At 41.7% G+C, this 72,089-nt stretch overlaps 4 protein-coding genes across 4 annotated transcripts in view; all 4 read right to left on the reverse strand.

The window, feature by feature from the left end:
• Positions 1–5,600: 5,600 nt before the first annotated feature.
• Positions 5,601–8,934, reverse strand: borcs5 (BLOC-1 related complex subunit 5; the record flags this gene model as incomplete). Its single annotated transcript, XM_079224205.1, has 4 exons — positions 8,874–8,934; positions 7,899–8,042; positions 6,989–7,146; positions 5,601–5,834 (listed from the first exon to the last, which is right to left on the reverse strand). The coding sequence occupies exons 1-4, from the start codon at positions 8,929–8,931 to the stop codon at positions 5,601–5,603; spliced, it is 594 nt and encodes a 197-aa protein (XP_079080331.1). The 5' UTR covers positions 8,932–8,934.
• A 1,475-nt stretch (positions 8,935–10,409) lies between these two features.
• On the reverse strand, positions 10,410–24,605 carry smc1b (structural maintenance of chromosomes 1B; the record flags this gene model as incomplete). Its single annotated transcript, XM_079223405.1, has 25 exons — positions 10,410–10,520; positions 10,603–10,713; positions 11,688–11,757; positions 12,592–12,743; positions 13,030–13,184; positions 13,810–13,966; positions 14,114–14,212; positions 14,471–14,624; positions 15,181–15,326; positions 15,513–15,654; positions 16,318–16,424; positions 16,814–16,930; positions 17,123–17,260; positions 17,509–17,655; positions 18,226–18,417; positions 18,563–18,748; positions 19,310–19,517; positions 19,666–19,748; positions 19,998–20,138; positions 20,913–21,171; positions 21,408–21,646; positions 22,515–22,718; positions 23,407–23,519; positions 23,864–24,052; positions 24,497–24,605. 25 exons carry the CDS (start codon positions 24,603–24,605, stop codon positions 10,410–10,412), a joined length of 3,729 nt encoding a protein of 1,242 aa, XP_079079531.1.
• Positions 24,606–25,784: 1,179 nt separating this feature from the next.
• cpa4 (carboxypeptidase A4) lies at positions 25,785–33,450 on the reverse strand (the record flags this gene model as incomplete). The annotated part of the gene is made up of 11 exons (XM_079223539.1): positions 25,785–26,036; positions 26,205–26,289; positions 27,277–27,476; positions 28,200–28,290; positions 28,484–28,594; positions 29,407–29,508; positions 29,606–29,707; positions 30,629–30,727; positions 30,820–30,954; positions 32,128–32,209; positions 33,386–33,450. The coding sequence occupies 11 exons, from the start codon at positions 33,448–33,450 to the stop codon at positions 25,849–25,851; spliced, it is 1,260 nt and encodes a 419-aa protein (XP_079079665.1). The 3' UTR covers positions 25,785–25,848.
• A 14,460-nt stretch (positions 33,451–47,910) lies between these two features.
• Positions 47,911–72,089, reverse strand: part of LOC306740808 (copine-8-like) — a gene marked incomplete at its 3' end in the record, with an annotated part of 61,048 nt that continues 36,869 nt past the window's right edge. The window contains exons 7-20 of the mRNA XM_079223041.1: positions 70,004–70,067; positions 67,994–68,097; positions 66,824–66,928; positions 65,406–65,447; positions 64,635–64,710; positions 61,073–61,129; positions 60,448–60,509; positions 60,113–60,159; positions 57,653–57,834; positions 53,686–53,813; positions 51,127–51,229; positions 49,913–49,970; positions 49,186–49,259; positions 47,911–48,123 (exon numbers count right to left, since the gene is read on the reverse strand). Of these exons, the coding sequence (XP_079079167.1) occupies positions 47,911–48,123; positions 49,186–49,259; positions 49,913–49,970; positions 51,127–51,229; positions 53,686–53,813; positions 57,653–57,834; positions 60,113–60,159; positions 60,448–60,509; positions 61,073–61,129; positions 64,635–64,710; positions 65,406–65,447; positions 66,824–66,928; positions 67,994–68,097; positions 70,004–70,067 (1,315 nt within the window). The remainder of the gene's footprint in view (positions 48,124–49,185; positions 49,260–49,912; positions 49,971–51,126; positions 51,230–53,685; positions 53,814–57,652; positions 57,835–60,112; positions 60,160–60,447; positions 60,510–61,072; positions 61,130–64,634; positions 64,711–65,405; positions 65,448–66,823; positions 66,929–67,993; positions 68,098–70,003; positions 70,068–72,089) is intronic.

Genomic DNA, 72,089 nt, shown 5'->3' on the forward strand with positions numbered 1-72,089 from the left:
TGCAATGATGATGATGATGATGATGATGATGTGCTGCTGGCAGCTCTGCTGGGTAGTTGGGGGCAAAGTGCCATGCTCAAGGGCAAATGCATTGTATTTTGACCCTCAACCAGCCTGGAGTGGTGCCGTTTACTGAGAGTTTAATGTGTTAAATCAATTGTTAGAAGAGCCACGTTGTGTTGCAACCCGTTTAGTGTTTTTCAACCATGTTTTGATGGCTTCTATATAAATACGCTGTTTATTTGTCCTTTTTTTTTTTTACATCCCTACAAAGACGTTCTGGCAAAAAGCGTCTTTGTTATGACATCCGACGTTTCAGATTTACACTCGGCCGCCCACGCGGTTTGGCACTAATTCACGACGACAGACTTTTCCGTACCTGTCGTCACACAACACCTGAGCGGTAAACAGCTTAACGAGTCAATCGGAAAGGCGAGGGGTTTTTCTCACAGCTTAGTGATTGTTTACGGGGGGTAACGGAGTTTATTTTGATGTCAAGTGAAGCAGCTTGTGTGTCTTTTACAGAGAAAGTCAAAGATCAACTGGGAGCTTGAAGTGTTAAAAGTGCTGTTTTTGGTCGAGTGAGTGGATTATAAAGTGTTCTTTTAATCAGCGTTTACAAGAAATAAAAGGTATCTGATCCGAAGGCCACGAAAAATGTCCGTCATAGACAGAAGGAGTTCACGGTGTCATTGAACCGATAGGGTTTCTGAAGCTATTCGAACAGAGTATACTGGTCCCTTTAAAAGCATTTATTACTATCCTCATCCCTCGTTCAGATGTTTGCTGCTTGAGCAGACTTTAAAACTAGCAGGCGCACTACTAGAGGAGCGGTACCTCAGCGAGAGGCCGCGTTGCTCCCGGTACGCTGCAGCGACTCCGTGTCCTTGAGAGCGCGACTGTGCAACGAAGCAACAAAGTGCTTTATTAGATGTCCCCCGATAGATCTGGTCATGTTTCCAGTGAGAGGGATAATGTTTGGCTGCAGCTCCAAGGGTGGGGGTGTGTATCCACCGGGTATCCATCACTAGAGGTGACTGGGTGTCAAATAAAAAAGCAGTGCCGGGTAATTTTACAGGATGAAAGTCAATACAGTCGATACGGGCAATCATCTAAAGGGACGCCTTGCGCCTTTCCTCAAGACACTCGCTGCTACTGTATTCATAGCGCCTTGGGACAGACGCTTAGGAGGGTAGGGATTTAGCTCATGTTCAATAAGAACTGGGAGGATTTTATATATATATATATATATATATATATATATATATATAAATCTGCCAATTTAAAAAGGAGTATGATGACATTTACGTTTTTTGTATCTATTTCTGTGCAGGAAAACAGTCATATTATAGATCAGTGGTTCTCAAATGGGGGTGCTTGAGATTTTAATATATATATACATATACTTAAAATTAGCATAAATTCATAAATATTCAACAATATGTGTAAGTTCTTTAACTTAATTATATTCTATATCAAATCAGACACTGATGGCAAAGCGCTGTGTATTACATTGTTTTTTCCACCAAGAATATCACTGAAAAAAGGTTGAGAACCACTGTTATCGATGATTAAACTTATTTATTTTTGTTAGAATGGTTCAATTAAGTGAATTCAAAACCTTTTTAAAACAATTAGTTGAGTATTTTTACTTCAAAGTCAATCATCTTGGAAGACATCGTCGATCCGTGACCGAAACCAGGCGGATACCTTCTGTTGGTTGACGGTGACGTCTTGGGAGCCTCTGCTGGCTCTCGGCCAAGAAATAGTCCTGCACACCTCGGCTCCATTCATTTTTACAGATTAAACAAACCAGTATACAAGCAGAAGGTCATTTGAGAGGGGAAGAAGGGGTTGTTAAACACACGGCGCTGTCCGTGGTGCTGAAGTGGCGGATAGATTTGTATTTGAGACTTATTCTCTGAGTCCCGCCCTTCTGTCGGTTCGGGTTGGCTCTGTAATATTCTCTATGCTAAGCTAAACCAAGCTAAGCAAACCGGCTGCAGCTCTACATTCAGCGTACAAATACAAGAGCAGCAGCAACCGTCTTGTTTAAGTCTCAGAAGGCAAACAAATAGGCAAATTCTCCCAAAATGTCAAACTATTTCTTTAAAAAACAGATATTCAGCAACTACGTCATGTATCAGGCTGCAATGCAACTATTGCTTTGGTTGTCAATCTATCGGCTTCAATCATTTGTTTAGTCAATAAGATATATTTTTTTTAAGTGAATACAGTTTCCCGTAGTCCAAGTTTATGATTTTTAATGTAAACCAAATACTTAAAAACCCAAAGATATTCAGTTTACCAACAGAAAAACAAATCCTCACTTTGAGGAAGAGGGAATGTTTTGGCTTCAATATTAAAGAATTGAAAAATCGATTATTGTATTGTTGCTGATTCAAGTTCTGTTTAACGACAAATCGATAAAGTGACTAATTGTTTGAGCTCAAATCACATAAGATAAAAAAAATAAAAAACATCACCACAAATGGGAAGCTGGAACAACGGCGTGTTCTGTATCACTTCTCTTCTCTTCTCAACGACCTCAGACGGGGTGAAAAGTGCGATTTAAACCTCTGAATTATGCGACTAAAAAGTTATTACACCGAGTGTGATGTGTTGTCTGGAAACTCAAAATGTGACTCTTATCGCGGGAAAAAAAACAACCAGCGTAGGTTTTGAGTTTCACCTAAAAAGATGACACGGATAAGAGGCTCAGAGTTTACTTTCATGTTTCCAATTTTGAGAAGGCAAAACAGGAGGGAGAAGGGAGCGCAAACCAGCTTTTGATTTATATTCAAATGAGAAGTATACAGGGGGAAATTGGATTTCTCTTTCATTCCAGAGAATGAATTTCCTGGTTGCGGATCGCATTGTATCATCTCGTGGCGTTAATATCCAGCTCTGAGCGTCGGGAGCTTTTCTTCATTACAAAAGACTCAGAGGAACTTTCACACCTCCTCGCCGCAGAATGCAATGATAATTTCCATTTCTGGCCCAATGTTCAAACAATACCCCCAAGGCCAGTTAAGACATTTTTTTTTTTACCCGTTTAATTTACACATGAAAGACGATAACATATCAAAGGAGCCTCGCTTCAAATTTAGAAGAAAACTTCTGTTTTACGTCAACGAGCCGGGCTGATTCTGCTGCTCAGAGCTCTTGTCGGTGTAATTGAGTTCAGCGTGTTACGCCGAAGAAATATTCAACAAGCTTCACAACAATTCTAATCAGACCGCGCTGGCTCACGGGAAAAAATTCTAACAACACACCATCCTCCGCTGACTCCAGAGAGGAGCCACTCGCCATTTGCTGCTAAGCTTTCTGGGAAAAATCCTGTCACGCCTAATTCTGATTTGGTGTTTGGGTTTGATGCATACACGCTGTAATCCGCAGAGGATACGTACATGTAGCTCACGGGCTTCTGTGACAGTCATTCCCAAAATGGCATGGCACCCAAGGGTGCTTTGAGGACTGGCCATAAGTGCAGCAATGTAAGTAAACAAAAAGCATAAACATATCAAGATAGAAGTAGTAAGTTATGAATATTAAACATTACCGTGTGAAAAAGCATTTTCCCAAATGTGCATTTGTCCCACAGCTCACAATTGCCGGTTGTCATAGGATACGTGTAGGAATGCTACTAACAATTATTAATTCATTCATTCATTGTTTTGTTTATGAAATGTGAGAAAAAAATAAATAAAAACTTCCCCGCACATCCTCAAAATGCTGGGTTTTGTATCTATTAGCAAATTCTCCTAAATGACAAGTTGGAACCGGCAATTTTTTGGCATTTATGCATTTAAAATGACAATTAATGAATTATCAATACGATTCATTTTCTTTCCATTAATTAATCAACAACTTGTTGCAGCTCATAACAATACTGTTTGATTCCTGTGACAGTCAGTGTGTTGATTTATCTCTGACGCCACCTAGTGGTTTTACAGAAGCCCACACTCAAAACTTAAAAAAAAAAGAATACTCTTACCCTTTATTGACACACTGCAAACTAACAAATGATTTGGTAGTTTAAGTGTTTGTTCACATAAATTAGTAAGACCTGTTCTCATGTAGAGTTAGAGGGATTTAGCCATGAAGATAGTTTGTGTAGACAGACTTTAATGTTTATTTTACAGCGTCAATCAACAATTTCTTAGTTCTCATAGGAATTTTCAGTTTTCTTTTTAAAGAATAGTATTTTATTATTTTACACATATACATTTTAAAATCTTGTTTGTTTGTTGACCTTCTTGTACGGGTGTTTTGTTTCTTGAAGATAACATTTTTGTCTGGAAGCCCGATAATGTGTTTGGTCATGCTGATGCATCTCTCTAAAGGTGTTTCGGTTGATTTGTATAATTATTTATTTTCAGTCAGAATCCTGGACAAAGAAAACCAAAACCATGTGCAAAGACAGATGAGATACCTCTCCGGGAAAGAGAAAGAGAAAATGTGCTTTTTTTTTTTTCTTCATAATTTGGTTGAACGGACCCTTTAAGCCTAACGAGCATCACTCACGATACAGAAACAAATATTCAGCAGATGAAGCAGTGACGTCCACTTGATTCGTTTCCTCACAAAAATCAAAAGCTGTGACTCACTGGGCCGTTTCGGAGGATTCGTGAATCTTTGGCACGTATGATGACAAAGCTAACAAACATACATAGTGCAGTGATATCAGACGGCTGCGTAACGGTTTCTCTCCACATCGGCATCCATCTTCTCTGGATTTTGTAGAATTACGAATAAATTAAAAGTCAAGTTCTCTGATCACAAAACTAAAGTTCATGAGGACATTTCTTACGTGACTTCGGTCGTACAGTACATCCTTGCTCCGCGTGTAATCCAGTGGCAACGATCCGTCTCGGTTCTCTCTCTTTGTCATAATATTCCAAAATGTTGCAACGATGTTGTTCAGAAAAATGAAAAAGCTGTCCGTCTGCATGCAGGCAGGTCATGCAAGGGATCTCCAGACACCCGGCGAGGGAGCGAGAGGAATATCCCAATCACAAAAGACAAATAAGAGGTGAGCGGCTCTCTCCAAAAGCACCAGAAAAAAAACGCTTCAGCACACATTTGAGTCCCTAAAACCTGCGAAGCGTCTGCAGGACGAGTTTTTAAACATACGGAGTTCATTCTGGATCAATCGAAAGTGTTCGTTCCTCCCCTGCCTTGAGATCGGTAAGGACAGTGTGTGTCTGGAAGATCACCAGTTTGATTCCCTGAAGGGAGGAGGAGATGTAAAGATCTCAGAGCCCTCTGCAGCTGGTGCACATTTAATTACAGACCTTCAGCTCCAGTGGAGCTGCTCAGTGGCCAGTAAGCAGAGGGTTGTGGACAGGTGTATGAAAGCGTGTGTGTGTGTGTGTGTGTGTGTTGAGCAAATATGCAATAGTAAGTATGATGTTGCTGATAAAGATCGTGTGTTTAGCAGGACGATGTAAAAGAAGTGGCCGACTAGAGCAGCCTCACGCATTTACACCTCTGTTAATAAAAAAACGTTACAAGCGTATTTTCCCCCCACAGCTGGACAGACCTGCACTTCCTCCCGACCCGGAGAGCTGGATGCAGCTGTGTCGGCGTTGAGGAGGCTACTTGGTGGCAGAATCCCCATCAGGCCTCATGCTGAAGGGCTCCAGCCGCTCGCTCTCGGGCAGCATGTTGTTGAGGCGCTCCATCAGCGGCACCGTCTGGTCGATGCCCATCTGGATGCGTCTCAGGATCATGGACATCTCGTTGACCTTCTGGATCTGCTCGGCGTACTTGGCGTAGCGTTTCTGGCGCTCCTGCATGATGCTGAACAAGGTTTCCACGGACATGTCCATCTGGAGGGAAACAGTCGGGAGAGACACGACTTTGACTTTTAATGAGACTTGATGAATCATCTTAAAACAACTTTTCTACATCAGCAACAGCGAATACATGAATATGATTAATGTGATACAAAAACACACAGCGCAAGCATCTCTCAGTAATATCACGGACATTTTATTTTAGGAATAAGACGTGTTAAGGAGGTAAAATCCTGACGATACCAAGTGTCTAATACATTGTTAGTCACTGTAACTGAAGACCGTGTGAGGTATTTCACATTTTGTGTGTTATCTTCATTGATTGTGCAACATCTCCCCCCATTTAAAGGAATCACTTAACCTTTTAATGATTATAAAATTGTTTTTAAAGTTTCCACAGCCAAAGTTATTGTCCTGAAATAGTTTGCTTTGTCCAAGAAATGGTCCAAAACTAAAAAGATATAAATTAGCAAACATTATAAAACAAAGAAATCAGCAAAGACAGGGAATATTTGGCATTTTTTTTACTTGATTAATGACTTAAACTTGAACATAAATTAATCTAGATTTTTCTCCTCCTTCATATATACAGTATATATATATATATATATATATATATATAAATACATACACACAGTATATATATATATATATATATATATATATATATATATATATATATATCTCAATATCTCAATAAATAGCGCTACTTAGTAATTGAAGGATGTGTAGGAGAATTGAAGTCAAATAAATATGTTACATATCTTTTACTCTTGCGCTATAAAACACTTTGAAAATCAATAAAATATATTTACAAAACTTGAAGTGGATTTTCTGATGATCAGCTAAAACTTTCTGCACAACTTTAATTTTAGCGAAGAGAGCTGTGAACGGCTGCTACGACCATATTTGTATATATGTAACAATGCATAGTGCACTTTATACACTGATTGTGCAATGCTGTTAAACTACTTTGTGCCTTATTTTTCTGCAATACTGTTACTATATTTTGTGCCTTCTTTTTTAACCTTAAGTTTATTGTAATTATGTGTGTTCATTGTACATTGTTTTCTGTGCATATGACAATAAAAAACATCTTGAATCTAAAGCACATATGGTTGTTTTGGGATTGAGAAATGAGAAACTCTGCATGGTAAATATCTCATGCTGTCCTCCTGCAGCCTCACCTCTTTGATCCTCTTGACCAGGGCATTCTGGTCGAAGGCCACGGCCTCGGCACACTGGTGCAGGTGGTCCTGGTAGCGCATGCAGAGCTGCAGAACCTGAGCGGCATCAAGCCTCTCCAGACACACACTGCTGGGGGACGTCTGGCCGCTCAGCACTCCTGTGGAGAGCAAACGGCAAAAAGGACTTACACAGACATGTTGAGACACTTGACAACAGTGTATTGTGATTTAGTGATGCAAAGAATCTGACAGGATTTACCCTCTGGTATTTGAGGAGTGTGCATCATTATACACATTCTAACTCTATATCAGGAAAAGTTCTGCACAATCTATTGATAGCTCTCAAAATAAGTCATGATAATAATCTTTGCCAGACATCAACACTATTTCGAAACATTGTGAAGTTGTATTTAAATTATTGGAAGCTATCAGTGCAACTTCTGCTTTCAGTTTGTTTTAGAATTTAGCATCACTAAAGTGATTTTAGGTCATTTATATGTGCTTCAAAGCTGCTCTAAAACCAAAAAGGTATGTATTGGGGCGACTGTAGCCAAGAGATAGAACGGATCGTCCTTCAATCAGAAGTTCTGTGGTTCCCGCTCCGCTAGTCCATGTGTTCTTAGGCAAGACACTTAACCCCAAATTGCTTCCATAAACTGGGCCTATGGTGTGTGAATATTGCCTGAATGGGTTAGTTGGTCTTAATGGGCCGGTGGCACCTTGCTTGGTAGATCCCTGCCATCAGTGTATGAATGGGTGAATGGAATGTTGGGTTAAAGCGGTTTGAAGAAGACTGGAAAAGTACATTTGTCTTCTATCAGAAAATATGGGATATCTATCTCACTATAACTATCGGTCTGAAAGACGACACAATAATTCATGTCGGGAGCTGGAAGACTTAAAAAGTGACCTTTTAAAAGTGGCTGAAAGGTGGGTATCTCTTGAAGTTTGATGACATCTGGGTCGTTGTGGATATTCCGCAATGACTGGGTCCCCTGAGCCACGACGACAATATCATCCATCTTTGCTTTCTGCTTGGCTGGAGACGGCACCACTGCAACGACAGAACTCCTGTTAATACCGACGGGCAGCAGTTACTTCACATCATCTGGTTGCAATCAGATCACTCGCTGGTAAATATGAGAAGGTTTTAAGTACGTTTTTCATGTAGAGGTACTATCCATATACAATAAATATAGTTATTTACCTCTGAAATGTACATTAAGTAATTGTACTTAGTTACCTAAGTTTCATTTTTGCTTTGTCCTTTTGGACAGCAGGCAAATAAGTACTCATATCCTTACCTGGTGTAAAAGAAGTAAAGTCACAATATCATATTTAAATACACATCACTTAACATTACTTTCACATACACCTACAGTACACTTGTCTATAGTACTGTTATCTCTTTGTCTGTGCACTTTATTTTAGATTTTACTGTAAATTTAAAGTTTAAATTTCTGCACTGTGTTGATTGTTGTTGTTTGTCTCGTATGTGTAACATGCCTGGCAAATAAAAGGTTCTGATTCTGATGTAAAAATACACCATAATAAGAACTACATCCATTATTTGACTTTAATAAAGTAACATAATAATTACACATATTATTTAGTCAATTTAAATACAAGAAAGTAACTGTTATGGGTAGCTGTCAAGTAAATAGTGAAGTAAGAAATACAACAAATTTACTTCGAGTAAAATGGGATTACTCAAATCAAGAAAGTCTCAAAATAAGGTTACTTTAGTGAATTCAATAACATTGTTATATTACTTTCCATCACATACAACAAGCTCAGATACTAATCTACCTTAGTTCACTTCTATAAACGCATATGCAAATGACTAAATCATGTATTCTCTTTAATGTAGCAGGAGTCATCTTACCAGAGGAGCTGTAGTCGGAGTGTTTGTGCTCCGCGTCGCCGCTCTGTTCGGCTCCCATGGCGCTAGCGGTTAGCTTCCGTCAACGTTTCCAGAAACTCAAAATACGCGATAACGTTTAATTAAACGTACCCTGGAAAAATACTTCACACGACCTCCCAACTCATAACCATATCCCCCAGGAGGGGCAACTGAAATGTTGCTGTCGTTGTTGTTGTTAGCTCAGAGGTTTTAAGCTAGCTAGGTAGCTATGCTAGCTGACGTCAGCTGCTCCTGCCGATATGTAAGCTAGCAGCGAGCGCATGCGCAGAGCTTCATGTGACGCTACGTGAGAGCCGAGCAGGCTTCTGTCTCCGGGAGTGAAACATTTGGGAAATAATCACAGATGTTTACGGGACCCGATGCGACAGAAATGACAGTTCAATACGAGGAAACACTTCCGTAAATATTGATCACGTGGTCTTCCTCCAGCGCGTGTTCATTGAAACATTAGCGCCCCCTACTGCTGGGCCGAAAAATAAACAAGACACTGCAAACAATTATTGTCAGAGGTGGAGGAAGTATTCACATCTTGTACTTCAGTAATTAAAGTATAAATACAACAATGTATCGAAGCTTTGCGAGATAAATACAAGTTGAGGGTATTGTTAGTGGCATGTAAACATACTTTGACTAAAGGGGCTTAAGAAAGACAATGGATCGACTTAGTTTACAATATAATAATATTAATAAATAATAATGATACAATGGAGATAATAGCATTTATACTGAAAACTCAGATACTATAAGAACTGATTTTATTGAGCAGTAATATACTTAGTTAATGGCATATCTCTGAATTAAAATAAATATAATTTTCTCCAAGTGTAGAATCAATGTGGGTTGATATTATTTGAGTATATTAATACTAGGTGTATACGTAGGTATGTTCAGAGTATTTTTTAAATAGTGGTATTGTTATTTTTTTACTAAGTCCTTCGACACTGCTTTTAAATGGGCGACACTTTTAAACTTGTTAGTGTAATTGTTTCCCTGTGTGGCCAATTCAGACCCACACACAATAACACAAAACAACAGATATGCAAAGACATCTTTAACTCTGTAGATTTAATGAACAGGAAAGAAGCCACGCTTAAAAGCACAACTGGAATACAAAACACTTGGAGTAACAAAAACAAGTAATATACCAACATGCATCACTGTGGAAGTAGCATGGACACAAACAACAACTTTTTTAGAAACATGAACAGAGTTGTCTTCTATCGAATTAAGGAATATGGTAGTTTGTAGAAGTAAAACTGTATTTAGGATCGTCTTTGTGTCTCGTCATTGACAACAGCATTATATTAACAACACTAAAAGGAAGATATAAACAGGCTTATAAACTTACACAAATCTCGTGAAACAGCCTGAAATTGAACATGATGACCAATTCAATAAGATAACTACCTTGTCTGAGAACACAGAACCTTTGGTACGGTTGAAGAATGAAAACGAAAGAGACGTACGTACTAAGGGCTTCGTGCAGGAGATCCCAGGCTACACGAGTCCCGTCTTCTCAACGTCCGCCTGTGTCCCGTTGTCCTCGTCGGCCAGAGGGTAGGATCGCAGGTCCAGGCTCAGAATGCGGCTGAACATGCATTCTTCAAACTGTCAAGAAGAGAGCGCTGTCGTCACTGTATTGTCACAACATGTAGAAATGAATGTTGTTCTTGTTGTATAAGTGCATTACATCTGAGTAGACTCCCAGCAAAGCGTCGGCCTTGGAGAAAAACTCCTCCTTCAGGGAGATGACAATGATCTGCATGTTCTGCTGGGACTCCTCTCTGATGAAACTGGTCACCTGGGAACAAACAAAACACCCACACATGGTATGCACGGATATACTAAATAAAAAAAGAGACAAAGTTAAAGTGTACACAGTCTTCATGATGTAACTCGTGATGTATGACAATACTCTGGTTGTTATATACGTTCATAATGCTGTGCACAACACAGTAAATGAGTAAAACTGTGTAAACAATGCAGCGTTTCATTTCAATGTGTGGATATGAATAATGTAGATTACGGTTATATTTTACGATATATAATGTCATAAAAAGTGTATAATGGCCACCACAATTCTCCTTTAAAAGAGGTAGGCAGGTTTTTCCTTATATGGTGGTGGGGGATTCCAATATAACCTTTCAGCATATTGTAATTCAAGTAGTCTGAGAGAAAAATAGATTCTGTCACATCCTCTTGCCTCTATTTTCAGGCTTTAAGAAATCTAGCTTGTGACCGGATTCTTTAGCCAATCACGGATCATTTCATAAAGAGGGCGTTCTATTGGCTGTGCAGATGCACGCCCCTTTGCTGAAAGCCGGATTCAAAGGTTAAACTATTAGCAACATTTCGCTGATAAGAGTAGCTCGCTATAAGCCTGGAATCACAACACGTTTGCAAAGGAAACAGGACGGTAGTTCTATTAGAATTGCTGCAGTAAAAGATTCAGGATGTTTGAAACGAATGACTAGCGCTCGTACAAGTTAGCTGTGTGAAGCGCTTGCATTTGGCCGTGCTCGTCTGGTGGGAGGAGCTTAGGACAAAGGAGGCGGCCAGCGTCAACTCAACCTTAAAATGTTCTATATTGTCCAACCAACGGTCCATATTAAAAGATATTCAGTCAAATAGACTCACATTGGAGAGAATGGAATCAAAGCATATTGGCATTTCTTATTGATAAATTACTTGCATAGTAAATTGCTTGTTTGATTCATTGTTTCAGCTCTACTGTAGACATGACTTGTGAACCCTGGGGCGCAGATGGAACCATACCTTGCCTATGTTGGTGTTGTCCAGCGCTGCATCCACCTCGTCCAAGATGAAGAAGGGAGCGGGACGGAAGCTGAAGGACAAAAACACAAACGATGTCAAACTGTATGGACTCGGTGACCCGGCGCTGTGGGTCAAACGTTAGAGCCACGGCCATTAAAAACTAACATAACAAGTATTAGATAAGATGGAGCGAGGAGATAAAGTTAATTTACCAAGGTTTTTAGTACAAAAGAGAATAAGACAGAAGTAGCAGCAAGGAGATTCCAAGTGTCCCTTTAGAAGAGAGTTCTTTGCATAAAGTTAATGGTGTGAAAGAGAAGAGGATCAAGAGGCTTTCCAAATTACATAGCCTTTACTTTAATAGTCCATTCATCAGTTTAAAAACTCTTAGTCATTACAAGTTAAGTACCCAGTCTGCTGGTTTTTCCCCCACGAAAAGTTTCTGAAAGAAGTTTCATGCTGTCAACAGCTGTGCTAATTCCATTTTTTGTTTGCTTTTGTTTGTGTTTTTATAGCTGGGGGGAATAATTATCCAGCTGTCCAGTTTACACAGATTTTGTTAAATGATAAATGATTTTGGGGAAATAGGATGTTGGTTTAATCTGTTTATTCTACTTGTTATTTGGTGCTTTTATGTGCAATTTTTTATATCTTAAGTTGAGTTGTACCCTCTGCTTTTATACTAACCACAGTTTCCAATGTCCCCTATTATAATTTAATTTAATTTCAATTCAATGTATGACAAATGTGCCTCCGAGGGCTTTGCAATCTGTACAGTATACGACATCCTCTTTTCTTGGGACCCTCGGATCGGAAAAACTTAACCCCAAAACTATTCAAACACTACATAATCTCATGTCTTGCGTTGTATATTGTTTTCTAGTCTGTTTGACGGAAGCGTCACCTGTGGATGGCAAACACCAGGGCGAGGGCAGCGATGGCCTTTTCTCCACCAGACAGATTGTCCATGGACATGAAGCGTTTCCCCGGCGCCACGCAGTTGTAGTTGATGCCTCCGAGATACGGCTCTTCTGGATTCTCCGTAGTCAGGATGGCCTGGAGCACAAATGGCAGGATCTTGTCATTCAAGCCGAGTGGTAATGAGAATGATGTGCATCAAGTATGCCCCTACTTGTAATACTATAATGTAGAGTAAATCACATCGGAAGAGCACACAAACCTGACTGGTTGGTTATGTTTCAGTACATTCAAGTACAGCTGAGTACGTCTTTACAAACGTGAATGTGGGGGAGGGCAGAAAAACGACTCAACCGCAGATAAACACAATAAAAACAGAGAAACCCGAGAGCGTGTTTCTGTGGTTGAGGTTGTGTCGCTTCACCTGGGCGCTGTTGTTCCTGCATATCCTTTTATAGATGTGATCGATTACAACAGACACGTGGTCGAAGCACCGGTTGAAGAGGTTCAAGCGTTGGTCTTTGACTCGCTCGAACTCCTGACTGCATTTTCTGGCTGCTTTGGTGCTGGCTTCAAACTCTGAGCAAGGGACAGGAAACAAAGCTGACTCAGCAGTTCAGGTACTTTAGGTATCGTACTCCAACGTAAGAAAGAAGTAACCGCCTCGTCTTACACATTTATTAATAACACAACATATATACAGGGTTCATACACATGACCAATGGATTTCCATGACTATAAACCAAATTTCCATGACCAAACATTTCGTGAAATCTGGGTGTAAACATGAAAAAGTGAGTAAATGTAGTATTTAAACTAAAAATGAGAATACAAAGCATACAGTAAACCTTAATTAAAAGAATAAACATTTATATAGATGCCTGTATGTATGCCTGCTTATATTTTGAGCATCTTTCTTTAAAAAGCATATTAATTATTTCAAACTCAGCGTAAATGAACCACATGAACACATGAACACATGAATATAACACATTTCCATGACTTTTCCAAACCTTTGGGATTTTATTTTTTTCAAGGACTTTTTCAGGCCTGGAAATAACCATTTTAAAACTCCATGACTTTTCCAGGTTTTCCACGACTGTATGAACCCTGTATATACAAATCTTGTAGATGCGATGTGTAACATAAAAAACAGTCATTTACATCAAGACTTTACATTTGAATAATAAAAAAACTTGAGTACCGTCTGTGACTCCCTGTAACTTGTCCTTCACCTCCCTCATCTTGGCCAGAGCTTTCAGGTTTGGCACCGTGGTGCGATGCAGCACTCCCTCTACGGAGGAGACGGACTCCCTCAGCCTCTCCAAGAAGGCCTCCACCTGCTCCTCCGCCTGCAGACTCTGTACACACACACACACACACACACACACACACACACACACACACACACACAAGTGCAACGCATGTCACATAGATGCATTTCTGGTCACAGGGAACAGACGGCACAGAGAGGAGATCAGCAGGATGATGAGGTTTGATGTCTCGACCTTGAGTTCTGCGTCCAGGCCGGAGTAGTCGATGACTAGTTGTGCTTCTCTCTCGTAGATGTTCAAGGTGGTTGAAGTGCTTTCAGATTCCGTGTCCAGCTGCACAGTAGAGAGGAAATCAGCCATCAGGTGACACCGAGACCAAAAGTGTGTCAAGTCGCTTTATTACTTTTTTTAGTTTCTCAAAAACCAGCAGGGTTTCTCAGACTTTATTACTCTAATGTGAGCAGGTTTCTACCGCTTCTTTTATTACATTCTCTGATCATTTAAACTAATATCCAATACTTTTCTGAATACTGCAGGTGTTGTAATGGTTATTGAAAAGAGACAAAGAACCGTTAATTCTCTCCGTCTTACCTTCACCTCACTGATTTCATCCAGGCACCCCGACAGCAGAGTGATGGGCAGACCCTGGATCTTGCAGGCCAGCAGCATGTTGTGTCTGGCCAAGCGCTTCTGCTCCAAGGCCGACTCTGCAGACATCACCTCGCGCTGAAGCTTCACCAACTCTCTGCGAGGGAGATTGGGCAGAGGAAACTAAACGCCAGAGTAGTTTGGAATGTTATCTGGCCCTGGAAACAGAGATTATGAATGGGCAGAATATCTCTCTACTGCCAGGAATAGAAAGCAGAGACAGATTCTAACCAGGTACAGGCTCGGTGACCACACACACTCTCACACCGTGTTTGTTGAAATGTCAGCTGGAAATGTCTTAAACCAGATGTATCTACTCGTGGTTGATTGCCAACCAACCAAGTTTCTGTGTCTGTCATCAAAGAGGTATTTTTGTGAGTTAACAGCGACCTTAATCTTTGACCACTACAATCACATCATTTCATCCTTGAGTCTTATTGCCATCTTTTGCAAGCGTCTCTTCTCCGCAGCTGGAAGCTACAATCTTTTGATCACGTTGACATTCAACAGACATGTCTAACATACGTTTAAGTTCAATATAACCTTTGTTTACATCCTGTATTAAACAGTGACATACAGTTTGACAAAATAGAGATTAAACGATAGAGAATGAGCCGTTAGTGGCGGCCCTACAGCACAGTATGTAGTGTTACTTGTTGGTCTCTTTGAGGCTCTTGGTGTTCTGGTGCAGCTCAGCTTTGGCAGCGGCCACCTGGCTCTTCTTAGACAGCAGCTGGTTCTTCAGCTCCAGCTGTTTTCTTTGACCGTCCTCCACCGCTACCAGCAGCTTCTCCTCCTCCTTGAGAGGGGGTGAGGGGTGGAAACATCAGGCTGCTGAATTGTTTTATTTCACACCAGCTACTTAAATGTCCCCAAATGTCCTCAGGATTTCTTAAATCTCGATTGGAGGAATTCAACCTGTCGTTCTGGACACATTTTACCCGCCTGACGGTGAGAACACAGTATGAACGCCTGAGTGGACTACCTCCCTCTGCTCGGTCATGGTTCTCTCCTCCTTGTCGATGGTTTCCTCCATTTTTTTTAGCTTTTTTTTCTGCTGCACCAGTTGGTCCTGTTCGTACTCTAGCCGTGCATTCAAGCGGGTGCACTGACTCTCAAACTCCAGCCTGAGAAGAGAGACATGTTGTAAAACTCAACGTCCTTATAAGAACCATCAAGGTAATACAAGCACAGAATCATGTAATTACACACAACTCGTTTATTTTGAACCAGAAGTTACATAAAGGTATTAAGTAGTAAGTAGAATGTTATGGCTGACCTGAATGCTTCAAAGCCTCGAACATTGCCATGGTAATCGACGTCCAAATCAATATTCGAATACATCGTTTTCCTTCTCTTTAATAGAGTGCATGCATTGCTCCAAACATCTCAAATAGCCCATGAAATAAGCAATAGTAACCTCACATTATGCATTGAAATTAATTATTATTGAGTCTGTGTCAGACGGATGTTTGTAAAGCATGCGGCACCGTCCCGGGAAATTAAACACAAAGTAGGAGATCGACAAATCTCAACAAAACTAGGTCTTGTATTTAATATGTTTTGCATAAGCTACAGTCTTTTTACTAATTCATTTGTTAGAATTTTCTTATTTTAGCAACTGTTACAGACATTTAATGATGAGATAAATGAGATACTGCGATTGTTTGGCGATCAAATATCATACAGATCAATTGTTCCTTTTCATTCCAAGTTTATCATGTGCATCAGGGATTTTGCTGGTGAAGCTCGGCACGGGGATGAAGATACCGCTGTGCGGTTTGTCGTACCGCTTCCTGTCGAGCTCTGTCTGCTGTTTCAGGTGCTCCTGTTCGTACTCTCTGATGCAGACCACGCCGATCTCGGCACAGAAGTCAGAAAACAGAACGTCCTCCATCTAAATGCCACAATGAATGTAAAATATCACAAAAATACCTCACTCAGGATAAAGAAATAAAAAAGAAAAGAAAACTTTAAACAAGGAAAAGGAACAGAAGACGAACGGATGAGCAATGGATGTACAGAATAAATCAACATAATAAAATTACAGTATAAGAAAAATATGCACCAGCCATTAGACAATGCCCGCTAGCTTGAGCAGATGTCAGTGAAATACTTTATTTAGCGCTTGAAAAATCCTATTTGGCATTATGTAATTATGCTGTAATCTCGTGGTCAAGACCCGAAATGTTACTGAGAGAAGATGAAGATACGACAATCGGGTTTGATTCACTTTCATTGAGGCGTTTAACTGAAGCCGTAGATGGCGGTGTGTGACAGCTGTACCTGGTCGATCTGGTCTCTGATGCTCTTCATCTCCGCTTCCTTCACCTCCACGCTCTCCTGCTGCATCTGGATTTCAGAATCCAGGTTTGCAAGTTCGCTCTCCATGCGAGAAATCTCCTAAAAACAGACAGCAGGAGATTTCGGCTTCCTGTGTCACAACCACACAGTAAATCCTTGTACATCTCGTGCGATTTGGGATTAGAAGAGTGATCAAAAAACACCAGGGGCTCTGATTTAACAGACATGCCAAAGAACACAACGTCTCAATCATGATAACATTCGAATGAGTTAAAGTTCTGTGGCCCTTACTGCTTGGTATTGAGGGAAGTTTTTCTTCTGAATGTTGTCCAGTTCTACATTGGAGTATTTGAGGCGGGTGTGAGCTCCCTGAGCCTGAGCAACTGTCTGTTTCAGGTCCGAGTCCTTTCGCTTCAGCTTCATCAAATCCTGTCAGAGGGCCGAGACACAGAGTGAAAGTGAGTTAATTATTATTCAGCCCATTTGTATGTCTGGTTCTTGACAAAAATAATCCAGCCATTAATACACAGTATGTTTATGGCAGTACATAATGTATAGCAACAACACCAGTTTTTGAGTCATGTATCACAGGCCAGGGAATTAACTAAAGCCATTTACATCAAATAAACCTTTACGGCGCTGAAGTTTACATCCTGATATTTTGTGTGTTGACTCACGCGCATCTCTGCCATCAGCTGTTCCTTGCGTGCCTTCAGCCGCATCATGTCCTTCTCGTCCCAGCATCGGGCTTTGGTCCTCAGGTTACTGGAGCCTCCAGAGATCACGCCTGCCTTTGTGAACAGCGTCCCGTCCAGAGCCACCGTCTACAGAGAACACATCTGATCACGCGTCTGCTGGCAGCCCAACATCTCAGGCAGTAAGCAAGTTCGGGGCTGCAGGTGGTAATATTAGAGGAGGCCGTTTGGATTTTGGGAGATTCATAATGTTGCCTCTTTCAAGTGATCATTTTGTACCTTTTTACCTGCAGAATTTTGTATTTTAACCTGCAGAATTGTTGCAAAAACTGTTCTGCAATGCTGCGTTAGGGTTTCTACACAATTTCCATTTCACTTTTTCAGACTAAAATATCCTATTATTGCCATAAGATTATTTCAAGGTACTGTAGCTCATGCAATTAAATTCGGACCAAACACAGACAAGTTCAATGCGCATCATTCTTATCTGTATATCCTCAACCACCACAGCAACTGAAGGAATGTTCATCTTCAGTTCACCATGGATCTAGAAAAGAGAACTGCGGTTCATTGCTTTTCTTTTGACGAGATCAATCTCTCTCTGACCTGCACTCTCTCATACAGTGGTAAATATTTTTGGCTTCACTGGCGCCATGAAAAACACTCTGCTTGTATGAACATTAGTCACAGAGAGCTTACCTTAATGCGCACTGGTCCGTCAAAGGCCACGCCCCTCGCTTCTTTGATGCTCTCACACACCAGAGCGTTGCCGCAGACAAACTGCACCACCTTCCTAAGCTGGGCGGAGCCGGTGGCGTTGTTAACCTGCACAACATCGACCACCATATTGGCACCGGGTATCTCCCTCAGCCGCTCATTCAGAGGACTCACCTGGAGCAGACGCAGCGGGGATGGCTATCACATATGCATGTTTATGCGCTACTATGAATGGCAGAGAAATGATCCGGCATACTGAAAAAACACATCACCTTCTTTACTATTTTGCAGTTTCAGCCGTTTAAAAACAAGTACTTACATCCAAGTAGTCGATGGGCAGGAAGGTCTCGCGTTCGGCTCCCTCTTCCTTGATGAAACTGATACAGTCACGAGCCACTTTCTCTGAGGACACGACGATGGCGTTCATGAAGCGGCCAAACACCTTGATGACGGCCAGCTGGTACTTCTTATGGATGGGGCTGCACAGGTCAGACAGACGACCAAACTGGGACGAGAAGTAAAGAAAATATGAAGAAACGGTTTCAGAATCATTTCTATTGATAAAGTTAAAGGCTTTTTGAACCTCAAAAATAGTGAATAATGACTGATATTTATAAATAATCATGTGGTTTACAAGGTTTAAAAAAACAATATATAAATACTCTCTAAAGAAGCAGCTAGACATTATGAGTTGCACCAAAGAAAACGCCCTCAGTAAGCATGAAGACAGACAAGGGACTTTAAATTATTGTTATTATCTACATGACAAATGACCCCCGTACTAAAGTGGTTTATAGCTACTGTATATTTTAACGATGCTTGAAGGAAAAAAGTTTTTAGATTCATAGGTATTCATTATTCATTATCATCTTCCGGGAAACGGAATTGGGCATGAGGGTGTTCGATATCAAGGAGTTGACTGAAGTGAATTTCGTTAATAAGACTTGTTTAGTTCAGAGGTTTGTTTTTTTTCTCCAAGCAAATGAATTCCTTTAGCACGTCTTCAGCCTCTCACTACGGATCCCGACTCTCTCAGCCTTACTCCTTGTGCTCGTCTGTCTCTTACCACTGTTTCGGGGTAGAGATTGCGGAGCCTCTCGAGCAGCTCGTTGCGTCGCTGCTGGCATCTGCTCTCCTGGCTGTCCAGATGGGCGTTCCCCAGCTCCTCCAGCACCTGGCCCAGCTCCAGATTCAGCTCCACGCTGCGGTGGCGGCCTCGCTGCAGCTCCGCACTGAGGCTCTCCTCCAGCTGACGGTACTCTTCGAGGGACGACCTGAAACACCCAGTGACTCTGTAAAGGTTGCTGGGATTCCATCTGTGATGTTACGTATATCATTTGTCATTTATAAATAACCGTAAAGTTCAATCAACAGCTGACAGGCAGGGACAGACGCGTGGGACACGGTGTGCACATGTCGTACTTGCAGGACTTGGTGTATTCTTCGAGCTTCTCTGCTCTGCGTTTCAAATCTTCCAGCTGAGTCTGGTTGCTCCTGATGGAAACCTACAATGGATGACATTCGAAAAGAAATCCAAGCGACGATAATTATTTTTGTGTTTGCTTTTTGTGTTTGCTTTGGTGGAGGCAAACCCCTCTGCACACAAGCTGCTCGGCACCAAGTGGTAGAAAGACAAAGTAAGCAACTAGCTGGTGAACATGGTGCCAGACATTTCCCTCAGGAGACCAAAAACAGAGTGAAAACAGAGAGAATATTTGATTTACAGCTGCTAAAATGTGTGCCACTGACAGTACCTCCATTTCCTTCTTACGCCGCTGGTCGAAAGCCATCTTCTCGTTGTCCGCTCTCATCTCCCAGTGCAGCTTCTCGGCCTGCTGGCTGAGGACCGCCCCCTGCTTTCGGGCCAGCTCCTTCAGCTCTTTGTATCGCTCCAGCTGTCGCAGAAAAAAACAGAAGTCACGATACTTGAGATTTAGTAATCTATAACAATACCAGGGAATTTCCACAATTCTTGTACGAAACATGCACTCCTTTATTACCGTTTGCATACTGTTGTTGTTTCTTGCCAAAATCTACATTTTACAAGATTACTTTTAAACACTAAACAATAATAACGTTATAATTTACCATCACCAAATGGAAAGCATCAAGTAACGCACTGCAAACGACAGCTGTTAGCTCCATTATCGGCTTACGCCTCTGTAGCTACAGTAGCTTTTCTGAATTTTGGAGCTGACTTGGTAACAAGACATCCCGAGGAGACTTATATGCAAAAATACATTAAGGGATTTATGATACTGTCATTGTTTTTGTCCCTTGTGATCTAACGGTATCTGGAGTTAGGTTATGTGGTTAATTGCTTTACAATTTCTGATTCATGATGGGTTTTAATATACATTAATTTGCAAGCTAAGCATTGGTGGTTATATTAGATTAAATCAGATACACTATATGTAGTGGATATTCAACATTCTATTCAAATGTCTGATTTAATATTATAATATAGTTGAAAATCTAAACTCAATATGTGTAAGTCGCCACCAAAACTTGTTGTGGTAAATCAAAGTAATGTAGAAAGAGTATGTGAGTAACGCATTGTATAATATCATGTTTAGACTTTGTGTCGCACAAAACCAAACCCTGACCTTTAACCTCCTATATCCAACGATCATGTCAACTGACAGGAAAGGAGCTTGACACAGACTCACCTGATCGTCATCCAGCTCAATGTCTCTGTTCAGCGAGGCTTCCTTCTTCTTCTGCTGCTTCTCATAGTTCCTCCAGACCCTCTCCAGTTCAGAGATCTCCTGCCTTTCTTCTGCTAGCTCCTGCTCTTTACTAGCAATCAGCTTCTGACTCTTCCGCATGGCTTCACGGAGCTCCTCCGCCTTCTTCATGTGATGGCTGGTGTTAACTTTGGCTTTGATGTACTGGGATCGACACTGGGACAGGACATGCTCCTGGGCACTGAGTGACAGAGTTAGATGGGACCTAAGTTCATTCAAGTTGTCATTCAATATATGACAGATCAATTGGAGCTAAACTTAAGCTTATTGTCAGAGACTTGTCTTAAAAACATCACTCTATGGAGCATCAAAACAGCTGATGAGGGAAGTTTATCCATTAGCTATAATTTAGGGTACTTTCTGATGTACTGGTTAATACTCTTGTCCCCCCAGGTATAATTGTAAATCCACACAAACCGTATTTCCTTCTTGATGTGCTGCTGCTCTCTGGTGAGACGTCCATGTTCCTTCTTGTAGGTTTTGACCGTCTGCTCTTCCTTCATTAGTGTGTTGTTCTTTGCAGCTGCAGCCATCTGTTTCTCCCTCAGGATGTCGCTTAGAACGTTGATGCCCTTCTCATTGTAGAAGAGCTCAGCCAGGCTCATCTGCAGGCGGTTTTGGTAAAGGCTGTCCACCAGCGTCTGGTACTTCTGGGCCTGGAAAAGTGTGTGTGTGTGTGTGTGTGTGTGTGTGTGTGTGTGTGGGGAGAAGACTAGTTAATGGATTGACAAAGAGAAACTAAGGCCACTGAACAACAGTTCAGTGATGCTAAATAGTTAATTCCTGTGAAGCTATTTCTGCTGCTACATCAACAGAGAAAGCTTGGGCCACATCCCAGAATGGAGGCGAGTATAAAGCATCATAAGAAGAAAATTAAAATAGATCAAAAGAGCAAAGTTTAAGAAAATGGCGAAGAGGATTGCCAGATTAACGGTTGCAGGCACGTGCAGATGGACCCCACTTGATGATCAAGCATCTGCCCGATTGGCCTCTACAAAAATAAATGCTATTTTGGCAAGACGTGTTTCTTTTATGTATAAGTTTTGCAATTAAAAAAACATTCAGCAATTTGTATTGCCTTTCAAAACTGAGAATCTGACAATCCACTTCACGGTGGGTTTGAACACAACTACTTCTGTCTCTTTCTGTGTGTTCACTGAATTGAGGAATGATTGTGCAAAACTGTATGTTAATATGTATGTATGGTCGGACTAGCTTGTTTCATTTTGTGTTCACCTCTAGTGAGGGACATTTTTGTTGTTTGTTGAAGCCCTTTTTGTTGTGTTCAGGGAGAAAGTTAAAGCCCTTCATTCTAGAAGCAGAAACAGCAGCACAAGTGACGGTGTTATAGTAGCACTGTGTCCTCCAGATTGGAAAATGAATAAAAGCCACCTGCTCTCAGCCACACACTGCATTTGTCTGTGAGTGCACATTAATGTAGCCGGCAGGTAAAATAACTGCAAGTGTGTGTTGACTTTGGGGATTTGGGTGAACAAGCCACTGTGGCTGGGTGTTTGACTGTACCTCTATTTTCTCCTGGGACACCTGTTTCCTCTCGACAGTAGCAGACTTCTTCTTGTTGAAGTGAAACTGTGTGTCCTCTTTAGCCTTCAGCAGGGCCTTCTTCTTCACGTCATACTCTGCAGCGTACTCTCTCGACTGACTGATGAGCTCAAACATCTTGGTCCTCTCCTTTGGGTCCTTCAGAGCTATGGACTCCACCGCCCCCTGGTGAGAAGAATAATGAATAACAGACTTGTTTGTAAGGCATTATTACTACAAGCCGTTATAATGGTAAGTCCATACAGAACTCTCTAACAGAAATGTGTGTGTTTGGGATCTCATGCAATTGATACGACCCTAGAGGGTTAATAAGTTACATAATTTAACTTAAAATAGGGAGAATGCTGTGTATGTACTGTGTACACACATTACACTGTTGCACTATTGTTTTGTTAGTTCACTTAATATTATTCAATTTTTTAAATTTATTGTGCATTATTTATATTTAATATTGCTTTACCTATATATATATAATTGCTGCTGTAGCAAAAAAATGTCCCTTTGCAGGATTAATAAAGTAAATATCTATCTATTTATATGCACAATAAAGTACTATCTGTGATATGTACTGAGGTGTCCTTCATCCTGTCTCGTTATCTTTCAACCATGTACTTGTGTGTTTTAGTGCCCATATCAAGTGTGTTTTTGCTATTACGTGGGTATGCACAGCACTTTACATTCATTCAATTACAGATTCCCCACAATGAATGAAAACTGTCTGGGCAGGAAAGCATGAATATAATGAGTATATACACATCTGCTCACCTGTCCGTCTCCTAAATATTCTACACCACAGCATGTTTTAGTGTGTGTCTCCGCCAATGTTTAGAACAGTGTTTATAACAGTGTTTACCTGGAACACCAGACAGTTTCGCGCTTTCGTCACAATGTCGATCTTCTCCAACTCCTCAATGTATTTGGTCAGTCTGACAAGAACACCATTGATGCGATACTCGGAGGAGTCACCTAAAAATCCCAGTGAAAGACAGTTACAAAAGCAACTGATGGATCCACATGTTGCAAATTAAACTACTGTCCTTATCTCTTCTTTTGCAAATCTGCAAATTCAATACTAATGAATAGTATAATAAAAATAATTGAATTGTGCAGCCCTGTAATCTACCCAACATAGACAATACATATATCGAGTAATTGTATACACGATAATACAGTCATGTGACGTTAGATATTATTAATATATTTCTAGACATTTCCTTTAACCTGCCCTCCATTTAAAGCACTGAAGCAGTTAACTACTAAGCTATAAATAATATGTAAATACTCGGTTAGCTAGAATCCATTGAACTGACCTAAGATGCTACGGGAGAAGACGGTCTCCTGGTCCTCGTCGTCGCAGCACCGCAGGGCCACGCGGGTCGTGTCGCGGACCGGCCGCCCGATGTGGGCTCCGTGGACCAGGTCCCGGAGGTGCTTCACCCGCAGAGAGGCAACCCTCTCCCCCATGGCAAAGCTCAGGGCGTCCATCACATTGGACTTGCCTAGTGTGTGATATTAAAACCTTCAGCATAGCTCTGAATAACTGACCTTAACGGAGCGGTTTCAGCCGTTGACTTTAAAGGAACTTATCGGTTGGTGTTTTAGCTAGCTAGCTAGCTACGTTTGCTAAGCTAGCCTCAGTTTAACATTAGCAAAATACAAATAAATGTTTTCCCCAAAACAAACACACACATATATATATATATATATATATATATATATATATATATATATATATATATATATATATATATATATATATAGTGATTTATAAATAGTCCACTAAAAAATGTATATGTGAAAGTAAGGTCACCATTGTATTTTAGCTAACAACCTTAATATTAACATAACTAACCTAGCCGTTAAGCTAACGTGCTAGTAGCATCGATAACTAACGTTAGCTCGCCAGATATTTAACTTTACATTGACATAAAAAGATAGCTTACCAGAACCATTTGTGCCAATTATACAATTGAATCGCATGAACGGCCCGATGACGGTTTTCCCCCGCCACGACTTGAAGTTTTCAACATCAATTTGTTTGAGATACCCCATTTTAAGCCCACTTTGTGACAGCAAGTCACTTAGCTAGTTTAAGCGTGAGGGTCGAAGTTCAGAGGCGGGAAGCGCAACTTCCCCTTTTAGAAGGAACGTGTTTAGCTGATTGCAGATCAGTTGATGTAACATTACTGTGTGTATTCATGGTTAAACATAACACTGATGTAATCCGTAATCTAATTTATATGTTTTAATTGAGGAATACCACTGTATATAAATGCTCTATTACAAGTAAGTCAAAGTATAAAAGTACTAGCATCGAAATATACTAGAAGTACTAAAAGTAAAACTACTCATGATGCAGAATGGCTCATTTTAGAATAACACACATGGTATTATTGAATTATAGTAATTAATGCACTAATATGTTTAATTGTAATATACTGCTGGGTACTTAAATCCATAATAAGAACTCAAAATCTACTAGTACTAGTATCTAATACTTTATATTTATCCTTTTGATCTGCAAAGTAACTAGTAAAGCTTTAAATGAAATGTAGTGCAGTAAAAAGTGAAATGTAGTGGATTCAAAGAACAACTAACTTACTTACTGTACTTAAAATGTTGAGGTATTTTTGTACTTTTTGTTATTTATTTCATGCCACTATACTTTTTACATCACTACATTAACTTGACAACATTAGTTACTTTGCAGATTTGGATTATTGATTTTTTAGAATGATTATCTATGTATGAAAATGTAAATCAAATAATAAATTATCATTATAGATCAAGATATATAATGTTATTTCCATTAGCTTCACCTTAACCAGCTGCAACATTAAAAGAGTTAGTGTATACAGTACACATAAAATATTGCTAGTTATAATCTAGCGATATATTCTAGTGATCTAGTGGTATAATATATATTATTCTGAAATGATCCATTATCCATAATGAGTACTTTGGTACTTTTGGGACTTGTAAGCGTAAAAGATCTGAGTACTCTTTTAATAACAGCTAATACTGTTGTTAGCGTTAACATAATTTGATGGAGTAATTAGTTAGAAAGTGCCAAGTAATTAAAACCAACATTAAGTATTTAAGAAAATTATTCTCCAAATGTAGCAAGCTAATTGAATTCAGAAAGATAAAAAAAAGAAGAAGACACGCAAAAAATATTCACGACTTTATTGGTCAACATTGAAGTCAGATGTCTAAACATCGGTAGAGAAAGATGATAAAGTCGTTGTGTGTCGATTGATTTTAAAGTGCGTCCTCCTTCCACCGGTCCCGGCGATCAATAAGGATGATCACGCACGTACTCCATGATGTGTTTCAGAGCCAGCCAGGACTCGGAGGCCGTGGGGATGATCTGATTGGCCGGCAGGATGAAACCATAGCGGCCGGTGTCCCTCAGCTCGAAGGCAAAGGAGTACTTGATGCCGAGGTTGTAAGACCAGTCGATGCTGCCGCCGCTGGCTTGGTCTGGGAGGAAGAGGAAGAAGAGGAAGAAGAGGAAGAAGAATAAAGAATGCAATAAAAATAATTTTGTTCCTAAAATAAATAAATAATCGTGATCATGATTTTGGCCGTAACGGTCCAGCCCAAATTAAAAAGGTGCTGAGAAGTTGAGAAGAAAAAGAAGTTACTCACAGATGATGTTGCAGATGCTCCCGACCTTGTATCTGGTGCCGTAGAGAGACGTGAGCTTCTGCACGGCGGCTCTGCCAACGGAGTCCTATGAGGAACAAAAACAAGGACCGGAATACTGTATTACTGCAGTAAGGGGTGGAAGAAGTATTCTGACCCTTTACTTAAGTAAAAGTAGCAGTACAACTCTGTGTAAATACTCCACTGCAAGGAAAAGTCCTGCCTTCAAACCATTTGAAGTATGCGAGTATTATCAGCTAAATGTGCTTAAATATGAAATATAAAAGTACTCTTTGTGCAGTGAAATGTTTCCTATCAGTGTTTTACCACCATAAGATGCTTCTGGGTGAATATTACTGCATTTCACTGCTGCAGATGTTTATTTTAACTGCGTCATCGTCGTATGTAGAAAAACCTGTTTACAGCTCTGTGACGGTGCTTTTTCCACCTGATCCAAGAGGCTTTTTAAAGACTGTATTCAGCTGAAGGAGGAGGAGGATTTTCTCAACACATGAAGGAAACACTTCATCCTTCACTTCATCACACACATTCAACATCAACACATCTGGAGATATGAGGTTCTCACTGGACAGGAAGGGGAAGAAAAACTGTCATCCCAGAAGAAACTAAAGCTCTCAGTAAGAAAGCTCTCTAAGTATAAAGTTGCATATAAAAATGGAAATACTCAAAGTACAAGTGCCTCTAATTTGTACCTGCCTCTGAGGGCGTTGATACACATGAGGACTGTTTAGGCAGTTTCTCAATGTTAATATTCACAAAAACGGGAAGCGGCGTCGCAGAAAAAGAGGATTCCTGGCTGAGTTAAGGGAGATCATTCGTCATATGCAGTAGTGATGACTTTATAATTTTTAAGCAATAAAACTTTAATGAGATGAGAAATCGTAACAGCTCAGGCTGTCAAAGTAGTCAAAAGGCCGGATATTGCTTTTTAAACTTATTGAAGGATAAAAGAGGCAGACGTTCTCAAATCGGGTTATAATAACTCCCTGTTTTCAGACTTATATTTGATATTTTGCCACGTGCCTCCTCATAACTGTCTCTTTCCCCTCCTTACCAGCTCAGCCTGGTGGAGCGCGTTCTTGCAGGTGTACCCGTAGGGGTACATGAGCAGCTGGGAGTAGGCGTGGACGGAGATGAAGGACTTGAAGTTGCCGTGGCTCTGGACCAGATCCACCACGTTCTTCACCTCGACCTCAGAGTGAGCCGAGGGCCCGTGGAAGGAGTCGGAGCAGGGGTTCCTGCTGGCCCCGGGGCCTGCAGGAACAGGACAGATGGACATCGTAACGCAGCAGTGCAGGAGACTCACAGACATCTACAGGGCTGCCAGTTTATTATTATTACTAGAGGTGTTTCTAATATTTCCACCTATTCTATTCTGGAGAAGCGGTGGTCAGAATATTGGCATCATTTCACCATACAAGGCTTTACAATGCAACGGCTCCACATGCAATTAGAGTGCATAAATTACACCTTAAAATCACTTTCTTCATATTCTTTTTCAATACATGTTCTCCTTGTGTAGAAGGGGGAGAATAGGGTACACATTTTAGTGAGTAGATATCGCCATGAAACTTCCTCAATTGTTTACCTACATTAGGAAAGTGTATTTTTGCATTACAAGTTTTCCAAAAATGTATGTTTAAATATGCAAAGGATGAATTATCTTATCAAATATTTGCTAATTTGCATTCATTTCCAGAAGAGAAATATAAACTTTGGATAAAGCCGGGTTTAAAAAAATGATTTTCATTTTGTTGACATATTCGAGTCAAAGGGTTGTTTCTTCGTCTCACTCCATTAATCAGAAAATACTTTAAAGAAATACATTTTCGCTTCCATTTTTGCCTGAAGTGAAGCGTTTCTCATTCTAGTAACTGAAGTGCTTCTATAAATGACTTTACTGATCAACGTGGTGGGTAATCTCTATATCTCTGTATCTGTAAAAGTCACACGAGAGGCGCCTCTTTCTCTACTGACCACCAAAGCCTGCGTCCCAGTTCCTGTTGGGATCGACCCCCCGGCACACGGAGCCCGAGTTCTTGGAGCGGGTCTTACGCCACATCCGGTCCTGCACATCAGAACACAGATTCAGTCGGTCGAGAACGTAACTGCAGGAATTCTCATGCTTTCTCTTCGGCTCTAAATCGTAAAACCGGCTCACATCAACCACATTTATCCACCAGAAACATGTCAACACGACAAACAGGAATTAAACCAAAGAAGTGTGAGGTTCATGGTGTGTCCGCCGAGTGGTGACGTACGTTGGAGTGTGTGTAGGCGTATCCGTCGGGGTTGGCCAGGAGCAGCATGTAAATGTCCATAGTGTTCAGGAGGGACGTCAGGGAGGCGTCGGTGCCGAAGTCAGCGGCAATCTAAACAAGAACGAGGCTTTTATTTTGTAGGAATGAGATTCTCAGTAGAAGGGAAGCAATCTGACGTCTCCTGTTGGTTCTGATCCAGAGTAACAATGTGATGATGATTTAGGGTCAGCCAGCTGTCTGTATCCGTGTATTTGTTGTGTGCTTTATGTTTTGTTGTGTAAGGCTGTTTCTGTCTGTATGTATTTGTGTCTATAGGACCCACTCGAAAAATGTGTTTTTCTAGTATTGCCCCTTTCTGGGGAAAACAAATAATATATATAAATATAATTGTTTCCCCCCAGAAAGGAGCAAAGAAAGAGGCTAAAAAAACTAAAATGTAGTTTTATACTCAAAGAATACTCGAAAAATATTAGTATTGCCCCTTTCTGGGGCAAGAAATGCATATATATATATATATATATATATATATATATACTTACACATCATTATAAATATACTATCATCATTATAATATACTTACACATCTTCCCAACTTGCACATCATTATAAAGAATATTTATTATCAGGGCTGTCACTAAAGTTATTATTTTTATTATATATTAGTCTGCTGAAAAAAAAAAGGCCCACAGTGGCGTCTTCAGATTCCTTGTTTTGTCCAACCCAAAAATAAAAACCCAAAAATATTACATTTACAATGAAATATGAGCAAGAAAAGCACATTTAAGGGTTTAAAAGTCATTTCAGCTCAATTTATCACATAAAAACTTATGGACAGATCTTGTTTTTTCCCCTGACAGTGTTCTGTGTCCGGCCTCTGGAGGACATCGAACACATGTCCCTCTGCGTGTTTAACCAGGTTGTACCTTGTTGGCCGTCCACACCCCGGTGGCCTGGGACACCCATTCCCTGGAGTGGATCCCCGTGTCCATCCAGATGGCAGGACGGTTGTTTCCTCCAGTGCTGAACTATGGAAACAACAGAATGGTTCCCGTTGTGTTAAAAAGAACTGGATGAGGAGATATGTTAGCGGTACAGGTGTTGATGGGATGAGTCGGGTCCCACCTTGAGAACGTACATGGGCCGGTTCTCATACGATCTCCCGATCTCCTGCTTGGTGACGAGTTTGGGGTGCTGAGCCACCAGAGTGTCCATCCAGCTGTAGATCTGAACGGGACAGATGAGGAGTGTGTTAACAGACTTCAGGTGTTCACAAGGTGGACTAATCACCAGTTAGGTAACGAGTTCAAGAAATACATATTTATATTTGACCACTGCACTTACTAATAACAATACCAGAAATATTTTCTATTTAATACACATTATTTCACATTTTTGTATCCTCAAGTTTAGTTTTCTGATAACTTGACATGTCAAACATAAATATATATGTATATATATGTATTATCTTTTTTTCTTCACATTTAGATTGAGTAACATTTCTAGATACTTGTACTTATGTGTTGTACTTTATACTTGAACTTTATGCTCTACTACATTTATTTTAAAGCTTTAGTTTTACTTTGCAGATTAATATTAATAATACAAAATATGAATAAAATAATAAATGACGATGCATTATTATAGGTTACACTGCCCAGCAGTATGTAAAGTACTTCAATTTAGTGAAAAATTACTTAATTGTACACATTAGTTGATCAATAATTATATACCAGTGATACAATATACAGTATGTTATTCTGAAACTATTCTGCCTAATAAGTATTATAACTTTTGGTACCTAAGTATATTTTGAGGCTAATACTTTTGTACTATTTCGAGTATTTCCAAACTCTTTCACAGTTTTGCTACTTAAATAATCAGAGTACTTCAACTGCACTGCAACTTTTACTCTATGTTTTGCTTCTTGACTGTTTTTAATGTTCTTAATTGTTTGTAAATCTTGTTTTCTTCTGCATTATGTTTTGATGCTTTTAAAGGTTTTGTGTGAATCGCCTTGTTGTTGAAATGTTCTCTACAAATAAACTGGCCTTGCCTTCTTCCGCCACTGTGTCCTCATGAAGTGATAATACGGTGTTTGTGTGTCTCTTACTCCGCCGCCTCATGAGTTTGTATCAGAAACCTCACCGTCTCCAGGCGATGATACGCTCCGAAGTTGAAGCTCCTGGTGCTGCGCTCCTTCATCTGGTTCTCCGCCATCTCGGCCTTCTCCTCGTCGAGGAGCTCCTGAATGAGACACGGGGGAACGTCGCTCTCAAAACCAAATGAAAACCAGAGGCGAACGCGATCAGCGGGGGACGAGGACGGCGGTTACAAACCTGCAGGTCGCTCACGATGACGGAGAACGGGACGCCGTGGGCGGCGAGGAGCTCCGTCACAGAGCTCACGGCGGAGCGAGGCACCCGGATGTCCACCGGGAGCTCAGTGGAGACCGGGTGGAGCCAGAAGTCCAGCTGGGAGAAGAAGAGGAGAAGAAGAGGAGGAGTCACAGACTGGACTTTTGAGGCTTGATACTCCAGAGAACACGTCGCCTCCGTTTCATTAGAATTGATCTCAACGGTTATCGTTCATAAAGCCATTGAACCACACAATGATGAACTGAATAATTCAACTGTGCAATACTCTGCCAATAATACTATTTTTAATTACTATTTATACTGTTTACATTTACACATTTCATAGATCCCACTGTTCGGCATTTTTTATTTACTTATTTACAGTTTTTCATATTTTTATGTGTGTTTGATGCACATTTTTGCACGTAGTTCTTATATTTTTCATTCTTTATTTTTATTAATTAAGATAAGGTAAGGGAGATTATTGTCATTGTAAAACATACGACGAAATGAAGTTGGCGACTCATCAGTCAGTACAGCAGTAACAGATAAAAACATGTATAAAAAACATTAAGACAGGACATTCTAATTTAGAACAAGACATTTAAAAATAAATAAATAAAACATAAAACACAGGCATCAATGGCTTAAAAGTGAAACAAGTGTTGTGTTATTAATAATTACATATACTCTCTACATATATTGTGTTTGATATTGTAGAATGATGTACATTATTTAAATTGTCTTTGTTTTTAACTACTTGTTACTTCCTCACACCATCTTTGTTGATTTATTTGACTGAGAGAAAAGAAAAGAAAGTCACATGAACTTCTTTATCAAGGAAGTTGAATCTCCAAAACAAATTTTGAGATATAATAGAGGTTTTACACAAGTATTAAATCACTAATAAATGTCCCGGTATTAATCAAAATCAGGTTCAAATCAACTAAAACTTGTTTTTATTGTTCTTGCTTGCTTCTAAATCTGCATTAATGTTTGACTCGGAGGAGCAGAGAATATTAAATAAACAGTTTTAAAGAGTTTCTGACTTTCTGACTCCGTCAACCTTCAACCCACGAAAACTCTCAAGTGGATTATTAAAGTTGAGGCTTGATTTTCCTTCAGCATTCCTGGCAAGGTTCATGTGAAACCGATTGGCACAAAGCAGCTGAGAAAACCTGAGGTACATAGGTGTTTGCACAGTGTGAGTGAGTGTGTGTGTGTGTGTGTGTGTATGTGTGTGTGTGTGTGTGTGTGTGTGTGTGTGTGTGTGTGTGTGTGTGTGTGTACCTCCCACTCCTGTTGAGTCTCCAGAGCCTGCAGGAGCTGCAGCTGTTCCTCAGACTGCACATTGACCCTGATGACCTGATCTCTGGAAGGAGAAATTCAGAGTCTGAGCATCATTATTCATATTCCAGAGTGAGTTCAGCCGCAGCGGAAGAGTTAATTCACCGCTCACCAAAATGAAAAGCGGTTAATCGTGCAGAACAGCTAGTACCCAGACCCATGACTCCCACTCTGTTCCCTTTAATACGACTGTAATTATGATTTAATCCTTCTCTAAACAAAAAACGCAAGCATTTTCTGCCCGTTGAATACTAATGTATTTTTTCAACTTGGTTGGTTATTTGACTTGCTGATTAAAAAGCACCCAAGGGAGGGAAATAAAAAAACAAACGCATAATCAAGTCTCTAAATAATGGTATTAAATGACTAAGACTGCATGTTCTTTTGCTGAACTAAATGGAACGGAGGCAATGGACTTTAAAAGTACTCGATTTGAAAAGTTAACGGTTATTTATTTTTGTGAGAAAATGTACTTAACAATTCCACAAAAACCTTTCACTCTTCACCTGAATCAAATGTCCTTTTCCTTTCTATGAAGCAGCTGCAGAGTTCACACGTTTTGGTGTATTTATCCATCTTTTCCTGACTATTATAATCGGTTGTTAGAGGGACACAAATGCTGACTGTGGTTCTATTTATCACATCAATAACACATATATTCAAGAAAAGGTTCATTGCTCAAGTAGGTTAAAACAAGAGAAAAGGAACACGCAAAACACAAATATGTAATAATGCAAAGTATATATATATATATATATATATATATATATATATATATATATATTATATATATATATATTATATATATAAGTATATATATATCCATCCATTATCAGCCGCTTATCCATTTTCCAGCTCATTCTGGGAGATATAATCCCTCTAGCGTGTCCTGGGTCTTCCCCAAGGTCTCCTACCAGTTGGACATACCCGAAAAACCTCTAATGGGAGGCGGCCAGGAGGCATCCGAATTAGATGCCCGAACCACCTCAGCTGACTCCTTTATATATATATATTTGTAAAACAAATAGGGTGGAATGTGCTGGAGCAATGTTGTAGTATAGACACCCCTGGCAGGCTTTAAATATTACCGTAGTGCCTGTATAAATGAAGAGATAATGACTTCCTAGTGAACTCAGAGCGCCGCATTTCATTGTGAAAGCTCAGAAAACAGATCAGAACCACGGCGGGCGCCTCTCCTCACCCGGTGAAGAGCCTCTCGGCGGCGGCCGCAGCCACGAGCGCCAGCAGCAGCCACAGGCCTCTCATCTCGTCTGGATGTCCGGATTGTGAGTTTTGGGCTCGGCGTCTCCGGCCTCTTAAGACCAGCAGGTGACAGGTGGTCCGTTCCCACGTTGCCTCACTCTGCTGAGAATCACACGAGCGCTCATGTCTGGAAAAAATAAAAAATAAACGGCTGATTCAGCTTTGTTTTTATCAGTGCGGCGCTCAGCTGCAGATAACGGCGGCTTCCCTTGATTCTCTGTTGGAGGAAGAATACTTCAGTAAAAGCACTAATGCAGTGCTGTGGAAATACTCCTGAAAAGTACCTTGAAACCTCTCGAAAAAGAACATTGGAGATGCAGATTTTTCACTTATGCAGAGGCGACCTCTGAGGACATTTTAAAGCATCATCAAGCTTTTCCTTTTTTGACAGCACTTTATGTGCGTTCCACAGAATCCCACGTCTTAATGTATTTCAACACTCTATACATTTTTATTTATTTATCATTTTAAATGTAAAATGTATTCACGTTTTTTATTCATCTGCTTAAAATGTGAGCGCAAAAAGCATGCTCGGAAAAAGGAAGGTTTTTTAGTTTTTATTAATTCTTTTAAAATGTTTGAGCACGCTGTGTGAAATGTGCTATATAAATAAAGATTATTATTATTATAATTATTAGTATAAGAGGCAACCTTCCACCAATCTTCTTCTTCACCAGCAATAAACTGACAAATGAGGAAGGAACGAGCCAATCAGAAGCAGAGCAGGGCGGGTCTCCCCTTTACATCAGCCAATGAGAGGCGTGCTGAGTCTTGAGTACTTATTGCATGTTTGGTTAAAGCTGCACACGTGTACCTAAAGAGAAATATTCATGTTAAAATCCACAAAGATACTTCAAACATTAGTGCACTTTCTACTTTGTGCCAACAGTTTGGGGAAGACGCTTCTCGTGACGACGACAGGTCCTTAAAGAAAATAAAGTCTTCCCAATTTGGTGTAAAAGCCGTCGACTGTGAGCCAGACCTGATCACCTGTGTGCCAGACCTGATCACCTGTGAGCCAGACCTGATCACCTGTGAGCCAGACCTGATCACTGTGAGCCAGACCTGGTCACTGTGAGCCAGACCTGATCACTGTGAGCCAGACCTGGTCACTGTGAGCCAGACCTGCTCACTGTGAGCCAGACCTGGTCACTGTGAGGCAGACCTGATCACCTGACCTCTGCAGCTGATCTCCCCGACGCTCCTGTGGCTCAAACCTCTGCAGCCGAGCGTGAAGCCTGAAAGCAGAAGAGTGGAGGACGTGATGGAAACACTTGCATGTGCTCACCGTGGCCAGTAGGTGGCAGCGCACTACCAAACTTCTTTAACCACAGGGTGAAGACATTACAGCCCCTTTGAATGAATGAATGAATAAATACTTTATTAATCCCCAAGGGGAAATTTCAGTAGCGCCTTACCACTTGAAATACAAACACACAAGATAAAAGATCAAATATATAAAGAAGCATCAGGGATGAGAAATATATACAAATTAAAATAAAGTAATATATATATATATATATATATATATATATATATATATATATATATATATATATATATATATATATATTATGGCTACGGTCAGTGGATTACCCTGAATCCTAAATTATTGATGACTCAGCGAGGTCTTATTAGAGTCGGTGAGTATGAGGCACCTACAGGAACTATACATCTTAAGACCAGAGCGGAAATCATTGGTCATTTCGTGGATTTGTTGGTGAACTAATAACTTTTTGATACCTGATAAATAGTTTTGAGTCACTTTTCATGCAAAAAAATCAAACATTTGCAGATACCCGCCTCCTAAATGTGAATGTTTCCTTCTTTTCTCAATTTAACATCATTGCAAACTGAATATATTTTGGATTTTGGGACTGTTGGTCGGACAAAACGTTTAAAAACATCCCCTCGGGTAACGGAGAAAATGTTATGAGGCAGATAAAATAGATAATGAAAATACTCAGTAGTTTATTAAATTGAATTACAGCTCAAAAGTATACGTTTTTTTACTTATATGCGTAGCTTAAGTATTCTTGTTATTTTGGATTACCAGATTTGCAAACAAGTGACCTTTTTGGGTGGGGGTCAAGTCATTCGTCCTGATATCCGCTGGCTGATATCCCAATGTGCAACCAGGCAGCCTCCCAGCACCCATCAGCTGCCGTGACACCCCGCCAACCCCTCCCCTCCGCTCAGAACCAATGAACAGAGGGGTTCTAACCTTCCTCTTCCACTCGCCCAAACAACCCCGTGAGACAGAGTGGGGGAGGCTGTGGGGGGCCGTGGGAGTCGAGCCGGGGCTTTCCATCTTTCCTCGACGTGGAAATTATTTATTGCAATTCCTGCTGCGTTTGTCTGAAAGTTTAATACCGTCATGAAAAGTGGCTTTACATGCAGATGTGGGTGTTGTGGAGCGCTTTCCCTCTCTCCCTGTCACATGCCTCTAAAAGCTATAGGAACAAGGCACCCCCGACTAGCGGGTTCCACATGACTTCCTCTGTACGCTATAAATAGATCCATTTACATTGCATTTCATGGCTGAGCTATCTCTCAATATTTCAGAGGCCCACCAGTAAATTGACCATTAATCATTTATTGCTCACTTGTTCATCTCATTTTGCTTTCATATTACAACGCATTTGCCGAAACTTTTTTTTTAATCTGTGTTTTATGTCCATAAAAAGAGAGAGAGAGAGAAGTCGCTCGCCTGTGACTTTCTTTTTGTCCGGACCTCTCCTCTGACAGCGTTACACCGGTGGTCGTCGACCTGTGATTCTTTGTGTGCGCGTTCCTTTTCATGCCGTTGTTTAAACGCCCCAACGCTCCTTTGTCCTGGGAATAACTTTCAACCAGACATAATGGGAGCAGGGCGAGAGCGATGTGACATTTCCTCTCGCTGGTGGAAAAGTCAAAGTCAGACCTCTGATCTAAAATGCATCGTGACGTGCGGCTGAACTTTCTCATCTATTTAGTCGCCCGCCTCTTGTGCTGAATACTAAATATCGGCGGACACTGTTGAGGCTTCAGAGACGCTCTTTGACTCGGAGGGAGGTCGATGTGTTAGATGCTGTTTAGTTTTGTGCTGGCATCGTCACGTTTATGTTCAGCTATCAACACAAATAACTTTTAGCTCCGTTTTCTTCTCCGGGTTTGTCCTGGTAAGGTAACATTAGCTGACCCTTCGCTAAATCCCGCCCCCTCGAACGCAATTGCTTCCGATTTTCTTAATTCTCATGCTGGTTTAGTGGATTTGGAAGGAGACACTAGGGTCAAATATGGGGACACTTTTATATCGGTACAAATCAAGAAAAAAACATGGTATAAATCCCCCCCAAAAAACATGCTACGTATCAAATTAAACATAAAAATCAGGGCTACAATAATATATAATCCCCATGTACAACCTCTAAACACAATTTAAACAATAAATAGGATTAGGGGTTAGGGTGAGGGCTTAAAGGGCTACTCTGTGTAATAGTGATACTCGCTACCAGAAGCGCTACGTTTCAACGTAACACCTCTGTAGAGATAACGTTAGAGTTAGAGTAGTGAGCACATCATTAATACTGAATGTAAACACAGGCTGCATTTGCTTTTTCATGATTGTTTCAGTGAATAAAGAGCTTTACAGGGCCAGTGTGTCTTCTGTCTGTAGCTTTAGCTTCTATCTCTATCTTCATTTCACTGCTGAATCAGTTTGACATCCTGAATATATTTCTGCTTCTTTCTGAAATCGCTTTTTAGTTTTCCCAAAAGTTTGCTATTTATGCAGGGAGCGCAGTTCGTGACAGTGTGGGCTCCGTGGCAGCTCTGACAGCATCGGGATGTTGCTGACGAGAAGGAAGACTCATCTGTAGGCAGAAAGGCTCAAAGATCCTAAAAGCTGTGTGGAAGTGAAACGTTGGGTTTTAATTCTCAGTTGGTTCAGGTAGTATTTACATGCCTTTCCCTTTACAAAGAGTTCATTGATTCAATTAATATATTGTATGGACTTACATACGTGTTTGTCCCGTGGTTCTCAAACTTTTTTTTGTCTCGCCCCACTTTGGAGGAAGAAAAATGTTCACGCCCCAAAGCCCCAACAAAATGGTAAGAAAATGGTCCATGCTGAATTTGAGCATTCACAGCAGTCCACTGCTCCTTAACTACTAAGGATGGGTAAAATGCATTGAATAATTTTTATACTTTTATTTTAATTAATAAAGGATTATAAAAACGTGAGCCCTGCTCCCCACCTGTAATACCTCCGCGCCCCACTAGAGGGCCACGCCCCACTGCTAGTCCAACGTTCACTCTGCTTTCAGCTCTCTTTTGGTCTCCACCAAAGCTTTATCTTTGTCTTTGAGTGTTCAACGTTCTCATGAGATTCTCGTGAAAGAGGAACAGTTGAAGCTTCTGTTTTAGGCCCATGAAGATCTCAAATAGTGAGTTTTAATCCTTGTTAATATGTATACAACAAAATGTAAACATCTAAAAACCTTTATCGAAAGTACAAATACATATTATTTTTTACTCGCCCCATTTTTCATCATGCTGCTTTGTTGACACTATTTCCCATCCACACTGAATTTGTTAAAAATATGCATTCAGGCGTTTACACTGATCTGTTTAACGATTATATAAGCTCAGAAACAGAGTCACGTCTCCAGAAAATCCTCCGTGGCGCTGTCACATTTGCGTTCTCCATGTTTGCCAATTGAGTCTCGATGGAGCCGTACATCCCTGTGACGCCACGGAGACCCGGACCGGCTCGATTCTCACCGCACGAGATATTTAAATGGTGAAAAATCAGCATTTTTCCTCTTTAATAACGTTTCTTCTGCTTACTCAAGATGACATGTCTCCCCGAAGACTAACTCATTACCTTTCCCTCCCTGTCAACCATCCGAGCTCCCAGCGAGCTGACAAACTGTCCTCTGGGCTGTTTAACCCCGTCAAGACTCCGGCAAAGCACATCAGTCTTGTTTTTTCCGCACACAAAAAAAAAACACAGCCAAACCGCCTCACAGAAAGCCCTTCAACACATCCTCTCCGTTCCTTCAGCAGAGCGTGTGACTGGATGATGGAATAATTCATTTGGGGTCTGACTCTGCATTATTGCGTCATGCCTTGCGATTTATTTATTACGTAAAACGTCTAAAAAAAGAACCAGAACAGCCCAGGAAGGCCTCGTCGTGTGTAAAAATAGAACGGCAGGCACAAAGCGGGCCGGTTATATTTAGCCGCACGCTCACGTCCACTGCCCAGAATAGCAAGGGAGGTATTTTCATATTCATCCAGAATGTTTCCGTCCCTGTACTTTCTGAGTCGAGTGGACAGACGCTGCCTTCTGCAGGGTCGGTGTATGTTTTGTGTGCTGGCTGCAGGCTCTTTGAGGTGCATGACATCAAAATGTTACACACTATTCCTCATTCCATTACTCATCTCCGCCTATTTCAGCGTGCGGGCATCCTCGCATTTGATGAGCTCGTAAGGGGGAGCGGGGGAAATAAAACCGGCCCGAAACGGCAGCTGGGAGACTCGAGTGGCTCGCCGTATCGGCTCAAGTGATATTAGAATCATGCTGAGCTTGTTCAAGTCTGCTTTATTGCTTTAGAGTCCTGGTGCTCCATGCAGAGGAACGCTGGGACCTGTGATTCTCTGAGAGCTGCTTTTTAAAAAGACATTTTTCTTTTGTGGTCAGATGAGATGACACAGAGCCTGATGAAGCTATACAACATGAAGTGATCAGATACGTAGAAGGATCATTTCTGCCTTGATTTAGTTCCACAAAGGTACAAGATTAGATTAGAACAGCTAAATTAGCGTCGTATAGTTTTAGAATAGACACTTTTATAGACTTGCTTTTATGTGGTGATGGTTTTTATGCATAGATTGTGGTTTCACTATGTTTACTGCTTGTGTTACTACTGTGTTACCTGAGTGCTGTGGTTGTTACCATCGATCACACTGATCTTATGAAAGGAGTAGTTGGGAGTTTGGGAAATAAGATTTAATCCCCTCGTTGCTTTGAGATGGATGAGAAGATCGATGTTAATACTTTCTCATCGGTCCGCTAGTGATCATGCGAGAGGGAAGAGATGATTAACATTCCTTGTCTATTGTTTTCTGTTTGAGTTTTTGGTGGCAAATGATTTTCCCCTCTTGGGATTAATAACGTTTTCTAATCCGATCAAATCTGCGACCACGACGTCTCTTTCCATTCCGCCGCTATGCAGACGATGCAGTTATATCTCTCATTCAGACCTACAGACCAAGTTGGATGTGCCATAGCCATCTAATTCTGACAAAGCAGAGGCTCTGATCATCATCTGTCAACACATTAGTCCAGTCATGTTTCATCAGCTGAGCAATACCGTAAATCGGCCATTTAGGACCAGAGAGGATGATGTGCTTCTGTACCCTCACGCCTCGGTTATCGCGCCGCCTCGCTCACAGTCCAGCTCCCCGACAGATTGTACAACGATGCAATTCAGCTGCCAGACCGCTGACCAGAAGAAACACGCTTTTCACACATCACCCAATTTTGGTTTTATTTCATCGACTGCAAAACATTTATTCGCATACAAAACCTGACGCCAGAGTGTATAACTTGACCTCTGACCCCTCAGTGTCCTAACAGGCCTCAAAACTTTTAACTACACAACTAATGGATTTTCCTTCTCTTTAACCACTTTAACCAACTGGTGCAGTATAAAGACATGTTTAAATACTTGTTTATTCTGTCTGTATATATAATAGTTCTATTGTGGATTAATTGTACTGTTTTTTTATTACCGTTTTACTGTTTACTTATATTTATTACTTGCTTCTTATTTTACTACTATCTCTTGCTGCTGTAATCTTGCAATTTCCCCACTAATACATGATTATCTTATCTTATCGTGAGATGTTCTTATATAGCTCATTTCAGTACTTACTGTTTACACATTTCTTATTCCTGTCGTTGAGCACAAATATTTTTCTCTGATTTTTTTTAATATTCTTATCAAAAGTTTGAATGAAACTTGATTCTTGTCAGAAAGACATTATTGCATCCCAAACAGCAAAAACAAAAGATGCTCACTTTGTTTTGATTTTTGTGATAAAACATAAACCTACCATGTTTTTGGTGTGTGCGTGTGCGTGCATGTGTGTGTGTGTGTGCTTCAGAGTGCCAATTAAAATTTCCGATTATAGCTTCAAGTGGGAGGCGACCGTAATAATATAATAGTTCAACGTGAAGTAAAAAGTCACATGCAGATAAACACGCACAGAGCAGATAGCAATGAGACCTCATTAAAATCTTGGACCGGACTGGAACGAGGAAGAGAGAAAAGTCTACTGGCTGTAATTAGCACACTGTCACATTTTACAAAGCAGCCCACGCTGTTACCGTGTCAGATCAATTCCCAACAGCGCCAGTCGATTGTTTGGTTTCCATTATGAAAGCGCGTGACGACCGTGGCAGATAATAAAGCAGAAAAGCCTCAAGTTCCAGAAAGGACCGTTGGATTGTGCATCTCTGACACTCAACGTTGCTCTGCGTCTGTGACTCGGCGGTCAGTTCAGCGAAACCACCGATTAAATAAAATATGACTCACAAAATAAAAGATTCACGTGTGATGCTTTGGCGCACGAGCGACCATCTTTTTTTGGAGGTTTGATTTTTCCTGCACCGTAAAGCAGACGGTCCCATGATGTTCTGTTATTTCTGTTTCTTCTTTTTTTTTACTCTCTTGATGCGCCACAAAGTAGTAAATAATGAAGCAGGGATTCCATAAAATGTGCCCGTACAAAGAATGTCAGTGTCATGTGATGGAAAAGGTGGGAAGCCTTTGAGGGATCGCTCATGTGTGAACTCCAGATGGCTCGATGTGAGCGAGACCCCTCCCAATATGTGACAGCGCTTCTGACTGCTGCTGTCACGGAAAAACTTTATTTAACTCTTTGGATTCACTAGAAAACCCCTGGGAGTTGAAATACACACCTGCTTTTTTTTTATTTCCTAAAAACAGATACAAAGCCGGAGGTTATCAAAGGATGCTTTATGGTGGAGTGTATCACGCGAGCCTTCCTGTTTTTTATTCCTCTTCCTGTTGTTGTTCCTTTAAATCCAAAATGAAGACTTTTCTGTTTGCTGTGGCCTTTAACTGAACCTGAATTCAAGGATATCAATTTCTGCATTTTATTTCTTAAACTGCACTGCAACTTAAATTACATTATGTTCTGATACTTTTAATGGTTTTGTATGAAGCACTTTGAATCGCCTTGTTGTTGAAATGTGCTCTAGAAATAAACTTGCCTCGCCTAAATCCCCCAAAAGCACCAACGAGTGATGAGCACTAGTTTGTTCATTTGAAAGTTGTATAAAAATGACTGCGGAAAACACACCTCCTCCATTATTGTGTATGTAGTGTGCTGCATTGGTGCGTGGAAAGGAACTTTGACCTGTGTTTGGTATTTATTATTTTGGTCTTTTTGTGGCATTTGTTGATATAAAATGTAAAATAATAACCAGCCTCACCGCTGATTTCTTTCAGTCCAAAAGAAGGCTTTCATTTCTCAGCCACACTTGGAGGCGTGTTTGGAAGAGGACGGCGTGTCACCCCGTTATAACGCAATGGATCTTGAGACGCTCACTTTAAAGGTGCAATGGTGTGAAGTACATCTATTCCAGTGCGCTGGCGCTGGTTGAACCGATTTTATTGGCATCGGCGTCCAGGACAGGTGCCGATCATCCCGGAGAGCGTCTCTAACAAGAGTGGTTTTGTCGGTTAACACACTGAAATGTTGAAGACGGCCACCAAAGATCCTTATGTACAAAATGGGTTTTAGTTGAGATATCCTGACATTCTGAGGATCCAGTGATCTCCCAAAAACAACACACAAAAAAGTTTGATATGAATATTTATTTAAAGACTTCAAATCTTACAGAAATAGTCATTTTAAATCAATCTTTAGTGGCTTCCATACTTCCTATTAGAACAGTAAAACCTGTGCTGTCTGACAATATCACTAACCCCAAGAACTGATATTAAGTACATATTATTCATCAATGGACAAATCAATTTTGATTAGTGTAATCACATGCAGAAGCCATGAATCACTTTTTTGAGGGCTGATGAAAAATGGATGAATGCATTTTGGGGATGTCAGTTTATGATAAAATACAGATCGATAGTAACTTTAAAGATGGCTGTTTGAGGCTGGACAACATCCTTCTCAGCTCGATTATTCGTCCCCTTCGTTGAGAGCGAGACCGGATCGCTCGCCCTTTTATTCACATCACTTCAGCCGCTGGGTTTGAGAGAACAATGCTATGAGATGATGTCTGATGAGCGGCTGTGCATGAGCGAACCAAAAAAAAGAAAAAAGAAGAAAGGAGCAAGTCCTCAAAAGAAGCATCTGAAGGCGTTGCACAATTCCAAAATTGATCAGTGAGACTTTTAAGGCAAAAAAGTTGTCTAAAATAACACGTATTGATGTCATATTACAAGTATTTTTAAACCCACTGATGCATCTCTGTTAGAACAAAAATCTTCGCATGCAAAAAAAACCATCAGAGTAAAACAGGATATTCATCACGAGCATTCAATTCAACCACTTTGTTAATATTATACGGTACAGTAAACAACTTTCATGTTGAATGTGTGAAGAGTACGTGGCCGTCCGTACGGCCGGCATGCTAACGCGGCGCCGCGGACACAACGACGAGCGGTGGGAGGCAGCGAGGTGCGAGCCGACGTCATTAAAGCTCGTTTGTCCGCCGGTGGCTCAGGGTTGCTGCTGCTTGTTTTGTTTTTTTTCCTCGCCTTGCAGTCTCCTACACAATAAATGCTTTTGATTGCCACTCCCACACCAGAGGAACAGTGATTTCACACACAGCAAAACCCACAGACTCCACGGTGTTTTTCACTTCCTCGCCCTGAAGAAAGAGCGGCTCCTCGCGCCGTCGTCTCTATGCTGCACGACCACGAATACTACGGGTCACGTGGTCGTATGATGCGGCTGAGTTTCTCCATCCCTTAAGGGGCAGCACTTTTTGTAACTGTGTGAAATTGTTTGTCAAATCTAAAATCAATTGAGCATTTCTTAAACGTCTTCCCCGCCCCGAACAGCAAACGTAGAAACGTGTAAATGGTTTGTCTTTTTACACTGTGCAAAATAGTTATAATTATTCTGTCTGTATATATAATATTCAGTTATTAGATATGACTGTTTACACCCCGTTTGCTGCTGGAATCCTGTAAATTCCCCCACTGCTGGATCAATAAAGGAATATCTTACTTCTGCTATAATTAACTAGTCCAGTTATTGAGTAGAAATCGATCATTACTTGTATATCATCGACTAACTTTATTCTTTTTTGGGGTTAGAAGTTACAATTATATTTGGGGAAGTTTGCGCTCAAACAACTCCAGCAATGTTATGCGAGATATCAACGGTATTCTCATTAAATTGATGAATTTGTATTGTTTCGTCACACAAACAATACGTAAGCTTCGCAGCCAAACGGGGGAGTTAGAACAAACAGATTCGAGGCTTTTCCTTATCACAGCATCTTTTTAGCGTTAACTAGATCTGCAATACAAAACAAATACTGCTTCTTCATTTCCAAGTCGAGTACATTTAATTTCAAAATAATCCACTTGGAGTTGCCTCCAAGATCTTGAAACAGAATACTGTGTAAGCCATTCAGAAATTCCCAAAAACAACTTCACATCCTGAACCTAAACATGAGGTCACAGGACATAAAAAGTTGAGGAACTCTGCTTTTAAAGCTGTAAATACTCACGCTGTAAATGTCTGTGAAACCACTGTTTCTCTGAGAAGAAAAAAACAACCTTAATCTTCACTCAACCCTGGCCTTGTTATGTAAGTGTCATGCATGTTTCATATATAAATACATGTACTGGATGTACAGTGTATACGAGAGTGTGGGTGTGAGATGAAGTTGACATCGTGTCGTGATAAATAAATGAAAGGCCCCGCCTTGTGTTTCAGGAGGAGAGTCACAGAGTCCCGGCAGTTCGCTGCAAGTCATCTCTCCAAAAAACATACACACAGTATATACAGAATATATATATATATATATATATAGACTGTTCCTGTCTGATCTGAGCTGGCTCAGTCTGGTGTTGCTCCACACCAATACCAGACCTGGGACCAGTGCTACATTGTGCAATCCACCATTAAACAACACTGAAGAGTACAAAATCTAGCAGACGCCCGTCCCCACACCCAGGGACCCTATTCAGTCAAACTGAATAACCAGCAGATCCAGAATGAGTCTCGGGCCAACAATGAGACGCTACACTTCAAGGGGTAGTTTGTGATGTTTGAAGTAGGGTTGCAGTGGGTGCTCATCCACAGTCGGTGTCTCAAACGGAGAAACCAGACGGTAGTACGGTCACGGCAGCGAAGAAGTGTACCGCTGTGAACGAGGGCAGCAGCGAAAAAGTAGTTTGGACACTTTAAAAAAACACAAAACAGTGGAAAGGTCTCTCAGAGAAAAACGGTGATCGACCGCTTATATGGATGGAAAAACCTGGGACAGAATCCCACCTGTAAATGTTCTTTAAGAGTCGCTTTAATGATCGATTCCTCCACTCACAGTGTTCATTTGGGGTCTTTTCAGCCATGACAACGCATGGGAACACATTTAAAAACTGTATGACCCTAATTGTGTGACATTGGTGTAAAATAGACTGATTTCGTCAATGGAGTCCGGTGACTTTGAAGAGAGCTGTCAAGTAAATATTCTAATTATAGTGTACAATGAAACTGATATAGATATTTTAAGTGGCTAAAATAAATGCTGCCCCCGTCCACAGCCGTACATTTCTTTGCTCCTGTTCTCCAAAGTTATTCTAGTGAATTAGCGCCTCATACAACCCCACTTTTAAAAAACATCTGAACTTTTCCTTTAACAATGTGTCAAATTTGGCAGGAAAATGTTGCTACGTAGTGTTCTTTAAACACCGGGTCTACTTTTAAACAATATGATCTAACCATTAGCTTATAAAAAATACAGGCCTGTCGTTCATGATTTAAATATGAATAACCTATGTATAAACATGAATAAGGCCTGTTAGTCATGATTTAAATATGATTACAGGCCTCAGTATAAAATGTAATACTTATATCAGCAGTCAAGAAGCAGCATTACATACACAGTATATTGACCTATACACAAAAAAAGGCAGAAATTTGTACAGTGTATAAATATCTGAGAAAATGTTTTACAAGCAGTTTATAAGTAGATATTGTAATTAAGCATCATCAGCCAAGAAGTATAGGATGATTTTGAGGCGTACGTTTAGAAAAATGTTGTAAACCTTCTCTCACATTGATTCCTTGACTGAATAGGGCCCTAAAAAGTACTGATAGGATCTACAGTTCGTAAAGAGAGTCAAACGTCTGATGGCTGTGCTTCACACGTTTAGTGGGAAGGGGCCTCTGGTTACGGTGGTGTTTCTGGCAGGAAATGGTTTGTGCTTTGTTTAAAGTCAGACTGTAAAGTTTTTTATGTACACATTAATGGACAAAAAACAGCAGCAAGGTTGCCTTTGAGTTTCGTCCCCAAAACTTGGCTAAAAGTGGCAGTGCAAGTACCTGTTTTGAGTTTGAGTACAACTAGAATATGAAATACTCCACACCTGTAGACGCTGGAAAAGTCTGTGTTTTGCTCTCAGTTACAATGGTGGTTAAAAATAAACGTCAATATGCTGTTTTGCAGCCAGAACAAACACAAGGTAGCTCAGCTGGAACAGCAAACTATGTTGTCAACAAATGGAAGCTGTGTTGAGATGGAAGTACGTGTCGTCAAGTTTTCCAAACTGAGCCCCGCCCACTTTAAACCTGCGAAAATATTTGGATATCCTTGAGACTCCACTTGGTGGCAAAGCTGTTTATGAACACCAAGAGATCTATTTTAATCTATTATACAAAAAGAAGACAGGAAAACCGCCACAAGAATCCATGATAAGTGTTTTAATCTGTATTCGGAGCCTCTCGAAGGAGAGTTTGATACTGAAGACGTTGTTTGGTTTTCTGGTGACTGTTCCTTTAAGGAGGTGTTTCGCGACCTGCTACTGTACGATAAACCTTCAGGGATGATAACTGATTTTAGTTGTAACGTTGTTGGACAGCATGGAAGTAAAAACAACAACAACCTGTGCTCACAGTCACTACTTTGATCCATACGGGTGGGTAGCTGCTAAAATGTATTGGTTGGTTCACTGTTTCCTGTGCACATATTCACAGTGTGTTGCAAACACAAAGGTGTGAGTCACCTGATCTGACAGCCACCGAAGTGCTTCGATTCTCAACCTTACAGTTTGGCAAATACTTCATGATGTGAGAAAAGTAAACCTGTGAACTCTACAGACTGAAACGCCAACATTTTGTTAATTAAACAACCTGTTTTTTTGTTTTTAGTTGGCAATACTAAACAAAGTGAGAGGTAGAGAGACATACAATAAAAAAAGAAAATGCTTATGAAGAACGATGTGCTATGAAAAAAAGGTTCGTTAGTGAGGTGTGTGTGTTTTTGACTTCTTGGCTTGGAGATCCACATTTTTCCAGAACCCACACAGACCTGTGAAAGTGATCTGACAAAAGAGTAAGGCTGGTTCAAGACCCTGCTGCATTTGATTGGACCCGACTCCCAGGGAGCACAGCTTCCATCCGAGTCGAGGCCGGCGGACGGAGCGGTAGGTCGGGGGAGTGTGGGAAGATAACAGGTGGGTGACGGGTTTGTTCTTAATGGAACATGGCAGTGGTGGTGACGGTGAGAGGGTTTTGTTTGTGTGGGAGGGACGAAGCCCTGAGTGCAGGACAACAGTGCATGCTTCTCTTAAAACTAGCACATGCTCCATTTATTAAAATAAAGAAAAAACTAAAGAAAACATAAGAATGTGGCACCGGGGCCTAAAATGTTTTTTTTTGTACAAAGTCACGACAAAAAATAGGAATCTGAAAGTCTTTCACATTGATTGGTATAAAGTTCCTCCTGAAAAAAGAATGCTCCAGTCCCGTCCTCAATTTTGTAAACATTTGAACATTGAGGGACATGATTTGAGTGAAAGATAGAGGAAGTGGAAATAGAAATAGCAGATGATCAATCAGTGTTTCGATCCGACGGCTTCAAGCGGTCCGTTTCTGTCCCGTCCACGCTTCCTGGTGGAGGACGGTGATCTCAGACTCCGACCACGACCCTTTAAAACGCCCCCCACCTTCATCGGAGAAAAAGTCCCGTCCGTGGAAGCGTCCCACTCGGGGGGGTTTAATTCCGCGCCTCGGCCCCTCGGCTCACGGTCAAACGTTCCCCGACTGTGCGGCATGAAAGAGAGCGGGCGAGGGTTCGCCGTGTGCTCAAAAGCTTCCAATGAAGAGTAGGAAGAAGAAGAAGCAGAGAGATGAGAGTAGATACCGGTAGAGTCGGCCGGCCCGGCGTCGAAGCGAAGGCCTCCGCCTTTAGATTCGGCTTACCCGTCTGCAGAGGAGCGGGTGGAGAGCCGGCGGAGGACAGGGGGTGTACGGAGGCGGCAAGGGGCCGGGTTTGATCCCTCGGGTCCTCATGAAGGACAGGAACTGGTCCGGGATTTCGGCGAGCACTTCCTTAGCCAGGCGAGCCATGCTGAGGATGTGGTTCCCCCGCCGGTCAATGTAGTCTCTGAAAGGAACGAACTGGTGGGAGGAGAGGAAAGAAGGTGAGGAGAGGAAACCATGAGAGGAGGTAAGGAAAGGAGAGAAGACAGAGTTAAAGAGAGATGAGGAGAGAATAGGAAACAAGACAAGGAGAGGAAACCATGAAAGGAGGTAAGGAAAGGAGAGAAGACAGAGTTAAAGAGAGAGGAGGAGAGACTAGGAAACAAGGTGAGGAGAAAAAACCACGAGAGGAGGTAAGGAAAGGAGAGAAGACAGAGTTAAAGAGAGAGGGGGAGAGACTAGGAAACAAGGTGAGGAGAGGAAACCATGAGAGGAGGTAATGAAAGGAGAGAAGACAGAGTTAAAGAGTGAGGAGAGACTAGGAAACAAGGTGAGGAGAGGAAACCATGAGAGGAGGCAAGGAAAGGAGAGAAGACAGAGTTAAAGAGAGAGGAGAGACTAGGAAACAAGGTGAGGAGAGGAAACCATGAGAGGAGGTAAGGAAAGGAGAGAAGACAGAGTTAAAGAGAGATGAGGAGAGGAAACTATGAGAGGAGGTAAGGAAAGGAGAGAAGACAGAGTTAAAGAGAGATGAGGAGAGAATAGGAAACAAGGTGAGGAGGAGGGAGAAAAAAAGAAGAGGAAAGAAGGAGAGGAGATGAAACCATAAGAGGAGATAAAGAGAAGAGAGGAAACAAGGTAAAGAAAGGAGAAGAAACCAGAAAGGGAAAACAAGAAGAGGAGACAAGGCGAGGAGAGCAGATAAAACAAGGAAACGAAAAAAGAGTGGAAACCAAGAGAAAGGTAAAAAGGCCAGGATAGGAAATGAGGAGAGGAGGAGAGTAGAGTAGAGGAAACAAAGAGAGGAGAGGATATAACATGAGAGGAGAGGATACAGAGTGAAAAGGACGCAGAGGAAAAAGAGGACGTAGTTCAGCGGAGCGAGACAGCGGGAGGATTATAGAAAAATGGCCGACTGAGAACAAGAGCACAACGGAGGGTCAAGCACGTTGACCTTTTCCCATGAATCATAAATCCCGCACTTCTCCTCAGACTTTTCTGCCGAGCGAACAGAAGTGTCCTCCGGGAAACGCTGCGTACCTGAACGATGTCCCTCTCGGCGTAGCGTCCCTGGGACGAGATCCTCTCCTCGTCCCCGTCCAGCTCGATCATCTCTGGGGGGGAGGGAAAGCACATCAGTCAGTCACGGAGGGTTCTGTGTGCGAAGCCATCAGCGTTCCACTGGGGCACATTTCCTCCGAGTGTTGGTTAATGCCAAACGTGGCATGAGTGCACGGGGCTTGCGTCGCTGAGCGTGAAGCCATCGGGCTGTGAGCTGCGAACTGAAAACATGCTGGAATATGTGTGAGCGAGAGCCAACGATGTGCACCACGGGGAACGTCACGCACACTGACTTCATGAGCGTGAGAGGAAGCGGGAATCCCGTGGACTTTGCCGGCTAATTGCTTATCGGGAGCGAGCTTGTTTTTGTTTGTTTTTTATACGGAGGAGGGCTGCTCTGTGAATTGTAAACATGGCAACGCAGGAGGTGAGAGAACAATCGACACAGAAGAAGAAGAAAAGCACACAACCTCTGGTCGGACAAATGAGGATTTAGAGGAGGAGTCAGAGGAAATTAATGGGAAGGAGAACGGAGGGGGGGAGAGAAAAGAAAAGCTGCACAAGGAAGGGCTGAACCATGTGGGAGGCGAAGATAGGAAGTAGAATGAAGGCGAAGGATTACTGCATGCAAATAGACATAGAGCACACACACACACACACACACACATTCATGCACACACATGCACGTGATCTTCACTCTGCTTACCGTCAAATTCCGCCGGTCCGACCCCGACGATTATAATTGACATGGGCAGAGACGCAGCCTGTTCAGGGTGGAGGGAGACACAGAGACACAGAACAGGCTCATCAAAGGCGGGAGGGAAAGAAGAAGCCGCGCTCTTTCTTTTCACCATTCGCTATCTGAACCTCCGCAGGCTGTCAGTGAAATAACCGCCATGCGAATTACTAACTGTAAGCTAACGGAAAGCTCAATGGCACAATTCAGAGCCGTTGTTAAGGCGGGGGAGGGAGGGGGTTGTTCGTCCAAATCCGTTTGGCCTCTGCAGCCGGTTTCATAAAGCCTCTCGTCCGGACGGAGTTTTTCTAATTTCATGCATCCACAACTTTGTCTAAATCTCCCAAAGCTTGACGGCTTCAGAAATGACTCCCATTCACATCTCCCTCGGACCCCCCGAGCTTCAGCCGAACGGCCAATAATGTTTATTAAATCTTGACGCCGAAGTACAGTTGGAGTGATGAATGGAGGTTTTAGTGTTTCATAACTTCCTCCTGGTTATTAGATGAGCGTCCCCCAAATTGCTCGGGATATGAAGGGGGTCATGGATCCTCTGCGGGCGAGTAAATAATTACTCTGGAATCTGACTTTACAATAACATTACATCACGGGGAGGAGGAGGAAAGGAAGGAGGAGAAGGAGGAAGAGGAGGAGGAGGAAGGGGAGGAGGAGGAGGAGGAGGAGGAGGAAGGGGAGGAGGAGAAGGAAGGGGATGTGTGATGAAGAGCCGCGAGAGCACCGAGGCTCCGAATATACGAAAATAAAATCGTTACACACACACATCAACTCTGATCACTCTAATTAGAAAGCATAGTTATTATAGTTATTAGAGCTGAACGTAGCGGGATTGCAGTAGGAGGGGTCGACTCCTCACTCCCCTTATTAGAGGGCAGATGAGCGAAAGGGAAGGAGGGAGGCACTAAAAAGTAAAAGACTGCTCCTCATATCCTCCCCTCTCACATTGTTTTGGTTTATTAGACTCCATTAGAGGCCTAATCCCAGCCGGACCTCCAGGGCTCCGCCCGCGTTTCACAGTAAATGAACGGAGCGGATACGAGCGCGGCACATGCACAGCACTGCATTCGATATTAAACCGTGTGAACGATGCCGAGTCTAACCAATGCAGCTCGGACGACACAAACAAACATACGGCACATAGATTGAGTCTGAATCTGGTTCTGTACATTGACGATGGACTCCTTGGTCTGCGCCATGTCCGTGATCACGCCGTCGGAGATGATGAGCAGGATGAAGTACTGGGAGCCGTCCGTCATTGCCGACGCATACCTGGCATGAAGAGAGAGAGAGAGAGAGAGAGAGAAGCTGGGGTCAAAGGTCAAAAAAAGAGGCAGAGACTCTTCTTTTAACATTTCATTCAAATTAAAGGGGATGTAGGCTTCTCTTTTCTGCTGACATCTACCTCTTTAATCATTTAGAAAGGGCACTCTGCTGATTCCACACATCAAGAGCAATTAAGTGTTGGCGGTGGAGTACAACGCAACCTTTGAAACTTGTATAATGTCTTCTGTCTCTCTGGAGGGGCTCGAGACACAGAAGTCTGAGAAAATAAAAAGCCTGAGTTATAAACTGCAGGAACAGAGTTTAAAGACACGCAGGGAGTGAAAAAAAGGGGGTTGCATTATGGGAAGTGTAGTGTTTTTGGAGCTTGACCCAAACTCTTTATTTCTGCGTGTCTCACTCACGTCCGCCAACTTCATGGAAGGACAAAATGAACTTAATATAAGAGACAGTGTCCCATGTGAGGATGCTACACCTCAGTCAGTGGTCACTAAAGCAAACTTACTTCATTCAGGACAAATGGTCTAATTACTGCAGAAAAGTATTGGGGTCAGGCAAAGAGTTATTGAAAAAAAAGTCTAAATGTCAATAATACAGTCAGACTTTCAGTATTGGTTCCAGGCTTAAGAGAAAATAACTCAAGGAAGTTTTATTTCATTCATTAATTAAGTTCAAATGTTAAGAGTAAAGTTGAACTATCGTTCAGGAATAAAGCAAAAATGTTGAAATACTGTTCGAGAATAAAGTCTGACGGTCGAATAAATGCCGTACTTCAGAGGATAACTCAAACTACTTCATACTTCAAAAGGAAAATCTTCCTATTTACTTTTTTCCCTCATGACCCAAATACTCTTTGGTAAATTAAAGCTTAAGTTTCGGTGCCGTGCCCAAATAATGTCTGTCATGTAAAGTGTAAAACTTGTATTCTTATAGCATTAAGCACAGCCATGTGTGTGTGTGTGTCTTTTCTTATTAAACAATCAAGCGCCGTTTTTATAACATTAATTTAAACAGTATGTATTGTATCAAATAGACTGATACACTTTGGAATCAGGTCTATTTTTCAGCTCTGAACAAACACTGATAGCCATTTTATGTTTTATAAAAACCAGGGTTGAATGTTTGAAGTGACATCACAGAACATCATTTTGAGAATACATGTTAAATAACAGAGTCAGACAAATGGGAATCTGACGTGACTTGGTGTCACTTAAAAAAAAAAGAGGAAAATATATGTATTTAGCGATGTCTTCACGGGTTTTAGTCAGACGTGAGCGCTGAACAATGCAGCTATTTATTCTCAGGCCGAGTGGGCGGACGGAGAAGGAGAGCGAGAGCGATGGGATTTGAAAAGCCGGAGATGAAAGGTGGGAAAAGAGCTCGTTACAGTCAGTCTGGGGGAGCGTGACACGAGAGCCGGCAACAGAGAAAGAAAGTCAGGTGGAGGTCGGAAAACACCCGAAGCGTCACTCTATCGGGGGTAAATAGAGAAAGTCTGTCTGATAGTGTATGATAGCATCCACCAGAAGTGTGTATTAATTGTGTTAAATATTTAAAACAGTGGAAGAGTGGCTTTTTCTTCTGTTTTTTATCCGTTGCTCCAATACAAATGTAACAGCACTTTAAGGCCCACAGGCTTCTTGTTAATGGACTTTTTTTTTAATAGTGAAGCGCTGGTTTCTACTTTCTGCCTACGAGGATTCTTTTACTGTTTATTTGTGAAACGGTGGGAGGTGAGACATTTACTGTTACTCGCAGCACTTGTCCCTTCTGCCGGGTATTTGATGTTTCTTTTCTCATTTCCTCGGTTGCCCCTTAAGGCAGCCCATCAATCGCCCTGCTTGTCTCACTGTAACACACAGTTCTAGATCACATGCTGCCTCAATTAACATTAGCACAGAAAAAAAAAAGAATGAAATGTGCATAATCTCCATTTCTACTGTCGCATATAAGGCTTCTCGCTCTGAACAGAAACAAACAAACAAACACACAAATCATCTTAATGCTCCGGCTGCTTCGCTAATGTGTCAACAAACTCGCGTTGTTGACACTGGCGTTGATATATTCAACTATAACTCAGTCCTGTGTTCTGGCTACTCTCCATGCTGGTAGCCAGCTGGTCTTATTCCGCTTCGTTGCTAGGCAGGATTCAGGAGGAGCGCCCTCTGCTGGCCAGCGATTCGCGACTCATTCCCCTCAGCTTTAAAAGCAACAGGCAGCCTCTTTAACAGCCATCAGTGTGTCTTGAGTCCTCGGAGCTGAGAGATCGGACCTATTCGCACATTTATTTTAATCTCCCTCCCTTTGTGTCACAGATCCCTGTCCAGCAGCCCACACACACCCACACACACACAGAGCTGAGATTTCACCATAGATGATTTGATCTTACAGGGATTTCCTCGGCAGAACTGTCTGGCGCCTGGCCGTGATTATAGTGGACCTACCTGGCCACGTGGTTGATAACAGGGGAGAAGTGGGTGGGTCCGTAGAGACGCACAGACTTGAGACTCTGGTAATAGGCCTCCATCACCCCCTCGATGCCGCTGCAGTACGGGTTCTGTGGATTGCCATTCTGCACAGAAACGACAACAAAAACAACAACTTAAACAATGGCAGTAGAGGATGTAGGAGGTCTTGGCGTGTCTCGATTTCTTTGGATGTGTTTTGTGTTTAGAGAAGAAGACAAGCTAACAGTCGTCCCTCTTTATGACTTTGTCCTCGCAGCAGCTTGTGTGTAACTAACTAGTGGGAAGTCTGTTTGACAAGATGAATGATATGCAGCTTTTGATGTGCGGAGTCACCTTCCTTGCACGAGTTCTGTAATAAAATACATGAATTTAGGACTGCAAATGCGGCGAATCGTTATGTTTCTCGTATAATTAAAGAATGAAGATATTTCTTCTGCAAAAGTGTCCTTGGATGTTTTGCTTTTTTAGTATCATAATAATAAATGTGACATAAAGTGCTGACTCTAAATGGGTTATCTTTGTCTATTAATCCCTGTGTCAGTCGAAGCTCGGTTGGATCAGGGAAAACGTTGGCATCAAACGTGTCTTTGCTGCTGCTGCAACACAATTCTGTCGAGTCAGGAGAGCCTTTGGTCTTTATTAATCTCACTTTGTACTTGTTTTGCTTCTGTGTCGAGGCAAAAATAACACTCTGATTCTGTTGTTTATGTCTTTGATTGCACTTTAACGTCATATCTGGAAATCTAAAATAGCAAAAATGTACAAAGATTATTTATCCGTTTCTTGATGATGCCGTTCGTCTTCAGCCACCTTCCTGCTTCAGGTGTTCTCCAGACACCGCTAGCTAACAGCTTACATACGGCGAGTCCCCGTCATTGATTTAATGTCAGCCAACGAATGTGTTGAAAAATGTGTTAAATATATTCAAGGGCATTTAGAATAACTCGCTTACATCGCGTCTCTGTGGGGCCGACGGTACGCGCATTTTAACGCTATGCATCAAAGTTAAAATTAAATTGAACATAGTTAGTTTTGATATTCAGAGGCTGTGTGGCTGAATAAATTTTGAAGGAATAATAAGAACAAAATCACCCTGAAGGAGGGGAAGAAAGAAAGAAAAAAACATTTGTATATTTTATATCCCTTTATGGGAAAAAGCCTGGGATGGAATTACCTATTCTTTTCAAAAAAGACATGTCCTGGCTGCAAATTGCAGGATAACAGGATTACATGCATACGCAGAGACACCAAAATTGGCCACCCGAGGGCCAAAATATCAATAACACTCCAATACTATCAAAACATCTCACCTGGTATAAGAGGCACCAGAGGGTCGCAGGCCCTTAAGGACGTTAAATCCAATCTTACATCGAATATATTACACATACTTTGGGGAAATGTCGACAGTTTGATTCTCCTGCTGCAGCCTTTCGGTGGAGAATATCCTGAGGCGAGACATCTCACATTTTTAACTCTGAATGAGGAACGGATACCAGCAGAGGCATTTTGGTAACATCCGCCGTGGTGGGATCCACTTTGCTGTTAACGGAGGTTACAAGAGGACACAACGTCATGCTGATGTGTCTCATTTGCTTGTTTTAAATGGTAAATTCAGAAGTTTCAACGTGGACCGTATCATCTTTATTTACCATGTTTTTGCGTATAAGTGGACCACGACTTTTAATATTGGTCCAGTATTTAGCGAGAGCACTTACAGCCGCCAAACAGGCTGCAATGTAATCGCTCAGAGCGACTCCTCCTCATCAACGTACGTCCAATAAAAGCGCTTGTTTTCTTTTCTTTACCACTGACAGGCTCAGATTGTTATTTTAAGCGTCTCACAACATTGGGGAAAGAACACAACCGCAAAAGTCTCCCTCGTGTGTCGCATCGACGTTGTCGAACTCAACTAAATGTTCAGCCACGGCACTGAGGATTGTTTGGAGTAACACGAGGCTGCGCTCTCTGTCCTCCAACACAACAAACTCTGACAACAGCGGCGCTCCCGTCTCCAACGCTCACTCACGTTTCCAGCGTTCCGGCGACACAATAATAACAAACAGAGCGAGCAGCATGTTCTTATTTCTCTATGGGGTCGCTTCTACGATGTTGTCAGACACTCTGAGCCGCCGGAAACGAGCACTTTGTTCAGGGGGTTACATCAGCACTCTCCCTCAATACAATAAAAATGATCCCCATCCGTCCATTAGACACAAAAACACAGGAAGAAAGCAACAAGGTTACCCTTTATGTTGAACCAAATGCGGTGCAGTGTTTTTGTGCCTTTGATGTCTCGTTGACTGGGTGTAAAATATCCAAAAGAAACTCTCAAAGAAGCAAACAATACATTATTGAAGCCACCCATATGTTTTGGGCCTTTTTAATTATCCCAGCATGCAACCATCTCCACTCTCACTCTGCTTGGTTGCCCATGAGCACGAACAGCGCACACGAGACTCCTTTGTTTTGTAAATGGCGCTTGCATAACCACGTTGGATTCCGCGGTGGCTTTCTTCCACCGCGGCTGCACAGCTGCAGCCGTCCTCTTTAAGAGTTGACCGAGTTAAATCTTTAATGCTCAGATTAATGCATATGCGCCGCGTCTCGTCGTTGGGCGCCACCGGGGAGGCGGTTACCCAACGCTGAGCAGCTGTAATGGCTTAAACGCCTCTGGAGCAACATCTGGAAGAAACAGTAGACCGGGGAGAGGAGTATGGGAGTGGCTGAGGAGCGGTCGGGACGTCTAGAGCCCCAACAGGACGGAAGGATGGACGGATGGAAGGACGGACGGACGGACGGACGGATGGATGGATGGAAGGACGGACGGATGGATGGATGGATGGCAGGACGGATGTGATGACGGACGGATGGATGGACGGACGGATGGAACAAATGGATGGATGGACAGATGGATGGACGGACAAATGGATGAACGGCTGGATGGATGGACGGACAGATGGTTGGACGGATGGACAGATGGATGGATGGACAGATGGATGGATGGACGGACAGATGGATGACGGACGGATGGACAGATGGATGGACGGCTGGATGGCCAGACGGACGGATGGACGGACAGACAGATGGACGGACAGATGGTTGGACGGATGGACAGATGGATGGACAGATGGATGGATGGATGGATGACGGACGGACAGATGGACGGACGGACAGACGGATAGACAGATGGATGGGTGGACGGACGGATGGATGGATGGACGGATGAACAGATGGACGGACGGACAGACAGACGGATGGACGCATGGATTGAGAGATGGAACAAATGGATGGATGGACAGATGGATGGACGGATGGATGGATGGACGGATGAACAGATGGACGGACGGACAGACAGACGGATGGACGCATGGATTGATGGAGAGATGAAACAAATGGATGGATGGACAGATGGATGGACGGATGGATGGACGGCTGGATGGCCAGACGGACGGATGGACAGACGGATGGACAGATGGATGGATGGACGGACAGATGGACGCATGGATGGACGGATGGATGATGGACAGACAGATGGATGAACAGATGGATGCATAGTTGAATATTGAGACACAGCTAATCCAGATCCTTAATGTCTGCTGTGTGCATGTTTTACCTATTATAGAATTATCAAAAGAATGTCATAAGATTGTTATAATTTCCATCAAGAAATTAATAATAATAATAATTTCTCAATTATCCACTCTGAAATGAGTCCACATCTACCAGATGGATTGCCACAAAACTTGATTGAACAGTGTCGATTTCCTGCTTTGTGCCATAAAGCAATCGATTCTATGCTGTAAATCAATCCTGCCAAATCCGACCGGGTGGAGGCTTCAGGAAGTTCCTTCTTTTTCCTCATGGTTTTGTTTTGTGTGGAATAAACAAGCAGGTATTTGCATGTTTTATGGATGGAAATGATGGGAAAAAGTTGTTTCCTCACCAGTGCGAACTCGTGCGAGACCCGCCCGTCCGGCGGAAGCTTGGCGCCGAAGCCCAGTGCAGGAAACATCTTGTCACTGTCGTAGTCCTGGATGATCTCCCCGACGGCCCGCAGCGCCATGGCGTAGTCGTTGAGATGGTACGGGCTCATGTAATGCAGCGAGGTGGGCTGGGACGGGTTGCCTGCGACATGAACGGTTCAAAACAATAACACACACATCAGCATCAAACTGCAATTACGCCGGCTTCCCCCCTGGGCTGTGACTCATATTAAAATTAAAATAAAAAAATAGGGGAGTGGGTGGAAGTGGTTCCTAAAAGAAGACTAGAGTTTTAGTTACACAAACGTTTCTCCAAGGCACGGCTGCACTGGAGGCAGAAACAATCTCAATTGGTGGCCTCAAACCACAGATGAGGAGCCGCAGTTTATTCTGCATAGCTAAGTTACATGAAGCCACTGTATGTACACTACACTAATAAGATGATGAGCAACAGAGACCTGCTGACCATCCAAGGACTTCTATCCCACCGCCATGAATGAAACCAGTCAACATGAAATCACTGTGATACTGAAATGATGCAGGATCATCTGCTTGAAAACTCTTTATTGTCCATAAATGCAAGAAGCGGCTCTTTAAAATCCAAAGTACAAACAAGGAATGGTAAAAATTGATAGTAAAAAAAAAGTCTGTCTTGTCATTTTTTTGTCCCAATGACAATAAATAAAAGACATGAGAGTAAATCCAATAACTGTAACCACAATGTCATTAAAGGATAAGGTGTCTGGAGCATTCAGCCTAAAACCCCATTAATTATTTCTAAAGAGCGAATAGTTTAAACAATCCTACGCAACCGTAAGCTTCATTCATATGGTTGGCATTTTAATTCTAAATCAATATTTAAATGCCTCACAGCCTTTTTTTTCTTCTTCTTTTACATTTCATTTAGCTGACTCTTTTATCCAAAGCGGCTTAAATTTTTTCGATAAACCGAAGACACAGCAATGGGGAGCAATTCTGGGTTCAGTGTGTTGCTCAAGGACACATCGACCTGGACCAGCTGAGCCGGGGTTCAAACTACCGATCCTCTGATTGAAAGATGGGCATGCTAACCATTGAGTCACAGTCGCTCTTGCATGTCTATTCATTCTGTTTAAACCTGGTATTTCTGCACAGTTGCAGATGAAGATCAGGCTACACCAGTATTATTACTATGAAACAATTTGAAGACGTAAGATTGTTTGTCGAGCGTTCTTAAGTCCAAAAGTCAAAATGTATGGAAAAAAGTTCATGAAATAATTTCTGAAATTCTCAACATGTTTTTATTTAATGTAATATTCTGCTTAAATCCATATTTGTTGCGAAGCCTTTCAAAAGCAACAATTACACTGCAGGCAAAACACTGAGATGTGTATTAACGTGGCGTCTAGCAGCAATCTAACACCCCTATAAATTACATTCAAATCACCACATTAATCCTTGTTTTAAAGGCGATGATGTCATATGATGACAGACATTCGAAAGCTTCATTTGAAATATAAAACAACGACATTTGGTCCCATGTTCATCATAATGGTGTGGCGACAACAGAGCTCAATGGTACAGAGGAATAAGATATATCATGTTCAGGTTTCAAAGATAATATTTGTTATAGGATATACATTCTTTGTGTGATTCTTTTTGTTTTTGTTTCATGTTCTTTTTCTATAATAAGGAAAACAAAGAATATCGCAGGCCTTGTTCTTTAATATGAATATGAATGTGTACGGGCTTGTTGGATGCCGTGTTATAAAAGAAAGAACAAAGTTGCTTTATACTAACAACGGATTAGTAGTTTTTAAAATGTTTTTGCACATTGCCAAGAAAAAACAGAACTAATATCACCGTTATTACAGCCGTTCTCAAAGATGTGGAAAACGGATTTGATGGCAGTAAAAAAAGCCACCCATTCCTCTTCTGTGACATAATAACCCAAATTGCATTACGTATATTAACTTACGACATTATCTCTCACAAGAATGAGAACATCCCTCAGCAGCGACAAAGTCTTCAGCGCCGAACTGCTCGTTTCGTTTGTTTGTCATTAAATTGTTGTCGATGACAAATGTACAGCAGTTTAACTGTGGGGCTTCATAAACGCGGAATTGGAAATGTAATTGGAAACTTGTGGGCGTGATGAGCTTCCCTCCATACTGAGGTGCAAATTGTACAAGTTGTGTAAGAAGAAAACTTCAAACTGAGCTCCTCAGAAGTTGCAAGTAATACATAATGTTCACATAACTTTCCAACTTTTCAACTGCTTTTTTTGGTCTCCAACTGAGTAAAAGGGGGTCGTTAGAATAAGTCAATTAAAACTGACTGATAAGGAATCACTAACGAGTTCACATCAAATAAAGTGCATTAACCACAGAAGTACACTAAAGGGATTTCATTGATAACAGCAAAAGCTTTTAAACACTTACCATTTGATGCCGTGAAATCAATTGCCACTGTGAAGTTAATCTGAGTCCTACAAGGGGAGACAAATCACATGAGGGGAAACGTGGAACCATCAATCATGCTAGATTATACCGCAGCATGTTTCAAAGCACGCAGCGGCGAGCAATTAAGCAGCGGGTTATCGGCAGCTGTCACTCTTAATATCGGAGCTGAGATAAAAAAAATAATACTAATAAATCGCGGTGCCTCTCGGCGAGGAGAGTAAAGTCTACTCCACGGTGCGAGTGACTCTGGATTTAACGATGAGAGCGATGCCGGTGCTTTAATCTCCGCTAGAATCATTTAAATGTGAACTCACCCGCCTCGGATGTAGTCCAGGAAGGAGAGCTCGGTGTCCACGAGGCAGGACAGGAGGGTGACCTGCCGGTGGGGAAACAGACAGAGATCATGTGTTCACTATGAGCAGAGTCCGTTCATGGAGCAACCTCAGATTTAAGCAATGGTCATCATTTTGGACATCATTTCAACTTTTCAACACGCGGTTCTCCGTCTCGTTCTTTGTTTTGCGTTTCAATATTTATCATGCTTAAATGCTTAAAAAAAAAAAGTTAAGATAAAATAAGATAATCCTTTATTAGTCCCGCAGTGGGGAAATTGCAGGATTACAGCAGCAGACAGGTGAAGTGCACACAAGAGACACATAGTAAAATAAAATAAAAAACAAGAAAAATAAATATAAATAAACTGCAAAACAGTAATACAAACAGTAAATAATCCACAATAGCAGTATTATATATACAGACAGAATAAAAAGTATTAAAAAGCACCAGTTGGAGTGATTAAAGTGACCAAAGTGATTGAAGTGAGTGTGTGGTACCAAATCTGATTCTCAGTGTTGCATTGTTAGGATGAAAGACAACGTGTAAATAAAGAAAAATAGCTACTAAATCATGTTAAATAGTAATCTGGAGCTGTTGACTCACCGTTCCTGAGTTTTGGTACTTTTTCTTCTTCTTTCCTTTTTTCTTTGGATTTAGAACCTGTGGAGAAAACCGAAGCTTTAGTCCACGTTGTGGTCTCTCAGTGAGCAGTGGGCGATCCTCAATCAACTATATTCAACTGTTTAGTCTCTCTGTGAACCATAATCACCTATATTCAACTTCCGTGTTCACATGATTTGATTTTATTAGCCACTGCTTCCAAAAGAAGACAGAATAAATATATTAAAAGCTTTGATGTCACTAGTTTTCCTTCAACATGTTAGAGTCTCTATGGATCATTGTATTTTCTATACTGTGTGTCGTGGTCACAGGGATATTGTTTTTAGGGCTGCACGATTTTATTATCACGATTATTCTGTTACAGGGACATATTTTTATTGCACTTTCACGTTCAGCTTTCGCTGCTAATGTACACAGTAGCTAACTTGTGATTGACAGGTCGTTACCATGGCGCTGTCCGGACTGGGAGGTGTCTTCCTTTTCTTCCTACAACTTTAACCCTTTCACAGTTTGTTTTTTTAAGTTCATGAAAGTTAATTGTAAACTTTTTGGTCGCCAAAAAGTATTTTATTCGGTTGCAGCTCTGCATTCTCGTCTCACTTCTGGTTGTAAAAAACAGACAAAATGATGAATTTAAGGCTTCAAAACAGCCGCCCACAAACCAATGGCGGCCACTTCTCATACACCTTCTATAGTGCAACCACGTGATGGCGCCCCAAAAGTGAAGCCAAAACATGTCAACAGCCGGCTGGTGTTTGGGAAGCGCTTGATTTGACAGTAGTCGGAAGCCAAAAATCGTGATCTCGATTGATATACGATTAATCGTGCAGCCTGAGTTGTTTTCAGTCTTTGTATGTGGACACGTATTTCAAGCTTTTCTCACGTGACATGAGCTCCATTGAGGTTTCTTTGCCTACATTTTAAGTGACCAGAGCAAAATTTCAGAGGACGCTCCTTCTCCTCCTCAGACGCGTAAAGGTCGATAGCTGGAAAACAGTTCATGGAGATTAAACAAAATGACAGTTTAAGAGCTGTGGCGCGGCTGAAGGAGTCTGGATCAAAGCCAGCTGAATCGAAAAGGGCAGAGCGACTCTGGCGACGTTGATTTCACATGTTGCGTCACACGTGTGGCGGGAGAACGCGCCGCTCCTGCTGCCTCCGCACTTAAGTGATTCAGGTTGTGCTTCATAAGCACCTTCTCTGACCCTTGACCTTCAGTGATTAACGGTTTGCCGTGTGTAGAAACGACAGAGACCAGGTCAGCGAGCTTTAGAAGAAGACACAGAGGAAAGCCTTTTGAGGAACCGCTGCTGGCGTATATGTATTCAACTCAAGGGCACGGCGCCCTGGGAATAATCGCGAGAGTCAACGTATAACTGCTGATGCAGCGCCTGCTGACATAGACCGGAACGGCCGGTCTTCAAAGTTTAAATGAACATGCAAGCCGTCCAAATCAATATAAAAACTGCTGAATAAGTATGAGGTGGTGATGCACTCCAGCTCACCTGGAGGAAGGATCTGGTAAAAGCCCTAAATTAATGTTGAATCATTCTACGTCTTGAATGTCAAGGTAATGTAACGTGTTTTATTTCTACAAGCATCGGTCCGTGTCTGTACTCGTCCAGTTTCAGTCGAGATATATGCTGTTCACATCGGCCTCGAGACACAAGGCAACTGGAGAATTTATGTTCGCATTATAATGGAGGAGAAAAAAAAAAAATCGATTCCTTTCCAGGCGGCTCCTCCGTCATGTTGCATGTCTTTGGGGTATTTTTCTGACCTTGGTTCCGTGCTCATGGACAGCATGTGTGGGCGGCGCTACGCCGAAAAGTTCAGAACTTTGAAGGCAAGCTGAGCCGACCTTTAGTGAGCTCGGCCTGTTGCCGTATGGCGGCACTTGTGCTGCAGGGAGGCAACGCTGAGGACATTTTCCCAAACCGGGTTGACAAAGCAGTGTTACAGATAACCGGTACACCGTCATGTGTGCCTGCGTCTGCCTGCAACATGAAGGTAAGACCGACTCCTGCGACTCGATATACTGTAGATACAAAAAAAAAGCAAAACAACGACCGTGTAACACCGACTACAGTGGCAAGCCTATTGAGCAACTTAACATGGAGGAGAGTTTAATGTAGGTTTTTATTTATCTTCCAGACCAAGATGATAACAAATGATCATATGTTAAGACTTATCTTTAAAAAATACCAGGTCCGTCACACCGATCGAGTGTCGGTAGTTATCGAAAGGAAGATATTCTTTCTCACATCGTGCCTTTAATTCTTTACTGGGACATTTTTATTACTTCTTCCCGCTCAAATCTGGATAATCGGGGATCTACTCGTGTTCCTGGAGCCAACGAAGTTCATGCGTCTCCCTCGGTTGCTCACCTCAATAAAGAAATACTGTCTTTCATCCCTCAAGTTGATCTCTCCTTAATAAGCTGCTGCTAGAAACACTCGACACAAAGCCTTTGTTTATTGCTCAGCCTCTCCTCAAGAACTCAGAGACACGCATTGAGCAACGTGAAGTTTTCAAGTTGCTTCTGACTCACCACAAGACGGAAATGCAGATTGTTTCTTGGAGAACTTTTTTAATCACATGTTCCGCTTCCACATCACAGATGTCGAGAACATGTGGTCTGGTCCCCTCGTGTTTTCCCATCAGCACCGGCTGCCGACCAAACAGCTGACTCCTTACTCGAGTCCAGCCGGCTTTATTATACGGATTTACGATTCTAATTAAATAGTTTTGATGAACAAGCTGCAATTCGCTGTGCGTGCACATTTTACGGCCACCGGCCGCGGTTTCAAAACAGTGGGAGCATGATGATCTGTTTGTATCAGTCTTTTTGTATGTGTATGTTTGTATGTGTGTGTGTGTGTTTAGCCGAGAGGTTGATTTGGTTTAACTGATGACGAAACAAAGGGGACTTCTTTATTTGAGGGGCTATGTCGGAAAAACACCGGTGGCAGCAACTTGACGATTGAGCAGTACGCATAAAAAAGTCCTTCGAAATCGCAAATCGAAATCATTTCCCATATACATATACATATTGTATACATATACAAGTGTATGGGTTTAACTAAATAAAGGACATAATTATGTTTACTTACAGTCCGTTTATCATATCTTTGTGGCATGTGATGATCAACCGAACAGTAAAGGTGTCAATAAAAGAATAATAAATAATAAATCAAGTCTTATTATTCTTAATGATAAATGATGGAAACTGAGCCGGTGGCTAGCAGCTAAAGGTGCTAACGGTGCTAACAGTGCAAACGACGGCAGATGTAATCGGTGAATGAGTGCACAGCAGAGTGCAGAACGCTTTCCCTCCACATCCCTGGTCCTCACTTTGTCAAAGGGCTGTCTGGGGGGGAAACTTGGTTTTGTGGAGAGGATTTGTATTAGGGTCACGTTAAGAGTAAGGGAAAGAACTGGAGGACAATAAATCCTCACAAGCATGGAGGTACGTGTGTCTGTGTCTGTGTGTGTGTGTGTGTGTGTGTGTGTGTGTGTGTGTGTGTGTGTGTGTGTGTATCACCTCATAGATGTGGAACTGCGACTGGCTTCTGGACATTTCTCTGTAGCTGGTGCTGAAGTCGCCAATAAAGTCATGGCTGTAAAAAATCAAAGCACACAAAACACACACACACACACACACACACACACACACACACACACACACACACACACACACACACACACACACACACACACACACAGTATCACCAACAGGCTCCTTGGATACAGGAGGCGTGGGCGTAGCAACCAATTTCATAATTTCATGGAGATAATCGGCACGGTTGGAATCAGGGTCAGAAATTTGTTCTAAACGTTCTTGAAGTGCCTGTGAAATGAACTAAAGAAGGAGCGAACACCGAGGATTGGCTTGCTTCAGAAGATAAACATCGTCTCTATTCCCCGACCGAGTCTGTGAAGTTATCCGTCAAGAGACCGTTAAAGCAGTATTAATAGTTAATTTATATTTAAAGCAGTGGAGAGTGTTGTCACACGAAAGGGCTGTGCGGGGATGCTGTTCGACAGTATCTGCTCTGGAGAGTAAGGACAAACACTTTGGAGAGCGATCTGTGACTTTAATCCCAAATGCCGATTCCCTACTTTGAATGCGCGCTCTTGTCTTTTTACAAGACGAAGCATGAAGAAAATAATAAAGTAATTACCACGTCCTCTGCTCCAGGGCCTTGTTGCAAATGTATGTATGTGTTTACTCCACAGCAGGTGGCAATAAAGTGATAATACTGTACAGACGTTGAGTTCAACAGCACAAAAGAAGAAGAGTTGTTCCCCTCACCCGCCGTCTCTGTCCCAGTCGTACACCTCCACCTTAATGCTCCTGTAGGGGAAAGAGAAGAGAAGGAGAATCCCATTAAAAAACTAATTAGCACCACTGATTTACAGCCTTTCTGCTTAAAAAGCTGGTAGCTGGTCTGTGGAAGGCTTATGGGGGCAGAAAGTGGACACGCCTACGTAGCGGCGAGAGGAGAGTTATCAGTATACCCTGGTGTAACGCGGGCAAATAAGAAAAGAATTAGAAAGAGATAAACCACCGAGGCTGCCCAGTCCTCCAAATCTGTCTTGGAATGAAATAACAAAACGAGTCTTATGACGGCGTCCACGAAGGAATCGATGGGGAATATTCCGTGTTCGTGTCATTCAGAGAGATGAAGCCGGAGAGCTGCTTGTGTTAAAAAGGCGTCCATGTTCCTTTTTCTCAGGGACATACACTACCGTTCAAAAGTTTGGGGTCACCCAGACACATTTTCAGTTTCTTCGCAATTTCTGGCATTGGAATAGCCTTCATTTCTAAGAACAGCTCCAGATACTCAACTAGCTCAAAGGAAGGCCAGTTTTACAGCTTCTCTCACCAGCATAACTGTTTTCAGCTGTGCTAACATAATTGCACAAGGGTTTTCAAGGGTTTTCTCATCATCCATTAGTCTTCTATGCGATGAGAAAACACATTGTACCATTAGAACACTGGAGGGATAGTTGCTGGAAATGGACCTCTATACACCTATGTAGAGATTTCATTAAAAACCAGACGTTTCCACCTAGAATAGTCATTTACCACATTAACAATGTATAGTGTATTTCTGATAATTTAATGTTATCTTCATTGAAAAAAACAGTGCTTTTCTTTGAAAAATAAGGACATTTCTAAGTGACCCCAAACTCTTGAACGGTAGTGTAATTAGGAGCCGAGTTGGATCTATAACGAGCTTTCAGAGGAACTCTAATCTCAAGGTCCTACTTACTAAAATTTGGTGATTTTGGATCTATAAGCTGAATTTCTTTCTTTCTTTTTCGAAATGTATCAACAGTAAAGCGAGATGTGCTGTTGATGCAGACGCAGGACAGCGGTTCTCTCAGTGCGCTGAGTCATAGTCGTGTTATTTCAAGTGCGTACAGGAACTACTTTAACTTTTCTACTGCTAGATTGAAGCCCCAGTTTGTACTTGTTAGTGTAACATTCACTGAAATAAGGAAACACTTTAGGTCTTATCTTTTCAGCGACGTACTCTTTCTCTAACGACAAGCAACAATACATTTCTGCAGAATAAGTGAAATAAAGAAGTTTTCCAGTGTTCCTGCGGTCATTTTTCTGCTAGTCCAAGTTATATGTTAACTACAGGTCAGGTATGTGTAAATCAAACTCCCGTTATGGTTCCCAGCTGTAAACCTCGTGGGCGTGTTCCTCCACTGTTGTACCTGTCGTAGTCTCCGTTGCACAGCGCCCTGACAGGGATTTTAAAAGCCTGCCACACCGGATCCAGATTGTTCTTCACCACCTCCGTTTTGTGGCAGATGGTATACCTGAGAGAGAGACGCACAACGCTGTTAACAGAGGACACATTTACCTTAACCACTCTCTATATAATGAGCCGACATTGTCCTACGGCACAAGTGTAAAGCGATAATATGGGCCTAAAGCTGAAAAATGTAAGCTTGATTTTTTAAATTCTTCATATCTCTTGTGATACAAAGGTCTTAGGTTCACAAAAGCAGTGGAATATATGAATACAATGGTAGATAAATGTAAATAAATGTCAAATTTTGTACTATCGTTTTTTGAGTAGAAGTGTTGTCTGTGACTACTTTCACCAAAATGTGAGAGGGACTGAGATAAAATGGGACTGAGGAATGACTTCATACTACAGATCGAGCTTCATGGGGTGTGTGCAAATGAAAAATAAACAAACATATATAGGAGCTGGGATTAACAGAGCAGACGTGTTTGCGGTAGCACACAAAAACTACTTTAAGGTAATAAAAAAACACACAACCCCGTGTGCATCCGTCTCTCGCTAAACGTATTTCATGAAGCCCGATTTCTGGCTGGAATAACAGCTTCCTGTTCTTTTTCCATGCGACACCTCGCCCGGCTCTTTGTGAGCGCGGCGCGCTGCTGTTACGCCCGGCGGCTGAACATTTAGGCTGCATCAGTAAATACCCAGCTGCACATAAAAAAGAGAATGTGTGTCTGCGCTAAGACGCCGAAGTCGACTTGAATAAAAGCATCTGCGGGGCAAAGAGAGTGCGACCTCCACACACATTTTTCACTTAACTCCATCTTATCCGTCCTTTCCTGCCTTTATGTTCCTCTTTGTCAACCCTGTCCTATTATCTCTGCTCATCCCTCGTTCTGCTGCTTTGTCCTGTTAACGTCTGGACGAGAATTACGTAACGTCACATAGGCAGTTTAGACCGTATATCCGCTGTATGGGCGCTTTTTGGAGCGTGATAAATCACACTCAGGGTCTATACGCATTTCAGCCATGTTTACTTGCTGTGTGTGTGTTTGTGTGTGTTTGTGTGTGTGTGTTCAGCAAATTGACATCCACAAATACCACGGGGAAATACAACTGCTCGTCTACTTACGATCCGTCTTCGTTGCTGCGGTAAAAGACGAGGAAAGGATCCGATTTTCCGAAGAAGTCCTTCTTGTCCAGCTTGTTGCCACAAAACTGCAGCATCACGGACTCCTGCAGCCGAGGGAAGTCACAAAAACATAACATTAATGGAACATTAGATACTGTTGTTCATCAGCTGTTGATCTTTCAGATGTTTGTATTGTCACGTAAATGTAGGACTGGCCCAATATTTCAATATTACAGTACATATATCAATGAAAATGATAGAAAGCAAGGTATTTGTATACATTTGTATGTTTTCAACCCACTGAGTTCTGGGAGTTGATATTAAAATGTGATCTTCGCCAGCCCGAAAAACAGAGATAAGAAGATTAAATCAAGATATTTTTAGGCTTCATTTCACCCTCGGACACTCTGATACTTGCAAATGATTACCATGATATCATCTTAAATGTATAATTAATGATATGCAGGGGTTGTGAGGTCAATTTATTCCAATGATTTTCCCTGTGTTCTAGTTTTTAATGGAGCAACTATCCCTTGTTTCCCGGGCCGACGGCGAGATGACCAAAAAAAAAAAAGCGAGACGTAATCAACTTCGCTGATTGCTGCAATGCATTCTGGGATGTCGTGTATTGCCAGGAGAGAAACGGGTGTCTCTACGGGAGGGGGTTCTCTCTCGTTCTCTTTTCATTATTTGGGTGCACAATGCGCAGCTCTTTGATTTGATGGAGGTGCATCAAAATGACACGACATTCACCGTTTGATGTTTTCATGTTTTCACCCGAGAGAATAAATACATAATCAGGTCTCACACGTCACCAGAAATGTCGTGCAGTGAAGTGTTGCATCGACAGGTGGCAGAAACACCACCAAGCTAGAGGCCGTCGGCTGCGACGCCAAACCTCCACCTCAACTTCCTACCTCCCTAATTTCTGTTCCCTTGCTGGGACCACACCCATCTTCATCTTTTTTTGTAAAAGAAATAGCTGAATTTTTCTAACACTGTCCAAATGTTTGAGATTATTTTTGTTTTCTTTTGAAATAAAGGGATTAATATAGACAGGCTTGTCACAAAGTTCCACTAAAGACATGGCAACAGTCTGCTTTGTCTTTCATTTAAAACCAGTCCTCTGAGAACTGGTTGAAAACCAGCAGCACGAACAAAAGTGTTTGTTTGTTTGTTTGTTTGTCTACAGAGCGAACATTACTAAAACGTTCTCAAAACTACAAATCTGTTAACGTGAACACATCTTATTAAAATTCAGCACAGTATCTCGATGTTTCCTCTGACTCGTAGTACATATCACGGTGGTTTTTAGGAAGTAATGTCTTTGTTGCATTCTTAGAGCAATACAGTATCAGTGAAGGAGATGTTGACATGTATAATACTGTGTTTATGTGTACACTCAGCTGCCAGTTTGTTAGGTACACCCGGAAAAAAAACAATGCAGTCTCATACATACAGCCCTGAGATAGCTGTTTTCTTACTTTTTCTTCCTCCTGTTAAAGGGGAGTTTTGGGGGATGTCGTATTTGTACGGATTGTAAAGCCCTCTGAGGCAAATGTGTGGTTTGTGATTTTCGGCTATGCAAAATCAATTGAATTGAAGTGAAAATTAGGAGGTTATAATGTTTACATTTGGTTGATTCCACTAGTTTGTGGTGTTGTTGAATTGTACCGATTCTCTCCATCCTCTTCGACATAAATGAGATAAAGGTGGAATTTATTGCAATAGTGTTAAATATCCTTTAGCTGCTTTTCGTCGTCCCGAATCAATTAAGCACCTTTGAGTGAAGTTTGTGTAAAACAAATAATATTCATGGGAAAATCAACCAAACTTGTGTCTCCTAGTAATTCAGTTTCCATTATAAACGGCGTGGGGTACCTGATGGGTCAGACGTGTCACTTTGGAAGATATAAAAAAACAAAAAAACAGACGCTTGGCCTAGATGGAGGAAAGTATCTGAAAGTTTTACTTGGAATGAATCGTCAGGGGAACCGAACAGACTCTTACCCTGCAGTTGCTCAGTTCTTCTGCTCTCACTATGATGGTGCCACATTTCTTCCCCGGGATCCCACTAGAAGAAAAGAGATTTAAAAAAATAAAAAGAACAACAACAAAAAAATACTCCCGTGATATCCAAGTAGCCGAAGGCCTCAAACAACGAAGTTACAGGGAAAATCTATCGGAGTTTTTCAATATTCACGCAACTAATTCAATATCTATAGAAACTATATTGAGTTGCAGTTCATTTTCTTCTTTTGCATCTGACATTTTACATTTTTGTTTCTTCCATCTTTTGTTCATGTCAATCTAAGAACAATATATATGTATATAACCCCGTTAGCCGAGTATCCCCAACTGATTCACAAGATCCCGCTTCAACACGACTTGACTCAATATCGATTTGATTCGGGATATTTCAGGTACAATATTAATATTGCTTGGATTTGAAGGAGATTCTCAGAGATCTTCACATTTTACAAGGAACTCTTTCACCTATACAAATAAAAAAGAACATAAAATAAAAAATACACATATGTCTCTTTATTAAGAATTGAGCCCAAAGCCCAAAAGCAGTCCAAAAAAAAAACCACACAGCTTGTAAAATGGCGTGTGCACACTTTGATGTTTCCCGTACCACTGAGGCCTGATCCACACGTTCACACGCTACGTCGACGGTATAAAATATGTGCGCAGCTCAGATCAGCTGAAGCAGTGGAGCGTGTTTGGATTCCCCCGCGGTTTGCTAGCTGGGTCAAAGCGCCAACACAACCGCGGGAAGATCAATCTCAATGAATATTTGTTTGTTTTAAGCGGTTTTACGACTGCTTGAGCTTGAACGGCGTTTTGTTGCACAGACGGAGTCTAATGTTCCCAATCCACACTTATAAATAATGTCTTTCTCTCCGTGGAGCGTTTATCCGCCAACCGTGACAGTTTCAGGCAAACAGAAGCTGCACGAGAATGTCAGATGATTCTGCTGGTAAAATGTCAATTAAATGTTCAAAACTGAAGAAAAAGAGTCTACAATTCTATCAGCTGAGACCCCTGCAGACCTGGAATCAAATCCCTCTTCCACTCAGCCTCGCTCACGTTTATTTTTGCCTGATTGTCCGAATAAATATTCATGTATGCAGAATGAACACTTAAAAAAAAAGAAGAAGAAAAAAAAAGAAGAACATCATCGTAATGAAACCACATCCGGTGACATTTCAGCTGCGATGTTTGTTTACGTCCTGAGCTGGCGAAGCGTGATATTCAGCCAGTAAAGCCAAAGGGAGACTGACCACTAAAAATAGACCAAATGAATGCCACGGACCGCGGGGCCTGATTCACAGCGAGGAAGTGGGAGAGATAATTTCATTTGGCTAAGGACCGTCCAGGACAATAACACATGTGGAGAGAAACTGATGGCAAATTGAAGCGAGGCTTTGATCCCCCCCCCCCCCCCCCTCTCCCCCCGCCCGCCCCGCCCCCCCGTCACCTGAGACGGACCGCCGTCCCTTTGATGCACGGAGGAAGCATTCAGTGAAATTAATTCACTGTACGAGCGGAGAGAGAGCGGTTGCTCGGTGACAGGGTGCAGATGGGAAAATGGAGACGGACCGAGAGAGGGAACAAGAAAGAGATGGACAGAGGAGAGGAAGAGAGAGAGAGGCGTATGCTAAATGGGATTTTAGACTGCGATATCCTCGTGTGCTGATAATCCACACCTCACATATTAAAGCAGAGTTATCTTTCCCGCCTAGAACGATAAGGCGGCATGTTGTCATACTCAAAATGGTATTTAATAACCAAAATGTTTTTTTTTTCCAAATACTTCACTTTTGTTTATTGTCTGGTTTTCTTTGGCTGATATTTTGGAAGTGTACACACTATGTGAAGTTGTTTGTCGTTAAGCTAAAGCGCCGCAGACACAGTGAGTTCCTTTTCGTACGCGAATGACCGGAGATCCTTTCAACTCTTTTCCTTTTTTCTTTATTTTATGCAGCAAAACGTTCACTTAATACACAAATAAATAAACTCTGTCACACGGCAGAACATCTATATGCTCCCATGCTTAATGCAGCTCTCGGTTTTGCAGCTGCTGCCGTCA

Source organism: Taurulus bubalis, assembly GCF_910589615.1.
Source record: "Taurulus bubalis genome assembly, chromosome: 9".
NCBI lineage: Eukaryota > Metazoa > Chordata > Actinopteri > Perciformes > Cottidae > Taurulus > Taurulus bubalis.